We start from the raw sequence: 72089 nt of genomic DNA, 5'->3' as shown, positions 1-72089 counted from the left end.
GGTAAGCGGAAATAGAAAAGTACGAAGAAAAGGCTTAAAAAAGAATAAAGTGCAGAAGAGGAAAAAAAGTAAGAAAAATAAAGAATGATTTCCAACTTTTTTTTATATAGATATAAAAATACATCAAACTCTTGCTCTAACATTTGTTACATTGTTTCAATACTCCTATGTAACACTAAGCATCAAATCCCGAAATCAGTTTTTCATTTCTTTCAGTTGCTTGAAAAACATCCAGTAATGGTTTCCAAACAGAAATAAAGTTGGCAAAATCTTTTCTTAGATCAAGTTTCACTCTCTCCACCAATTCCTCCAAAGTTTGTTACCCATGTGGTCATACAATCTTTAACTTGTCCTTTGTTTCCATTTTCAATACATTTTGACACATTATATAAATAGTACGATACTCAAGTGTACAAAGCTTTAGATCAAATTCAGATTTACCCCTTTCAAATTCATAATTCTTATCCAACTTAAATCTTTCCATTAATTGAGTGCAGGGAAGCCAATGTCATATAAAACCTTCTAACTCCAAGTTTTCACTTGTTTCAAGTTAAATTTTCCTTGAGAACAATTCAACAGGTTAACTGTTTTTGTGTAACTATCATTTCCCTTCTAAAAAAAGATTTATTAAGGTGACAACTATAAAAGGATTTTAGGAGACAATTTTGCCTTATACCTATTCAAAATTCTCAATATGACTCAGGATTTCTGAAAACTTTTAATAATTCAGATACCTAATTATTCTGCATTTTTTTTTAAAAAAATAGATGATTTTGTAGTCCTCATTATCTGCAAAAATACAGAAGGAATTAAAATCATTACAGCACATTATGACTACATTGAAGTAATTGACAGTGTGCAGATAATCCAAGTCTCTCCAATTTGTTCTTGGAGGGAAATTGTATCGGCTAAAAACCTATTAGAATAAAAAATAAAATTATTTATGTATGGCAAAAACTCTGCATTTGTTTTTGTCTATCTTCTATTTTCTCCAATTGAAAATAATTTATTTTCCAAACCAACCCTATACCTTTTCTCATCACCAGTTTATTATATCTTCTGGTGGGACCCAGAAGAAGGTCTTTCTCCATGGTGGCTCCCTCTCTCTGGAATATCATTGCCCCAGAGATTAGAATGGCCCCCGCTCTAAAACTCTTCCAGAAGGCGCTGAAGACCTGGTTCTGCCAGTGGGCCTGGTGAACCCAATGCGGGATGGAGCCCATTAAATGATTCATGTGATCTGCTGTGGCTGGGGGTGGGAGAGGTGGGGGGTGATTTTTGTTATATTATACTGTATTAATTTATTTGATTATTTCTGTTAGTTTTTTATTGTTTTAAATGTGATCTTTATTCTGTAAGCCACCTTGAGTCGTCATGGGCAAATAGGCAGCAATATAAATTCAATAAATAAATATCTTGCCAGCAATATGATATTATGATATTGGTTGATAATTATTCCCCCTGGCTTTTAATGCTTTTATTTTGATTTATGCTTAGTGGTTTAAAATTGGTTGTTTTAATTGTTGCTATGTTAGTATGCTGCCCAGAATCAGGTTATGTGCAATGGGCAGTCATATTCTGAAAATACACTAAATAAATAAATAAATGTCTTTGACTCCTCAAAGCACTCTTTCAATAAATTTTCCTCCTTTAGGAAATGATAACATACCATATACACTAGAAAAAAATTTCTCTCCCTCTTCCCCTCCCTTCCTCTAGCCCTGATAGTTATTATTTTAAAAAATGGAGGTCCCATAGATTTTTCAAACGTTTTCAGGTTGTACAACCTATTAGTTAAATAAAAAATAAAAAAATGAATGAATGAATGAATGAATGAATATCTCCTAACCAGAAGCAATGCTTCTCAGCCTTGGGAATTTTAAGATGCGTGGACTTTAACTCCCAAAATTATTCAATCAGCATGCTCTAGAGTGCATTTGAGAAACCTATTTTATTTCTTTCATAAAATCTCATCCAGTCCTCCAGCAGTGCAGGGAGATGACTCCCCACCCCTGCTCAAAAAAAGGGAAGGAAGGAAACATTTCTCTATTTAATTTATTGTCTCCATTATCAACACTTGCCCAACTTAACAATTTATAAAGAAATGCACAGACTGAACAGTGAGGTGGGCTGGAATGGCCAGTAGGATTTAGAAGGTGAAATTTGATATATTTTTTAATTCACATGTGGATTTAAGGTTGAAAAAATGAGAAATTTGAAAGTTTTCTACCCTTCTGTAGTGGATTTTTACAAATCCTGAAACACTTTTTGTAACAAGATAAGAAGAATGTCACCCACAGAACAGTGGTGGGATTCAAACATTTTTACTACTGGTTCTGTGAGCGTGGCTTGGGGGCCTGGCATGGCTTAGTGGTCATGGCAGTGGAAGGATACTGTAAAATCTCTATTCCCACCCCACTCCAGGGAAGGTTACTGCAAAATCCCCCATTTTCTCCCGATCAGCTGGGACTCAGGAGGCAGAGAATAGATGGGGTGGGCCAGTCAGAGGTGGTATTTACCATTCTCCGAACTACTCAAAATTTCCACTGCTGGTTCCTCAGAACTGATCAGAACCTGCTGAATACCACCTCTGCCACAGAACTATTATTGTTAATTTTAAATTAACTTTTTAAGGTAGACAAGTCATCTTCAGAGAACACCCATCTTCCCAGATTTTTCTCCAGGTTCCAGACACCAGGAGCAGAGGGAATCAATGCTGTCCACTGCCCTTGGCCTCAGGGTCCCTTATATGCCTTTCTGCCACTTTCCCTCATCCCCAGGGTGATCAGGAAGATATGAGAGGAGAGGACAGAAATTCTCCTAGTTGCCCCCATTAGCCCAGGTGAACCTGGTATGCAGACCTTATCAGCCTCTCTGTGTCCCGGCCCTGGAGAATACCCCAGATGAAGTTCTCTCTCAGCCAGAGGGTCTTACTTCATCCAGAGCCTAAGTGGCTCTAGTTGACTATCTGGCACTTGAGAGGGACATCCTGAGGAAGGACACGTTCTCCAGCAAGATTATCCAGACTATCCAGGCTTCCAGATGGCCTTCAAACATTAGGATTTACAACGCGACTTGGTCTGCCTTCTATAAATGGTGTTCCAAGGAGCACATTGATCCCATTGTGGCATCAATTTTGCAGGTCCTGGACTTCTTGCAGGAGAATCTTGACAGAAGGTTGTCTTCCAACACCCTCTTCAGGCAAGTAGCCGCTTTTTCCACAGTACTAGCATGTGATGACCACCAATCATTTAATCAGCACACGAGGGTGCGTAGTTTCCTGAAGGGTGCCACTAACCTGAAGCCCCCTGTGGTACATCGTTACCCACCTGGGAACTTACAATTGTTTTACAAGCTCTCAATTTGAACTATTGAGGACCACTAGCCTCTGGCTTAGACCTTTAAGACCACCTTTCTCATAGCCATTACATTGGCCAGGAGGATTTCGGAGTTGGTGGCGCTATTGGTAAGAGAGGACTTATGCATAATCCACCCAGACAGAATTATTCTGTGGTTGAACCCTTCTTTCATTCACAAAGTGAACTCCTGGTTCCACAGGGCCCACGACGTCATTTTGCCAAACTTTTGCCTGGAATCAAGCCACCCTGGGAAATACATTGACATACCTTGGATGTCAGAAGGGCACTATGCAGATATATAAAACGGACTGCCTCATTTCAACGGACAGAGTCCCTGTTCATTTCCTTCCAACCAGCATTTATGGGAAGTAAGGTGACTTCATCAACCATAGGGTACTGGTTGAAGGCATGCATTGCAATGGCCTATGAACATGAGGCCAGACTGGTCCCAAGGTGCATAACAGAAGTCCACTAGAAGTGCTGCCACCATGGCTGCCTGGGCAATGCAAGCATCTATCGAGGAGATTTTCAGGGTAACAACCTGGGCTTCGCCATTGCCCTTTGTCAGAAATTACAAATTGGACAAATTTGCTTCTGCCGAGGCATCTTTTGGGAGATGAATCCTACAAGGGGTTTACTCTAGCCTAGACCCTGGGCCAACCTGCTTCCCGTCCTTGAGACATTAAGCTTGGGTATTGCACATGCTTGGATTCTCCAAGCAGCACACACAGGAGAAAGAACATTGGTTTTACCTGAACGGCCATTCTCTATGTGCTGTGGGAGAATCCAACCCCACCCTGGGGTCTTGTTGGGTCCAGTGTCCAGGAGTAATCAGAGTACATTGAGCATATTATATCTTCAGCGGGACCACGCCCTCGTTGAAAAACTGGACTCAGAGGAAGCGTGGTTGAAGATTTTACAACTCAGGCTCTGGGCAGATAGACAGAAGTTAACCCAGGTTTGGATTCTCCCGCAGCGCACAGAGAACAACCGATGTTCTCCCAATGTTCTTTCTGCACGCCATTTGTAGGAAGTTCAGAAATAGCTGCACAGTAATCTGGATCTTCATTTACTTCTTGTTTTAATGACTGCTAAAGACCATAAATGACAGGATTATTTTTGCAAGGTGAAATCAATAAATCTATTATCAGTTCCCCCAGATTATATAATAAATTGTAATTATCAGAGTCCCTTTGTTGCCAAAAAGCTTATCAGGCAGACAGGATTTGGAAGCAGGAAAAAGATTCTGAAATAAGCACAATGTAGTTAGCAGTATCAGTTCTAAGGCTTTTGCTGGTACCCTGTGTGACTGAATTTGTTAAAATTTAATCTGGTGTCTCCATTAGCACTTACTCTTGCTTCCTAGCAACACATTTGTTTAATAAATTACTGGAGCAATGTTATCTGTTTTGAATTAAAAAATACTTGCCTGTGGCCAAAAAGTCACTTAAAGATACTTCACATTTTCCTTTACTTCAAAGAATATTTATAAAAACACTATCCTATATTTACTTGTTTAAAATGAATTTCTGGAACTAGCTTATATTTTTGACAGTACCGTTCACTAATCACTTTCAAAAGCAGTCCGTCTGTAACATTCACTAAAAGATTTAGCAATATTGTGGTTCTGCGTTTAAATAAATTATGGCCAATGCCTCAGAGTGGCATTACTGCAGGGTTCACCCACTGAGAGATTCCCTACTCAAAATATGGCTCATTATCTGAAATGGTTGGATGAACTGATACTTTTCATTTAAGACAGTAGTTAAAATATGATCCCAAGAGTTACTTCTGTATTACTTTCCTACACATTTCTGTTGTCGGACCATTGATTCTAACTTAGCATTCAAGGAATCAGCAAAACTGATTAGAATAAGATCACATCTGTGAAGACCCAGCCAAAGGGATACTAAAAATATGTAAGGCATCACAAATCCATCCTTTAAAAAAAAAAATTTTTCAGGCTTTCTGGATACTTCTATTGTGTTTGCGAGATTTAATATATGGGAGAAAAGGAATTTCTTTCAGTCATTAATTCATATAGCCCCCTTCTCATACCAGTGATATACTATTCTAATGCCCACTTTCAAAAATCTAATTTGCTTCCACTGATTTAACAAGAGATTTAGCAACATAATTTCCTTTACGAGAAAAAGCACCAAAAAGACAAAAACAAAAGCATTGTGAAAATTTAGGAATGTGAATAACTTTAAAGGTTATAGTCTATTCTCCCATTCTATAGATACTCGTAGTTGTACTGTATTATCTTTTAGAGGGGGAAATAGCATATTCCAGAGCCTTAGAAGAATAGAACATTTCCACCTTATGCAGCAGTGTGTGTGTGTGTTCGTGCGCACGTGTGCGCACGTGGCGCGCATGCGCTTTAACAAAAGAAAAGCACTTAATCATTCCCCTGGCTCAGCTGATAAGGGAGGAGAGTGAGTGGCTTAGAGGTTACTATAACTGCCTAATATGTAACAACAGCCCAAATTCAAATCACAGCAAGGGTATGGCTAGCTGACCTGATTTGAAATAATATACTGTATAATAATGCAACAACTGTATGGATTTATTTATATCCTACCTTTATTGTTTTTACATATAACTCAAGGCAGCAAAGGTATCCAATACACCTTCCTCCTCCTATTTTTCCCACAACAACAATCCTATGAGGTGGGTTGGGGAGAAAGAGATTGGCCCTTAGTCATAAAGCTGGTTTTCATGGCTAAGGCAGAATTTGAGCTTATAGCCTCCAGCTTTCTAGCCTGTTGCTTTAACCACTAGACCTAAATGGGTCTATTTTGATAAAATTGAATAAATAGATAGAAGAGAAAACCTATCTAAGTGTCCCTTTAAAAACACGGAAATGAAAGAGTTGTTACAGTTCTTGAACTCAAATGATTTTTTCCAAATTTCCCTCTATCCGTACATGTAGTCGTTGACTTAGGACTACAATAGAACCCAAAATGTTTGTTGCTAAGGAAGAAATTTCTTAGGTGAATTTTGCCCCATTTTACGACTTTTCTTGCCACATTTGTTGTGAGTTACTGCAATTGTTAAATTAGTAACACTGTTGTTAAGTGAATCTGGCTTTTCAATTTACTTTGCTTGTCAAAAGGTTGCAAAATGGGATCACGTGACCCTGAGATCCTGCAACCGTCATAAATGTGAAGCAGTTATCAAGCATACGAATGTAAATCACATGAGTCCTCCAGGATTGGGTGGCCTATAAATTCAATAAATGGAAATGGAAATGACCATGGGGATGCTGCAATGGTCATAAGTATGAAAAACAGTCATAAGTAACTTTTTTCAGTAACTTCAAACAGTAAACGAACTCTTGTAAGTCGAAGCTGTTTTTGCCTTTGTAAAAGTAAAAAAGAATAAAAAAGAAAGAAAATTTGAAACTATGTACCTGGGAATTTTAGCCATTAAACTGCCCAGAAAAGATATCCAATAAATGCACAAGATTTGCTTTCTCTTTGACTAAGGGGGAAATGTAGATCATACTATGGAGCACAATATTCTTTTGTTCTTCTAAATCTTCATGTATTTGTAGGTTTGAAACATATTTCCCTCCTTTTACATTTCCAGCTGTGTAATAGGAACAGTATTGCAGTTATGATGCTCAGGGTGATAGCTTTGTTAATTCCTTTTCTCCTTGCTTCTTGTCAGCTTAAGGAGAGGAGGCTTTTGGCAAGAATACGATGGTTTCAAAATGTTTTTCCACATCCGCATAGATGATATTATTAAGGTTATAAATTATGAAGTTGTGTAGATATCCATTTTGTTGGAATATGTTGTATTGATGCTCTATTTCTTTTCTCTTTTTTCCTGCTATTCTGGGTTTCTGCAGTGTGTTTGGGCTTGTCTAAATACTTAGGCAGCTTCTCTTGTGAGAGGTTGGGTTGTTGCTTTGGTAGTAGAGCATATGGTCAATATGGGTGGTGATCACTGCTATAAGTCCTGAAAACAGAGGTCACGATTTCATAGGTGTCCCTTTAATTGGTTGGTATATATGCCCATCAAAGTGGAGGTATGGGGTTAAGCAGAGGTTTATGAGATCCATGATTCTGGGTGTTTCAATTTGTCTGTATTAGTTTAAGTCAATGTAGTGTGCAGCAATGCGAGCATGGATTCTTTGGCTAATTCCAGACTAGAATCACAAGTCTACAGAAAAACTCATAATAACCAGGTGCTCTACTACCAAACCAACAACCCAACGTTCTACAAGAGAAGCTGTGTAAGGACTTTGTTTGGACAAGCCCAAATATACTACAACAACCTGGAACAGCATAAAAAGGAAATAGATCATCTATACAACATATTCCAACACAATGGATATCTACGCAACTTTCTCAAAAAACCCCTGACCACTCAATATAACACAACCAACACAAACTCTAAACAGAATTACACTGCCATACATCAAGAATATCTCAGAAACCCCTGCAAGGTTAAATATTTGGGGATATATTTATCACCTAGATGCAGTACTCTTAAGGAGGACAATTATACTAGACTAAAACAACAAATTGCGACTGACTTGATGAAATGGGAAAACCTACAACTATCCATGATAGGAAGAATCTCTACAATTAAAATGAATATCTTACCTAGAATTTTATACCTGTTCCAGACAATCCCAATCAGATTGGGTAAGGACTTTTTTCAAGATCTAAATAAAATAGTTTTGAAGTTTATTTGGAAGGGGGAAAAAGCAAGAATAAAACTCAAACTTTTACAAGATGCTAGAACTAGAGGAGGATTGGGCTTACCTGTTTGGGAGTTATATTACCAAGCAACAAATTTGATGTGGATTAAGGAGTGGATAACACTAAAAAAAAACCTCTAGATTATTGAATGTAGAAGGTCATGATTTACTGTTGGGATGGCATGCTTTTTTATGGTATAAGGGAACTAAAGTCATTTTAGTTGGTTATTTTAGAAGACGTTATATAAGGGAGGCCTTGTTATTAAATTGGGAAAAGGTTAAAAGATTACACTACTTAAAAATTCCAGTCTGGATATCAACAACTGAAGCATTTTCATATCCAATAATATATACAAAGGAACAAATAGTTAGATATGTTGAAATACTGAATGCAGTGGGTGAACTCAAATCTATCCAAGAGCCAAGGTGGCGCAGTGGTTAAATGCAGCACTGCAGGCTACTGCTAGATCAGCAGTTCAGCGGTTCAAATCTCACCGGCTCAGGGTTGACTCAGCCTTCCATCCTTCCGAGGTGGGTAAAATGAGGACCCGGATTGTTGGGGGCAATATGCTGACTCTCTGTAAACCGCTTAGAGAGGGCTGAAAGCCCTATGAAGCGGTATATAAGTCTACTGCTATTGCTATTGCTATTGCTATCCAAGAGAATAGAAATGAATTGGTACTTATATGTACAGATACAATCTAGATATAATGAAGATAGAAAATCAAAAGGTTTTTACAATAAAATGACTGAGTTAGATAAAATTCTAACAGGTACTGATGAGAGCCTTCTCATCGGGGGAGAGCCTTCTCTGTTGCAGCTCCGGCCCTCTGGAACGAGCTCCCTGTTGAGATCCAGACCCTTACTACCCTCCCGGCCTTCCGCAAAGCCACCAAGTCCTGGCTATTCCAGCAGGCTGGGGGGGGGGGCTGAGAAGCATTTACCTCCACGGAAATTGTGAATGTTGGTTTTGTTTTTAATATGTTGTCTTTGTCTCGTTCTCCCCCTTTCCCTTGTCTTTTGTGAGCCACCCGGAGTCCTCCAGGAGTGGGCGGCATACAAGACAAATAAATAATAATAATAATAATAATAATAATAATAATAATAAAAAGTAATTAAAAATTATATAGATATTTATTGGAGGTTAAATTACAAGAGGAACAAGTTAAAGAAACCATGATAGCTTGGGGGGAAAACTTTGGGCATGGGATTGATTTAGAGAAATGGCAGAAATTGTGGTCTTAAAATGACAATGACAATGTCTACTGCATATAGAGAAAATTTGTATAAGCTGTTTTACAGGTGGCATCTACCCCCAACGAGAATTGCAAGAATGTCCAAGAATAAATCAGAAAAGTGCTGGAAATGTCATCAGATACCTGGCTCATATTTACCACATGTGGTGGACTTGCATTGAAGCCAAAAGATACTGGACTAAAATTCACATGTGGTTGGAGAAAATGATACACAAACACATAGATCTTAAACCAGAGATTTTTTTATTGGGAATTATACCAGAAATCTATAACAAAGACTTAAAATATTTGAGTGTTAACGTTTTAATAGCAGCCAATAGCATTTGCAAAAAACTGAAAAAATGAAACAATACCAAAACAGGAAGAAATTATTCAAAAAATAATGGAGTGTGCTGAAATGAGTAAATTGACATTTGAAACTAGAGAACAAGAAGACAAGCAATTTTATAAGATATGGGACTTGTTTTATCAGTGGCTGGGGGGAAAAACCTGGAAATGAAAAATGTTTTACTTATGTTTTAACTGAAGGAGTTAAGTGATAATACAATTATGCTTTAAAATAGATTAACAATGATACAATGAAAAGCTGATACATATATGAATTGAATACTTTAGAATTTTTTGTTTTAAAATGGATAACAATGAATTTATGTATACTTGATAGAGGATTGGTGATATAATGTATAACTCTAAGTATATATTATAAAGATATCTTCTTGTTGATAAATAATTTTAATAAGGAAGTAATTAAAAATTGGTATATATATGAAGTGACTTTTTAGAGTACCTTGTTGAAAAATGAAGGAATAACATCTTCGTTTGAGTGTTTGATTTACAAGGACAATAATGAACATAAGCATATTCGATAGATGATTGGTGGGATTATACATAATTGAAAACAGTGATATACAAATATAAATGGTTGGTGAATCTTTTTCATATCGGGATATATGATTATATAAAGGTATATTGTTATTAAACAGACAATCAAGAATGTAAAGGAATTAGGTTTATTGAAAAAAATATTAATCGTAATTGAATATACGTTGTACAATGAAAGTGAGGTATTTAGTTATATTAGATGAAAAATCTGTGATTGTAAATGTAATTGAGAATATGGATGCAAAAACACTTGTAACCAAAGGACATGCTGTATGTAATGGATGAGAATTTTTGTATGTTTTTTTTTTAATAAAAAATAAAAAAAATGCAAAAAAAAGAATATCTCAGAAACCTCCAAAAGACTACACAACCACATGAAACAAGCATAATACACAAGCCAACCAAAGCCCTCAAAATATCCTAAGCAGACCAAAAGTCCCAAGAACCACAGAAGAAAAAACAGGAGTCATCTACAAAACACAATGTAAGCTCTACAACAACCACTATGCTGGACAAACATGCAGAAGACTGGAAGAATACATCAACGAGCACCAACTAGCGGTCAGAAAACACGAGAAAAATTCTTTAATTTCACAATGTTAATATAGTTTCAATTGGAAAAATGTGACCATCCTAGATCAGGTCAAGTCCAAAAATGCCAAGGAATTTCTAGAAGTCTGGCACTGAAAATCAGTCCTCAATAGACACATAGACGTGGACAACATCTATAGACTATGCAAAAGAGGCTATCATCCAGAACAAAAAGACCCAAGCACCTTCCACTAGCAATCAGCACCCAGATCAGCATAGTTTACTCCAAGGTTAACATCAGACCAGCAATCAAGTAAACAATACCCCAATCAAGAAACTGCCAAAGAAGCCAACAGCAAACAGACCAGCCAAAGAATCTCTAAGACCACCCCAACCAACACTGACAGGCAAGCCACTAGAATATAAATTGACAGCCAACTACACTCCTTACTAGCACTGATCGTGTTACCTAGTTTGGGTAATGAAATGTCTGCAAAAAAAAAACCCAAGCAAGCTCAGGGAGCACCAGGGACCTCTCATAATCTACTTAATTTCATAATTCTGTATCCAGTTTTACAACACAAATAGAAAACTTCATCCTTATGTAAACAATATAACATGGTCACAGATCTATGTTTCAGTATTGCAAACACATTGTCCTTCACAATATCTAGAAGACACAATGCCCCAATGGCCCAAATACACAAGATAAATGCAAGGGAGAGTCAGGTTTCTGAATGGAAATTCTTCTCAAGTAATTATATTTCAAATTGTGAGATCATCACATATTCTACAGTATATGATGTGTAGTAAGCCATCCTGAGTCTTACAATGGGAAGATGATATTAATTGCTGTATAAATAAATAATATATTCATAGGTGCAATTTAAAGGGGCACTTTGCTGTCTTTTTTCCCTTTAAATATTACAAAATGTCATTGAAAATTAGATTGTCCTTTAACCATGTTTATAATGCCTAAACAAAGCCTTTCTTAGTTTTTTTTTGTATTTGTATATATGCAATTGGAAAATAAACTAATTTTTAAGTAAAAACAAGATAGCAAATTTTAACAAACAATATTGATCAATATTTAGCCATGCCATTAATAAATGTTTTTCCCTATCCTGATTAGTTTTCTACCATGCATTTTGGCCAGAATGTAGGTAGGTTGATAGGTATAAAGATGATAGATGGATGGATTGGATGGGATGGGATGGGATAGATTTACCTATGTTTCTTTATACTCTTGGATGCAAGGAATAGAAATTATAGCCAACCCTAGGATTTCCCATTTGTACCCCATCAAGAAATGCTTTTATTCAGACACTTATCTTTAGGGAGAAACCCACAAAAAACTTTGTTCCTTGATCTAGTACCTAGATATGGCAGCAGAATCAATCACAAAGCGTGCCTATGCTCAGAGATGGTATTCAGCAGGTTCTGACAAATTCTGGAGAACTGGTAGCAGAAATTTTGAGTAGTTCGGAGAACTGGTAAATACTATTGGCCCCACTCCCATCTATTCTCTGCCTCCCAAGTCTGAGCTAATCGGGAGGGAATGGAGATTTTGCAGTAACCTTCCCCTGGCGTGGGGGGGGGGGGAATGGCAATTTTACAGTATCCTTCCCCTGCCATGCCCACCAAGCCATGCCCACAGAACTGGTAGTAAAAAAAATTGAATCCCACCACTGCCTATGCTGCTGAAATCAGTAACTTGCTAGTCAAAAAGAAGTAATGTGCAGTATTATTTGCATTACAATTATCTGGTTTGAACCATTCAAATTCAATATAGTTTTCAGTTTCAATTATCTCCTGTTTTTTAGATGTACTGGTACCCCAAGTTTTTTTTAAAAAAAATTCAAGATTGTAGAGATAAAGAATATGTAGCAGAAACAAGTTTTTTCTGAACAGGATCTGCTTGTTTGCAGATTTATTACCTAGCAATGGTGCAAAGCTACCTGTAGGAAGGAATTGATTTGCAGACCTGAGATACGCAGCCACCCCTCTAGCTAAGCAATTCACAATGTCACAGTGTTGATAGCTGCCCTTTTCTGCTATTTACATTCTTATTCTTGTTTTCACTCATCCAAATAGTTCTGGTGTTTTTTTAATTGTCCACACAAATGAAATTGTATCACAAATAAGTTGCTAATCATTAGAAATTTCCCTCCTTTCTTTCCTTTGTTCATTTATTTAATTAAAGTACTTGGATGGGGGGCTGGGGGCACTGGGGGGAACTGATTAATACAATTACTAGGTTTCTCCTATGAGAATATGAAGTAATTCAGTAGCTGTCCTTGACATGGTTACCAGTTAACTAGGCTGTTCTGTATTCATCTATTGTAAAGTTCACTGAAATATGTTATTAGTAACTGTGCCATGAACTTCATAATGTTAAAGAAAAAAAATAGACTGAAAAAAATTTCTGTCTAATTAATTTAGTCATAAGGTCCAGGATTAACCTGAATTTTGTTTCTCTTACTTTCTCAACAATGCACAAAAATAACAATCTTGATTAGAATATATATTTAGGGTAATTTTCACTTAGTATATTTTTGAGTTGTGGCTCTTATGTGTTGATTTTAAAATGCATGCAATTTTTCCCTTGTAGCATTGTTTTAATGAAAATGTTGCTACCTACCAAATGTCCTACCTCTATCGGGTAACCCAATGTCAGTACTTAAATAATAATGTAAGAATTTGGGGTATTTTTCCCCACTTTTTTTCATTACAGGTTTGTTTGTAATGTAGGCCTTGTCAGATCCAAGTGCAAAAATCGAGATGAACCCTAGATGGCAGCATTCAGTCCTTGAGCCTCTATCTGCATACAATATTATATATGCCTTGCAAATGATCCAACATATTTATTAAATTTTCTTTCTCTTAATTTCCATTTACATGCCCATGAGTTGATTCCTTAGTGCTTGACAGCTCTCATTCATAAAAGTTGAGTTTGTACATTTGAAAAGATACAGTAGTTTTAGATGCTGAGGATGGTGTTAGCTCCAAAATGCGCAAGCTGCAAAGAACCATTTAAACTTACAATCTTATAACCTAAGACAGTATTAATCATATCTGCTATATACTTTGTTTCCCCCAAAATAGGAAAGGGTCTTATTTTCTTTTGACCCCCGAAATAAGCACCTGGCCTTATTTTCCGGACGATCTTATTATTTTTGAGGTGCAGGGAAGGTGGTCACCTCCTGACTGCTGCTGTGTTGCAATATTTTCAGGGAGGGCTTATTTTAGCATATGTGCTGAAAAGCCCAATTGGGCTTATTATCCAGGGAGGTCTTATTTTCAGGCAAACAGGGCATTTAAGTTTATTGGAGGCTAGAAACTGGTAGAATCATTCCAAGTCCAGACTGACTGATTTTAAGAAAGTGGAAGTGAAGAAGAGGAGGAGAAGGAGAAGGAGGAAGAGAAAGGGAAAAGGAGGAGAGGGAGGAGGAGGATTCTTATGCCTATTATTTTGTTACACGTAACAGATAAAATAGAAGTAAATGCTCAAAAAAAAGTTTTATTTGTTTCCGTAAAGGCACCTAAATATGTCAATGTAAACATATGAGCCCTCAGTGGTTTGTTCCAGAATATAAATTCAGGGAAGATTATATGAAATTATGCAAATATTTTGCCTAATAGGAGTAACAAACACATGCTTTGTAAACTAAAACCTGAAGTTCCATTGCTTTTACAATGATTTGGTATTTGGTATGTACAGTATATGTGTGAAAATGTCAAAAGAATGATAGATGTTCTTGAGCTCTAGCAATCTTGAGATAAATAGAAATCTCTACGGCAGCCCCCTTGTTTTTCCCTTTGCTTCATATGAATAGAAAAAAATTGGATTTTCTATTCAGAATTTCCACATAATAGTATGGATTTGCAGTAACGTTATGAAACGGTACTGTACTAAAATGTATTGAAAAGTCTTCTTCCTAAAAGTTATTTCAAAAGCCAAGTGTTTGTAACTGTTCTTGGTAAAACAATATTGTTTTCCTCTTTCTCATCTCAGTGCAATCTTTGTCAGCAGCTTTATTGTGCATGGATGAATTAACTATATTCTGTTGTCACTTGGTTTCGTTCGAGAATAGGACTATACCAAACTCCATGTCAGATAATCAGAACTGGAGATGCTTTACAAGTCAAGCCATTCAGGCTCTTTGTCTGGATTATGTATCTTGCTTATTTGTCCGCCTTTATAGCAATAGCAATAGCAGTAGACTTATATACCGCTTCATAGGCCTTTCAGGCCTCTCTAAGCGGTTTACAGAGAGTCAGCATATTGCCCCCAACAATCTGGGTCCTCATTTTACCCACCTCGGAAGGATGGAAGGCTGAGTCAACCCTTTATTGTCTTATATCTTGTGGTGGAAGAAATAAATTAGCATGAGGTTCAGCACAAGGTAGTAGTGTGAAGTAAAATGACTGAAGGAATGTGAATTGCAGAACTTACATACAGTATATAAATCTGAAATAGAATATTAAGGTACTTAAATAGATCCTGGAATGTATGGTATCTGTATAGCTGCTATAGACCTCAGGTTCTTCTTTAAACCTTCAAGGAAGCCATGAAATTTCTTCAAGACATTGATGTATTACCAGAATTTTTGTTATATTCTGTTATTCTGTTTATTCTGACTGTTTGGACAGTCAGAAGGGAACACATTTATCAATCATAAGGAGTTACATTCACTTCTCTTCTCAATTTTGGTTGCTGATATTTACCGTACATTTGAAACATGTGAATTTCAATTGAGTAACATTGTTCAGTTAACATTTGCTAATTCCTTTTTGAATGTATGCTGGTGAGTCACTTAACAACCATAATGCGTTTTGACCATAATTCTTGGTTCAATTACAGTCATAAATCAAGGACTACCTATATCTTAGAGAGAAAGATAAATTAAAAGTACGTTTGATAAAGTCCAAAATGAAGTCCTTTTCTTAAAGTTATGACCGTTATAGACATGGGACAAAAAAACCCATTAAAGTCAGTCATCTCAAGATTATTTATTTGATTACATGTTTGCTTAATACATTTATAAAGCTATCCAACATATAACTCTGGGGTGGTATATATTAGTTAAAAAAATAATTCAAACAGAGCAAAAATAATATAAACTACAAATGAACACAGAAAAACTGAAGTTGAGAATAGTGAACATTCTCCCAACTGGATGGGGTCAATTACTATCCTAGTCTCATGCATGAGAAAAAAGTCAGGTCTTCATACATCCATCAAAGGCTAATAGTACATGGAGACTAAGGAAATAGCCTTGAAGGAAATATTCAAGGACCAAAAGAGGGTCAGGGGAACCCATCCCAGATTCTGTTTTCAGCTGTGAAGCCCTCCTGCAGTGCGGCCCTCCTGAGCTCAGAAGGACATGCGGCCTCCCGCGCTCCATTTTCACTGGCAGAAGCACTTTGGGCATTAGATGATACAGCCTCAAAGAGGTCATTTGGAGAGGAGGGGCCGAAGCTGTGACGAGACGACCTGCGATCTCAAAGCTCTGAGATCGCAGTCGACACTTTTATTGTTGGGGGGTTCCAATGGACCTAAATCATCTTGAAGAGATGGTGAACAGGAAGATTACATCCTGCTGATCTCGGCGATATTGCAAAATCTCCGAGAAAGGCAAGGGAAAGTCTTCTGCTGGTAATAAAAATTCCAGTCTGTCAAGACTGACAAAGTCAGAGCGGCCCCAGAAAGGAACAGAACGATGTGGAAAGTGAAAGTGTTTCTAGCTGGTGAGAAACTTTTATTGTTTTTTTAAAAATGGACTGCCTATAAAATCTAAAAACTGATTTAAATCAAAGAATAGAAGAACTTAGCGACGAATTTGATTTTTGTAATGGTTCTGGACAGTCGTTATCTTACTTTTTAAATGCTATTTACATGGATTGATTCTAAGCAAAACCTTTTCAAATGGATGGATTATTCTTTTAACATTTTTTTGTGACTCTCTGTAAGCTACAGATAGATTGTTTTGACTTCTAAGCTTTTATTGCTTGGCTGTTTGGCTTAAGATCTGATAAGATTTTACAGCTGTCCCTTTGAAGTTTGTTTTCGCTTGCAGAGAGTTTGCGAGTGAGTGTTTCAATCTTGCTGAGTTTCTAAAAAAAATACAACAGCATATTTGAACAGGGCGTCTCTCCAAGGAGTACTCTCAGCGTTGCAGAGGGTGTTGGAGACAGAGGAAAGAATTGAGAGAAAATTGGAATATTTGGTGCATTTGGCAACGAAATGTGATGAAAAAACTGAGGATGTTCTTCAAACACAAAATAAGAAGATTGAAATTCAAAAAATTGAAATGGAAGCCGAATATAAAGAGATTGAGCCTGTTGATATTCGTGGCAATTGGTTTATTTCTGAGGGGAAAAGGAGTGGAATATTCGAAGAGGAATCAAATGGAGAGAAAATTTATTTCAAAGGACAGGACATAGAAGAAGAAGAAAGCATTAAAGAAATTATGGACTATGAAATACTATTTGTAAAATATTTGATAACACTGCTGATAATTAAAGATAAGCTGAAAAAGGAAACAGAAGGAGGGCATCAATATTACATGAGAGATACTACAAACAAGGAGTTGCTAAGAGGAGTCCATGCAGATTTGTTTAAGAAGATGTTTGGAGGACCGGATCCACAAATGGCAGAAGACATAAGATTGTTTTGCTATTGGAAAGATACAGGTTGATAGATGGAAGAGTATAATTTAAAACTAGCTAAACTTAGTCAAATTCAGTGATAATAGGTATAGTTAAGTAAAAATTGATAATGATAGTAATGTATACAATGCTGAGCTGTTACGATAAGTAATAATTGGATATGAATATTGAATGTTACCCGTGAAGGGAAGGTTAGAAATATTTTTGGACTATATATAAAGCTTATTAATAACAATAACAATAAAAAAGAACAAAATTAGACACGGCTAAGTTTTAACTAAAAGGGGGAAAATGTTATGATATAAGATATAGTTAAATAAAGAAAGGATAATGATAATAAATTATATACATGGAGGATTAGAAAATTTTGGTATTAAATATTATAGATGTTTAGCTAGAACAAGATATGAGGATTTAATGTTAATGGAGGATTTTATAAATAAGTAAATGAAATGCCAGTATGTATTAAATCTTGGTATATTTTATGATGAAGGACATTTAAATAATTATAGTCAAATAAAAATGGAGGTATGATTATGGTAATATAATAAATATTCGAGTTAAGATATTAGAATTAATATGAATTATATTTGATGACGGTGGAAGAGATGCACAAAAGCCTTTTGTAACCAACTGATACACTTTCTACAGTATGTAAAGAAGGAGGATTTGTATGTTTGTTTTGAAAATAATTTTTTTTATAAAAAAAAAAGAGGTCATCTGGAACACATTCAGAAAGGCAGAAATAACCAGAGGTATGCAGCCCCACAAAAAAAACTTCCCTGTGCTACTTAGGACTCTATAGGGATAACCAGCTTCTTGAACTGAACTTAGAAGCCTACAACAGTAGTGGTGCTATGCAGATGTATTGAGATGTGCCTATTATTACTAGCTACTTGCTTTCCTAATCAGTTGGTTTCAGGATAGTCTTTTAGGGTAATAATCTCTTGCGGATTATATTGCAGAATCTAGCCAATTAATAATATAAATGGTGACCAAGGCATGAATTATTATGAATGGACTTCCTGATCCAGAAACAGGTATGATTGGCAAACAAGATGGAAGTATTTAAAGGTCTTCCTGGTTTCAATTGCTACCAACTTTTCAAGCTAGATCAAATGAATACAATTATTTACTAGTACCCACTTTCCTTAAACATATAAGAGGTGGAAAATAGCCTGGTTCAGAATGGCACGATAAATGGAGAAATTAATTCATATGTTGAAATCATGCATATAGACTGGTGTTAAACATATAGAGTTACTTAACAAGATAAGCTTGGTAAAGTAAGGTGACTGGTGGAAAAATTTGAATTCTCCCTTCCAGAACTTGATGGCATTAATCTAAGTCAAGCCATCTCATTCGGGTTGCTTACTAGGCAGATAGGCCAGCATTCTAAAACAAACCAGGCTATTCTGAGTTATACATCTTTTGCTAGACAGGCCATTTACCATGGCATACTGTGTGAAGTAAGTCCCATGAATATAGCCATAAATGTTGGTCTAGGTTGCTTCCAAGATTTGCTTCCATAAAGCAAATTGTTTGCTTTTGAGGAAGTCCTTTTGCATTTTTCAAGAAAAAAAAATAGTCTATCGAATTTGGTCATTCTTTCTTCATGGAGTTTAAAATCTGAGGAAAATAACACCCAGTCATTTTAAAGTATGCTTTTCTATTTTCTTTGTGGTATTGAGATAGTTTCTTCAATAAATATAGAATCTCATTTATTTCAGAAAACAATTTCTCCACTCCCAAACCTTGAGTTATTGTTATTGTGGAAGCTTTGCCTGCAGATTTTTTTGAGCAACTTAATCTTGACACGTCCTAGTTTCCCCATCAGTGAAGTTTCTATTCTTCCTTAATGGTTTTCATGTTTACCTGTATTTTACTCTACTGCTACTGTGATAACACAAAAAGTTTTTAAAATGATCAAGCCATTAATTTTACTAGCAACATCTATTTTTCATTATCACTATAGACTTTAATTATATCAGAGAAATGTGTTATCATAGATGCAGATTTAGAAACTGATAGGATACCTGATTAAAATTCTGCTAGCACCCAGTATAAAACGTAAACACAACATAATTTTAGATAAAATCCATTTGCTAACGGTTTTCTTCAGAACAGAAATAGAAAAAAGGAAGGTAGTTAGACATTATGAATATCTGTGGTGCCTAGCTGAAACACATAAAACTCAAAAACATTCAAATCCCTTTTTAAGAGTCTAAACAACACAGGATATTTAGGTTATGAAGGACATATAACAGGTTCTTCTAAACTGACATAACAGAAGGTCCAGCAGAAAGACAAATCTCATCTTTTTATAAATCTGCGTTATGGCAACCAGTCAGATTTCCAGGTCATCTAGATAATTTATGATGCCTTCCAGGTAACAAACCATCTTCTCACCTGAAACACAGTATTTAAGTTTTACATCACGTCATAAGATGGCCTGTTCAAGGGGAAAAAAGCATGAAGGGATGGCAACATAGAAGTATAGCAAAACTTCAATTTAACGGCTCATTTGGCGGGAAGGGGCATTCATTAAATCTCAATTTATGTCACTAATGTAATTTACATCTTTGGTTAAATTATATAATTGACATTTTTATATCATTCATATCCATTTATGTCAATTACATAATGATGCAAATTATACAGAAATGACATGTCTGGACTTTGTCCTTTGTTTTGGGGTTAATTCTATTTGTCCATTCCATGCAGCAATAAATGGCTGGACAAAGGTCACAACAGACAAGCATACCTTAAAACAAATCTGATCACAATCAACTTACAACTTTTACTTTTTCTCGATTCTCCTTAGATTGATTCTCCATTAAATCATAGATTTCAACTTTCAGTCCAAATTTTAGATACATTTTCTCTCAGTTCCTGTTTATTCCCTAGGCCTGTGATGGAGAACCTATGAGACACATATCAGAGGTAGCCCCCAGAGCCCTCTCTGTGGGCACGCGCACAATCGCCAGCTGCTATTCCAGGTTCCATCATGTGCATGCGTGCCAGACAGCTGGCCCAGAGCACATGCACATCAGCCAGCTGCTCTCTTTTGGGTTCTGGCACTCTGGTACATGCATGCTCCAGTTTTGGTACTCAGTGCCGAAAAGGTTAACCATCCCTGCCCTAGGCCCTTAGCTCTTTCCTTTTTCATATGTTTCAAACTGTCCTGTCTCTTCCCTATTCAAGCAGGGCTTATTCTCTTCCTGAAGATTTTCTTGGCTACAATTCTGCCTCTTTTCTCAATTCCAGACCAGAGAAGGGCTTAGATCCCTTCTCTTTAAAATTACTTTACCAATACCATGTGACTTTTCCAGTCTCCATTTTTTTTCTATCTTGGATGAATGAAATACAAACAAAAGGTAGAGAAGTATCTGGAAGATAATAACTCAAGACAGGTGTGGCAGGGGCTACAACACCTAACCAACTATAAGGGCAATACGAAAAAATAGCCAATGCTAATGCCCTGCTAGTAGAGGAGATAAATAGCTTCTTCGCTCGCTTTGAGGTCAAAAGATCAGTCTCTGTGACTCTAGCCCAAAGGCCCTCTGACCTCCAGCCACTCACCCTGGATGAACATCAAGTGGGAGCTGAGCTGAAGGCTGTAAATCCCAACAAAGCTGCAGGTCCATACGGGGTGTTGGGGAAAGTGGTAAAAACCTGTGCTGACCAATTGACAGGGGTTCTGACAAGGATTTTTAACATCTCCCTGCAACAGGCTAGAATCCCATCATGCTTGAAAGCAGCCACAATTATCCCAGTTCCAAAGAAAGCAGCCATAAATAGCTTGAATGACTATAGACCCATTGCACTGACGTCTATAGCGATGAAGAGCTTTGAGAGACTGGTCCTACAATACCTCAGATCCTGTCTTCCACCAAATTTTGATCAACACCAGTTTGCTTATAGAAGCAACAGGTTGACAGGCGAAGCCATCACCACTGCTCTACATATTGCACTGAGCCACCTTGAGAAATCTGGGAATTATGTCAGAATGCTTTTTATAGACTATAGCTCGGCCTTTAACACCATCTTACCAGAATTCTCATTGAAAAGTTGACTGATCTGAATTTCCCTCCCCTCACTTGTGAATGGATCAAAGACTTCCTGATGGATTGTCCACAAACAGTAAGGGTTGGGTCCTTCACATCTTCCATGCTCAGGACAGGCTCCCCTCAGGGCTGTGTGCTCGGCCCCTACCTGTACTCTCTGTATACATATGAATGCATATCCTCTGATCCATCCAACATAGTAACAGCAGTGCTGAGTCTCATAACTGGAGGGGACAAATCAGCATACAGAGAAGAAGTCCAGAAGGTATCCGCATGGTGCTCAAAAAACAACTTACGTCTAAATACTAGTAAGACAAAGGAGATGGTGCTAGATTTCTGGAAGCACAGAGAGGAGCCTACCCCACTGTATATCTAGGGGGGCTGTGTGGAGAGGGTTTCCTCTTTTAAATTCTTGGGAGTGCTTATTAGTAAAGATCTCACCTGGAAAAACAACACATTTCTGGTGATTGGAAAGGCCCAACAGAGACTTCATTTCCTTAGAGTCCTGCAAAAAAATCAGGTGAAACAACGGCTGATTACCTCTTTCTCATCATAGAAAGTGTCCTCACATATTGCATTACAGTATGGTGTGCTGGTTTAACAGCTGTGGACAGGAAGGCACTACAGAGAGTGATCAATTCGGCACAAGAAACCATTGGTTGCCCTCTGACACCACTGGATGACATCGCCAGATCTCGCTGCTTCACACCCTGGTCAGTGTCTCTTTGCACTTCTACCATCGGGCAGAAGACATCAAAGTGTAGCCACCCGAACAAATAGGTTTAAAGATAGTTTCTATCCTTGGGCTGTCAAGACTTTTAAATACAACCACAATCACTCCATGCACACACTAGTTTTTTTCTTTTTCTTTCTTTTTTCATTTCTGCTATAATTTTGCACTAGTGAGGTTAAAACCAATTTTGTTGTATTTAAGTACAATGACAATAAAGATTATACTTATACTTTGTCCCTGGTGAAAGAGGTAGCTGTGCCTTGCCTGAATGAATAAGAAGTCTTGAATGGAGCCCAGAGGATCAAGATTTTGTTACACGGTATACCAACAGAAGTAGGTAGGATCCTTGGATCCAACTCTTCTGAGCTTGGTTGTTTTCTTACAAGTGTTTCTTTACCATGCTAGTTAACATTATCAGTGCTAAAAGGAGAGCGGGGATGGACGATGCTGCTTAGTGTGGTAATCAAATGTCTGCAAGAAAACAGCCAAATTCAGAGAGCACCAAGGACCCCACAGTTGAACCCTGAGCTACAAATATTCTCTTCCATTGGTGTAATAGAAGTAGGATCTGTATTCCAGACATCTCCAAAAGGGATACTGTAGTAGAATTTGCTGGTTGTTTATATACAGTAGTTTGTCCTCTCAGTCTTGGTTGGGTATAGCCTCTTCCTTCATGAAACACACACACACACACACACACACACACACACACCATTTAAAAGATATAAACAAAGGCCCAAAAAAAGAAAACCAAGAGCCCAGGGCACATCATTATCAGCAACATCAGATATGCAGAAAACAGCAGATAAACTATCAGGGAAGAAACAACACCCTAGTTAAGGAACTATCAAGGAAGAAACCACACCAGCTATAATTGACAGGACAAATTATTATATATAAGTAGGTAAAACTATTTTATATAAATAACAAGCAAACATCACTCCCCTGGAAACTGATGGTGTTACCTAGCATGGTAATGAAACATCTGATGAAAACAATCAACCTCAGAGAAACCAAGACCCCACAGTTCATTCCTCAGCTACATATATTCTCTATTGCTGGTTTCTGGGGAGCTGTTCTAGGATAGTTATTGGCCCTTATGGCATAGTTTTGTCTCCTATCAAGCAATGGTACTGGGCTGGAAAGACCCAGCAATAGGATCGGCTCCCTTTAGAATGTTAAGTCACAATATTCATATCGGTTGGATGCCACTGTTCACTTTTTCCACATTTTTTTCCTCTTACTTTTTCTTGGAAGTTGGAAAGGATTATAGCTCCCCAAGTTGCCATATCTAGAGAGAGAAAAAAGACATTCTAAGAAGGGAATGTTTATGTTAAAAACAGCAACAAAGCCTGGGTTTATTTATTTACATATTTGCATGCTCCTCTACTACAATGAAAGTGAGTGGCTCATTAAATCAGGTATGGTTCCCACCAGAGCTGACTGGGCCTGAAGCAGTATTTCAAAGTCGAAGTACCTGTCATTTAAAGCAATGTTTGTGGTGTGAAATTACACCTCTCTGCCACTTAAATCACTATTTCCTATCCAAAGTCAAAAGTCATTGACATTTAAATCTGTCTTAGCAAAATTCTCTCTCAAGCAAAAGCAAACAAGAAACAAAAAAAGTAACCAAAGAAGCAAATCAGAACACCGGATCTTGCCTTTTGGCATCTAACAGACAGTCCTGATAAATTTCTAGCCCTACCAACCAGAAGATTGATTATTTGGTGATGTTTTTGTTTTAGTTTCCTGTCTTTATTATTTTTATAAATAACTCAAGGTGGCAAAAATACCCAATATTCCTTCCTCCTACAATTTTGCCTACAACAGCTACTTTCTGAGTTGAGTTGGGTTGGTTTGGGTTGAGAGAGTGACTGGCCCAAAGTCCCTGAGTTGGCTTTCATGACTAAGGCAGGACTAGAACTCACTGTCTCCTGGTTTCTACCTGCTGCCTTAATCACTGTTTGATCCTAGTCCCTCTTTAATGTTGAACATTGCTTACTCCTACTCCATCTTGAAATGTCCAGGATTGGAACCTTTAAGCTATGGTATATTGGGATAAGTTTTATTCCTAGCCAGAGACAACACATAACTGTAGGAGAAGAGCAGACTGACCTGGAAGGCAGAGTTAAATTTGTCATCAGTTTGGAATCATTGTGTTGCCACAAAAGACCGAGGCTCAGCCACCTAATGAATTTGTTTAACCCTTTTCTAGCACCTATTTAGATTTTACCTTTAATTGACTAAATCATTGTGTATTGGTAGTAATAATAAACCCTTCTGTCCTTTGAACACAACAAATGTTCTTGGTTATTAGTACCTGACAACAACTAGATCAAAACACAGATGTGTCTGTGGAGAATTTGAATTTGTAGTGACTCTACCCAAAAACAAAGCTTTCAGCCATTATATATAGGTGATAAAATTTCCAAATAAGCAGTTGCATGATACTTACATGTATTGTGGACACATATTCAGCATGCACAATTTTTCACACAAACATATAAGAAACTTTTAAGAAATTGTCCCATGCTAAATAATTTTAGAGTGAAGGTTCTTTATTACAAAGCATGTAAAACTTTGCTGGCTTTCTGTATACTGGCCTGAAATTGAAAGTGTGCAATATACAGTTTATATTATTCTTATAGCTTTGGACGGGAGGTATACAACTTTATTCGCAATATGTTTTGGAAGAGATTGACAATACTACTTAGAAACTTATGACCTTTCTGCAAAATTTAAAATTGTTTTTCACACTTCCAATACCAACTTCTTCATTTGGTAGAAATATGTTTAGAGAATCCAGATTGAATTGTAAGGTGTTACAAACCATCTGTTTTCATTTCATTATATACCTTTCTTCAGAAGGGAAACAGATGAAATTGGACATTGGCTTTAAACTATGGAGTTTGTATTTGGTGATGTTTTCCATTTCTTAGGGAAAGTATCTGAGAACATGTTATTTTTATTTATCTTGCCAGAAGGGTGTACTGATGACTAAGGTCCAATACTGTTAAAATAAGACATGAGGTATTGATTATTATTTTTTTAATTTTTTTAAGCTTTTGTTTTGCTTCTGTTTATAGCATTTTTAGAGGCTATTGGCAATATTGCATTTCCCAGGAAACATTCATTATCAGAAGCATCCTCTTTTTTCATAATTCTCTGATAAAAGAATCCTCTAAAAAGCCGAAGGTTGGTGCTTCCATTGCACAGACAAGACACTGGTTAAAACAAAGACAGTAAATGCAAGGCATCAGGCTTGATAGCTGTTCTTTGGTCTCTTGCCAGGTTAATAGTAGAGCTCCGAATGTATTTAGCAGTAAGTCCAAGTGGCTAAAGGGAACACTTTTCTGAGTGGCTGTACAAACTCCGGGGATAAATAAAGACAAGGATAAAGAGAATGGAACAAAGCTGGCAGTTGTGAGCATTAAAAAAAAATAGCTTGGCTTCAGTTATTGGTACTTCTCACATTGAATGAGATATATTTATGGCCAATTTCCAGCTTGTTTTCTTTCTTAAGTCTCTCTGAGTTCAGTGAGATGTACTTCTTAGTAGGTTTTTTTCTTTAAGACTCTAGAGCAGGAGTATTCAACTTTGGCAACTTTAAAACACATAGACTTCAACTTCCAGAATTTCCCAAAAAGCCAATTCTAGGGGTTGAAGTCCACAAGTCTTAAATTTGTCAAAGTTGGACACCTCTTCTCAAGATTGTGACCTCCCACCAAATAGTGCATAGGGTGGAATTCAGCAGGTTCTGACAGGTTCTGGAGAGCCGGTAGCAGAAAATTTGAGTGGTTTAGACAACCGGCAAATACCACCTCTGGCTGGCCCCAAAGTGGGGTGGGAATGGAGATTTTGCAATATCCTTCCCCAGGAGTGGGGAGGGAATGGAGATTTTGAGGTATCCTTCCCCTGCCACACCCACTAAGCCACACCCATAGAACTGGTAGTAAAAAAAATTGAATTTCACCACTGATTTTTATGTATAAATACCTTGGGTAGATGATAGGTCTCCTAAATGTGTTCAAGGAATCTTTTTATTTTTTTTTGTCAACATGGGCTGAAAAGCGACATGAGAAATTTTTTTTTTCATGAATTCCTGCAACATAAACAACAACATCCAGAGATGTTTGCTGTAATTATATAGGAAACTGATCTATTGTAAACATGTACAGTTAATTTCTTTGTTTCGGCAAAAGCAGAATTAAAACAAGAACAGATACATGTGGTCCTTGACTTACAAGTTCATTTAGTGACCATTCAAAGTTACAATGGCATTGAAGAAAGTAATTTAGGACTGTTTTTCAGTTACAACCTTTGCAATATCTCCAGGATCCTGTGATCAAAATTCAGGTGCTTGGTAACTGGTTCATACTTATGACCATTGCAGCATCCCGGAGTCATGTGATCCCTTTTGCCACCTTCTGAGAAGCAAAGTCAATGGGGAAACCAGATTCACTTAATTGCCAGGTTACTAATTTATCAACTGCAGTAATTCACTTAACAACTGTGGCAAGAAATGTTGTAAAATGGGGCAAAACTTACTTAACAACAGAAATGAGCTCAATTGTGGTTGTAAGTTGAGGACTACCTTTATTTGAGGTGATTTGGTAATGATGGAACACTTTTACCCAGGACAGATTTGATAAAATCCTCGTCATGTCAGTGGAGATTAAATTGGACAAAAGACTGATATATTTCTTGGTGACATGTAAATGCTTTTGGTAGGATTTTCTGTAATGAGAAACTTGATTGATGTATGGGTTTGTCTAGCGCTGTTAATGCTGTGCAGAAACAACAGCATTTCATTTCTTTTCTAGATCATCCATTTTTTCTTCCTCTAAGAAATGCTTCTTGGGTTTTCTCCACTTTTATTTCAAGTCTGTCCTGCTAATGAGAATGTGGTACGCTGGGTTTTAAATCTTAATTGGTGTTTATTGGTGACAGTTACAGTGTATTCTCCTATATTTACATGAATTATTTGACAATGTGTCAGGTGAGTCAATGAAAGCTTCTTGTTCTGGGTGATGGAAAAGCACCTTCTTCATTGAAACATTTTATTTATAACAAGTGAGATTAAGGTGCTAGATCAAGAGTGAGAAATCCAAGTTTTTGTCATGACTTGGGCACAGAATCAAGCTGGCTGACCTTGGGCCAGTCGCTCTCCCTCAGCCCTAGAAAGAAAGCAAGGACACACATTTCCACAGATTTTGCCTAGATTACCATATTTTTCCGAGTATGAGATGCACCGGAGTATAAGACGCACCAAGGTTGTGAAGAGGCAATTTTTTAAAAAAGTAGGTAGGTAGGTAGAGGGAGAGAAAGAAATACAGTAGATAAGTAGAGAGAGAGAGAGTAGGTAGGTAGGTAGGGAGAGGGATACAGAGAGAGAAATACAGTAGGTAGATAGGGAGAGAGAGTAGGTAGGTTAGGTAGATAGAGGGAGGGAGAGAGAGAAATACAGTAGGTAGGGAGAGAGCGTAGGTAGGGAGAGAGAGAGAAATACAGTAGGTAGGTAGGGAGAGAGAGAAAGTAGGTAGGTAGGTAGATGTTTCCAGGTGTATTTATCCATGTGCTGGAGAAGGACAACCTGCAGCACCTAAGTCTTTGTTTCTTCTGGCACAGCACTTGATCCATGTAATTCTCATCAATTACTCTAACTAAAGAGCTTTCTGAAAGGGGGAAAGTTTTTGCACTCTGCAAACCTCCCCAAAACGACCTTTTTTTTTTCAAATAAAAGGCAAGAATACCCTGGGGGATTGGGGAGGGCAAAAAAGAGCAAAAAATGGCCCATTTTTTGCGAAAACGGGCCGTTGTTTTTTTTGCCAAATAAAATTGCATGCATAGCGTTATGGAGGCTTATAGAGTGCTGCTGGGGGGGGGCAAAAATGGGCCATTTTTTGCTCATTTCTGCCCTCCCCAGCCCCTGAGATTTCTCTGAAAGCCTTCATAAGGCTAGGTACGGCCATTTTGGAGAAGGGGGTGGGGCTTCGGGAGGCAAAAAAATGCCGTTTTCGATGTATAAGATGCACCCAGATTTTCAGCCTCTTTTTTTCAGGAAAAAAGGTGTGTCTTATACTCCCAAAAATACGGTACTACATAGATTTGTCCAGGTATTCCCCAGGAGTTAGGCCTGATTTGAAGGAGGAAGAAAGAAAAACAAGAGTCCATTGACATCATTATTTTTTTTATTCCAAGCAAGATATGTGAAATATGTTTAAATCCAATGAAATGAAATATTTTTATGGACAGATATCTTCCATATTAAAGGAAACAAACATTATGTTGCATTGTGCATTGCATTATTCATCTATAGAATATACGTGATAATACTCTAGATAAGAATATTAAAAAATAAAAGATTGTTTTAAAAACAAGCAGGATTTCTTAATGCACTAATTAGCGCATCAGCCATGAATAGAATTAGCAATTAGGATTGTCTGAGATCGGGGCAGAAATCAATTTCAAGCATCCCATATGTGTGAATGTGTTTAGAGAAATAATTGGAAAACCCTATCAACAAAGCTATTAGTTCTCATGGAGAAAATCATGTTTGCATGGGAAGGTCTTCTCCAAATTTATGTTAATAGCATAGTTGGCAATATTAAGAGAGCCTGCGTAACCTTTATGTTTTTGTGCTGGCTTCATCACACCCCCAGTACATATAGGTACAAAATCAAGTAGAATAAAATGGGATTTGGCTAGTTAGAATTAATTTATACTGATTTGTATTATTGCATTGATTTCTATTTATTTCTGAATTTAAATGCAAAGAGTTCAGAAGGTTCACCACTTGAATGTTCATTTAACCTAATCAACATTCTCATGCTAAACATTTCTCCTCAATTTGTACATTACTGTCATTCTACAACAGTAATAATAAATTACCGAATTCCAGAAATAAAGGTTTAGACTTATGCATGCTTACATTTAAAAACAACAACAGCTATTCTTATTTCTGCAGTTTATAAAGCATTTATTTTTCATACTGACCCTTGCAGGGTAAAACATACCAGTGTGAGGGACTTGCTCTAATTCAAAATCATTAAACATTTTTGTCAGTTTATCAATGTTTTTGTTCATGTAACAAATAATAATGTCTTTAAGGAAGTAGAAGCAATTTCTCAGTGGTCTTCTTTAAATTGTTTCTTCTACAGAATCCAGTCTGGCTCCTATCTCAGCACTGGTTGGTTCACCTTAATTCTAGCGATGGATGCCTGCTACAGAATACATGTCTACGGAATGATAAATGACACCTACTGCAAGTAAGATCACAGCACATTATTTTGATGCGTCCACAGATCTAATGCCCTGTCAAAATTTCACGATTCATTTTAATATCATAAACCCGACAAATGCATTAGCCAGCCGCCTCCTAGCAGAACTATATTGACATGGCACTTTATTGACAGTGTATTTAGACCCTCCATGATACTCTGTATTGATTAAATAAAAGTATTTATAAAAATGTAATGTCCAATGTTGCAAAGGCCTTTTAACATCAAAGAACTTTCTGCCAAGTTTGACTGAACTGAGATAATAGGAAAGTATATTTGCTTTCCGCAGTTTTTGTACAGTTGAGAATGTTCAGGTGAGGAAGCACAAATATGTTCTTGAGCAGATTTTGAGCAAACTTTGCAAATTCCCCCATCTTTCACAGTGCCATCACTTGAATAAAGAGGCTGATGTGCAATTATTTCCTACCAGATTAGAAACCTATGATATAAACCATATACGCATTAGGAAGTTTTGTTACAGCAGTAAAAAAGCTCAAGTTCAGAGTTGGCTACACAAATCAGTGCTTTGTGGACATAAAGTGAGATCCAATTTAAGGAAAGTCCAAAAGACAAAAAAAAATATTGTATCTGTTGTTTACCCTTCTTGGCAAAGCCTCCTTATGTTCCATGAATTAGAAGGTTGCACTCCCAGAGCTTAATTTAGCCCCTATTCTCCCTTCTCTGCCAATTAAAAGCGTCAAAAAATAGCAACACAGTTTCCTGTCATTCTGAAGAATGAAGCTTAAAAAAGTTGTTTTGTGATCTCCCCAAAGGCTGAACATTTTTAAAATAATAAAAAGAAGACACACAAACACCCTTCCCTAATAAGCAGGAACAAAACCTATAAACTCACTTATAAGCCTGGTGTAGCCTAATGAACAAGATGTTATATTGTTTTCATAATTCCCTGTTTAAGTCAGCATTGCTTTCCTTTACTAATTACCTTCTGAGTCTAAAACTATTTTGACATAGTTATATTTATATATATGAGTCTATTCTATTACCTTTAGATTTTGTCTAAATCTACATTTGTATGTATATGTGTGTATATACATACATAAAATCTAAATGTAATAGATGTATGGTACACACACACACACACACACACACACACACATACCTGAATATCCCAAATATATAAAAACTTTATCTGTTTATTGCCATGTTTCAGAGATATTGATTAGATAGACCAAGGGTGTCAAGTCAAGGTCTGGGGCTGGAACCGGCCTGTGGAATGCTTAGATTTAGTCTGTGGGTCTGCCTTGGAAACAGCAAAGGACTGGCCCACAGTGCCTCTGCCAATGAAAACGGAACTTGGGAGGGCCACAGGTCCGTTTTCATTGACAGAAGCCGAAAATGGGAGTTCGGAAGCTCATTTTCACTGGCAAAGCACTCAGGTCATCATAGGCGCCCCCAACATGAGTGATGTCAAGCTGGCCACGCCTACCCTGGCCACTCCCACCCCAGCCCCCTGAGGTCAAACACAACCCTGATGCGGCCTTCAATGAAATCATGTTTGACACTCCTGAGATAGACATATGATATGATATGATATGATATGATATGATATGATATGATAGATAGATAGATAGATAGATAGATAGATAGATAGATAGATAGATAGATAGAAAGATAGCTAGATAGATATAGATATAGATATAGATATAGATATAGATATAGATATAGATATAGATATAGATATAGATATAGATATAGATATAGATATAGATATAGATATAGATATAGATATAGATATAGATATAGATATAGATATATATATATATATATATAGAGAGAGAGAGAGAGAGAGAGATGATAGATATAAAATCATTTTGTGGAAACTGCTTTTAGAAGTCTTTTTTCAAGTATTTGTAAGGACAATATTCTTTTAATGAAATATTGGCGCTGGCATTGCCCATTGCTGCTGCCACCTATGCTGACTCCACCCCCCCCCATTTCTGGCCTCCATGTGTCCCGTTTTCAGCCTCCGCGCATCCTGCTTTCAGCGCATTCCAGCTGGTGGGGATAGGTGGCAGTGGCGATGGGCAGCACCAGCGGCAATGGGCGGCAGTGATCCCCACAGCCTGGAACTGCTGATCTGCTGTCTTCCCCAACAAGTAGACAGGGCAGCTGGCAGAGTCGATTGTAAGCAGATGGTGCAGAGGGGAACTGCCCACCCTGCCAATAGGAGTCAATGGGAGCCCTTGACTGCCTCATTACTAGGACAAATGAAGCTGCTGTTCCCTGCACTGCTTCAGCCTGCTCTCCACCCAGCCATACACAAGAGCCCTCAGCCAGCTCCAGAGCCCAACAGGTTGCCATGGACCTTTCTGTTCATCTAAACTTTTGACAGATGCACTCAGCCAATGTGAGACACAGCCCTCCTAACAGAGGCCATCTTGTGTCATTCTGTAAATGGGAACTAGTGTCACAATTCTAAGGGCTCCATTTTAAGGAGGCTTTAAGGATCGTGGTGATAACATCAATTTGCAGAATATTGTGAGGGGTGAGGAACAGGCCAAAAATCTGGGTGAGCCAAGATTGCAGTCATTGATCAAAACAGTCGTGTGACATCTTGCTTAATAACTGCTTCACTTAATAACTGAAATTTCAGACCCAATTGTGGTCATAAATCAAGTACTGCCCATATAATCATCTTCTTTAGACGACCCCATAATCCCTTGCAGAGCGGAGTCTGGGCAACTGAATGGAGCTGAGTGTTTATTGGCCAGATGCCCTTCCTGTCGGCAATGCAGAGTTATATTCAGCAGATATATTCTCAGTGTTCCCAGAGAGAGAAATATCTGTCTCTACGTAGGATCGAACTCACAGCCTCCTGATTGTGAAGCGAGAGCTCCACCTCTAGCTCACTACACCACTAGTACTGCCCATATAATAATTGTAGAATATTATAACTGTGGTTATAATACCTCTTTGTCTACCATGTTTGATAGCTTTGGTGTCTGTGTGTTCAGATATGTTAATCAGCATATTTCTAGCTTCTGATTTAGGCACTTCTACACTGTCACTGCTTCTATCCTCCAGTTCCATGAAAGCAATTTGAAGGTAATAGGTGAGAGCCTTCTCATCTGCCAACTTTTCAATGCTGACGGGGGAAAGGGTTATCAATTCTTCAGTTACTGGAAGTCTCAAAGAACCAAGCATTCCCTCCCTTCTCCTCCATAAAAAAAACAGCTGGGAAGTTCATTGGGCCAGAGTTTGTACAAGTGTGGAAACCGACCACCCATAATGTCTCATAGTCCTTCAAAGAAATTACTAACTTTATTGTGGTTTCAAATAGACGGCAGCTGAGCCAGAATATGAATAAAATGGACTTGTGTGTTTTTTTAAACATAGTCTTCATGCTAATACCACAAAGGCCCAAAGCTGCTTTCACACTGGCCTTGAATCAGGCTGTAAGAAAAGTATTGCTGGCATTGGCTTTTTCTGTCATGCCATTGCAGAGTCAGAATCTTTTCATACCCAAGGATGACAATCATAGCCCTGTTTGGAACTAGAACAAAAGGCTTCTCTCTTTGCTTTGTCACACTACAAGATGTAATTCAGCTAGAATCTGTGTGTTAGCAGACATACTGCATGATAAAATGAAAGCCACCATAACTCTCCACCATCCTTACAATATACCATAGAACTTTACCTGTTACAGTCGCAAGTGTGAAAAATGATCATAAGTCATTTTTTCCCCAGTGCGATTGTAACTTCAAGCAGTCACTACATAAAGCGTTGTAAATCAAGGACCACCAATCTATCTTTTTTATAGATAAAGCAGCCTTCCCTAACCTGGGGCTTCCCATTTGTTCTGACCTGATATTTCCAGAATTCTAAGTCAACATGGCCATTCTTTTCTGGAATTTTGAAGGTTGTTATTGCAAATATGTGGGTGTTACAGGTGAGAAAATGCTGTTTGTACCCTTATAGATAGACGTGTGTATAGCATATTTATTTATCAAATGCATATCTAAGTGACTCTGGGAGGCTCACAAATACAAACAAAAAAGCCATATAAAAGAGACATAATTAGAACGAAGAACAGAATAAAAGCAGAGGTTAAAAGGAGATTTCTAAGGCAGAGTTAACATCTTCGGGCAACTAACCATAACAATCCAGGTTGCATGCCACTCTTGAATCTCCAAGCCAGTTGACAGAGGCAAGTCTTCACACAATGCCAAAAAGCCAAAAGACTATGGGTCAATTTCACCGCTGAGAACAAAATATTCCATGGGATGGGGGGCAGCAGAAGAGAAGGATCTCACCATTGTGATGACATGCGGGGAGAGGGAATAGTATTTCATGGATGTCTGTGTTTTGAATTTGTTCTAGGTCAGAAGGCTTTAAGAAAGTTCCGTATCATTACTATGAACCTGGGAGGAGTGAATGCGATGAGTACTTCCTTCATGAAAATGCACCCTACGGAGGCCACAGGTTCATCACAGAAAAGAAAGTATTTGCCGAATGGTCTAAGAAACATGCAATAACATTTACACACCCTAATTGGACTTTGTCTTGATGCTGGTTGTCTCAAACTTCCACAACATAGATTTCAATGACAGTCCTCCTTAGGTGATAGCGCAGAAAGTGATGGTTCTGCTGTGTGCTGTTTGTGTGTCTGTGTGTACTCAGCTGTGGAGGATTTTTATTCTGTCTCATTTTAACTGGATTTTTTTCTTTCTTAGAGGATCAACTTGGCCACAGCTTATTTGCTTAGAGGATGAACTTCTGCTATGAGGGGAAAACACCATCCTATGCAAGCTCAGTGCTGTGCTGAGTTCTGTGGATAATGTCTCTAGTACTTGAATTTAAATGACAAATGTTACTATTAAAGTAACCCGCCCACCTTTTGGGCAGTAACAGCCAGACAAATCAGTCTTGTAAATATACAGTTTGCTTAGCTGCAGATTTACTGCAAATGAGCTACTTAGAGATGTGCTAAGAAGATCCTGATTGCACTTGATTTCTTTAAGAGGGCTGACTAAGTCTGAACTCAGAGACAATCCATATGACAGATTGCCCACCATCACCTCCAGGTGTTCTGACACGGTCTCCATTTTCTCAACTTGTATTTATTTAAGTTATATCCCCTTTTTGGAGCACAACTAAGAATGGTGTCTAAGTCCCAGTATATAGTTTTGGGCAATGACATTTCTTGTGATCTCGAGTGATTTTCAGTTCCAAAACACCTACCTCACCAAGGGTGTTGTGAAGAGAAATCAATGCAACTGCAGTTATTTTTTTTAACCAATCAAATATGCTTATTTATATTTTTTATATAAGTTCATGGATTCTTGACACATATTTCTCCTTATCTCCTATTTAAGAATACTAAACCCGTGTGTATGAAATTATTTCTTTGAAACTCTACAGCGACATTCCAACTCCGAAAGCTTGGTGTGGATTAATTTCTTCAAAAGATTCTTTTTCGCATATTTTTTCCTCCCTTTGATGGTAAGAGAGCCTGGAATGCTTAATAGCTGCCCATGTGTAATTGAAGTGCTGCACGCCTTGTTTTATCCCTGTCACAGAGAGCATACAAAGCATTCGATCATTTAAATTCCATTTTACTTAGAAAGATTTATTACAGAGATACGAGATCTAAAAAGCAGGGAAGAAAGAAGTGACAGATATTATAGTGAAATTTCATTCTATTTTTAAGTTGAGGAACCATTTCAATTTATATCAGAAGTGTGTGTGTGTGTGTGTGTGTGTGTGAGAGAGAGAGAGAGAGAGAGAGAGAAAGAGAGAGAGAGAGAGAGAGAGAGAGAGAGAGACAGCCTAAATAACTTCAAGTTCCATATCATTTCAAGATGTTCCTTAAAAATCTGCAAAATACTTGGATATCCTTATTGTAATACTGTAATCATACTGCTAAAACTTGAAAAAACAGTCGTATTGATCATTTTTGTATAAAATGCTCAAAGAGGCTAGTATTGAATTCATCCCACATTTTGTATTGCTTTGCTGAATCATGAAAAGGCGATAGCAAAGTCATATTTTTTTATGTATTAAAAAGTTTGTATAAGGACTGGCTTTTGTATTGTATATTTGTATATGGTGGTCTATAGGTCCTATATAATCCTATTTCCACTATTTCCAAGTGCCATGCTGCTACATATTGTGGTGGTTGTGTATTTTGACCCAAGGATAGTTATTTCCTGCTCCAGTATCCAAAGGTAAATTGTTCATTCAGAAATTTTGGTAACTTCTAGTAAGTTACCACAAGTCTCTATTTTATTTGGGAGCTTGTCACTACCTCAAAGACAACTCAAAGTTGTGTCAGATGGTTCAGCAGTCAAGGGTTATAATAGAATATGTGTATGGAAAATATCATTTACCATCAGTATATTGTAGTGCTCTGCATTTTTATTCTTCTTCTGTTGATTCCAGTTTTTTCCTCCATGACTACATTATTTCTTCTAATTTGTTTGAATTGTTTTCATATGCTATATATATTTTTGAAAGCCAGGTGTTTCTCTTTTTTATAGAATTTCATATGCATTGTATTTGGTAGCTATAGCATTATATGAATGCTAATGAGATATTAAAGTAGGATTTAGGAATTTATGATCACATGTATAACACCCATATCCATTTTATACTACCTCCATAATACAGTTTCCTTCCAGAAAATCCTCCTAGTTACAACAGTGTCAAGAATACTTGATTCCTAGACATCCTCAGTATTTCTCAGAATTGCATGATCAAATTAAATCACTTTGGAGTCTGTAGGGTAGATGTTCACAGAGAAGAACCAAAGTGGGAGCTAAAAGTTTTAATACTAAGTCATAGGCACATCTAAAAGAAAGAAAGAAAAAAGAAAAAAGAAAGGAAGGAAGGAAGGAAGGAAGGAAGGAAGGAAGGAGAAACTTGGTTGTCGTTTAACTGTTCCCTTGCTTGTGTTGTACAGATCTCTTTGATCTTAATAGTTTCTGGGTTTGCCATTTGGGAGAAATCATAAATTGGCAATTTGAATTTGCTGCCCTTGAATTAATTCCAAACTTTCTTCTGAGCAATTGGTTCTTCAGCTTTGTAGAAAGAACAGCTTGTCATTCCATAGAGGCAAAGAGAAGAAAAAGCAGGAGAAGGTAAAAACAAAAAAAATAAAATAATGGAATGGCAAAGAAAAGGAGAGTAACATCCATACTATATTTGGCTCCGGTTCCGTATTTCATCAACCTTTGTCTTTTCCATTGCTAGGTCACATTATCTATGATGGAATAAGTCCTTCAATACAAATCTACCCACAACAGATGAATTGATTTATCACATAAAACTACCCTAATGGTTGAGTCATGTGCCCTGCAGTGTTTTGGATTCAATTACAGGTAGTATTCTACTTATAACCATTCATTTAGTGACCATTTGAAGTTACAAGAGCATCGAAGGCTGGTTTTCACCCTTACAATCATTGCAGCATTCCCACGGTCACATGATCAAAATGTAGAGGCTTGGCAACTGGCAAGTATTTATGACAGTTGCATTGTCCTGACTCATGTGATTGCTGTTTTTAACCTTCCCAGCTGGCTTCTGACAAGCAAAGTCAATAGGAGAAGCCACCTTCACTTAACAAATATATGATTTACTTAACAACAGTATAAAAAGTTGTAAATGGGGCAAAACTGTCTTAACAACTTCCCTGCATAGCAGTAGAAATTTTGGTCTCCATTTGGTCATAAGTTAAGGACTACTTGTAATAGTATTTGAGTAATATTTGCATTAATAGCCTCATACATTCAATTCACCTTCTGTCTTGTCTTTTATCTTAGCACCCTCTGTACTGTTGTACAATCATTTTATCATATAAAATATTTTTCTTTATCTTGATCTTAAGTACTTATAGGCTAGCATAACTGAAGACCACTATTAATGAGCACATTTTCTTAGGTTGCTTTTCTACATTTCTTCATCTTATACCTTTCAAAATTGCCACTCAAGTGTGGTTTTAAGGATGGAGCTAGAAATTATTATGCTCTTAGCAGAATTATAACTAATTATAACTAACTAATTATACCTAGCATTTATACTCACATATTTTAAGAGTGAACTTGTTCCTCCAGAGTATCCCATTTATTGAAGAATATAATATCTGTAATAAAAACAGCAAAAATGTTGATCTAGTAACTGGTAGTAATGATGAAGAATCCATTTTAGTTCCAATTGATTATAGGAATTGACTTCCAAGTAAGAACATTGGAATCAAAAGCTAACTTTAGAACTGTAAACTTTCCTGACTGAAAGTAGGTTTCAGTGAAACTTACAATAGTTAAACAGTACAGAAATTATATTTAACTTGCACTTACTTTATTGAATTTAATCTCATTCCACAAGTAAAACAGATTTTAAAAACCTATGCTAACTAGCGCCAACTATCACCAATTATCATTAAAAGACCTAAGAAAATAACTTAGATACCAAGTTAATTTGGTATTAGCTACTTCACAATCCAGAGCAGCATAAATTACATAAATACTGTATATGCTGCACTGAGAGAGATTACAACCATCCGTTGCAACTTTTTTTTCCTCAGTTATAATAAATTAATTAAGAAAGCTTTAATGGTCCACTAATTGTGCTCTCTCATTTGGAATGGAGATGAAGAATACGTTTTGGGAGTTAACAAGATAAAAACTCAATAATTTGATCAAATAAGAAACTCAAGCTAATAAGAATAAACATGGGGAAATGCCTCTTCTCCATGAGATGTCTGAAAATGATTTGGTGAATAGCTTGAGATGCTTGAAAGAGCAATTTAGCTGTGCAAGTGCAAGTTAGGATTTTAAAAATTCCATTGGAAAAATTGAAAATTGAAATATAGGAACAAGAAAATCATAGGAGAAAGATAATATCTTGATTGAGCTCAGTTCCTGGAAGCTTACATGAATATTGGAGGGATGATAGTGAAGTAATTTGCCAATGTGTTCTTCTGTTATTTTTAAAAAAACATACCTACTAGGATTTTAATATGGAAATAAACCGGGAAATTTCTTAGCTCAACCTAGCACCTATTAAAGTAACTGATTAATTTGTGTTACACTAATATATGAATATATTGGTTGTTTTCTATCTGTATGTGCCATTACTTCAGAAGGCCATTGGGTTTGCAATAATAAAGATAGAAAAATTATAAACTAAAACAAATGAAAGAAATTAGAATGGTTATTCAAAAGGGTCAGCTTAGATTGCGAGATGAATAGCATATCAATTTAATAAATAAAGTAATTAACAAAACATTGAATCTTTCTTTGTAATTAGTTCACTAGTTATGTGCCATCAAGGAGGTGTTGACTCTTAGCAAATAGAGCCATCTTAGAGGTGTTGTCTCTAAGCTGATTCTCAGAAACAGATTCTCTCCAACTTGGCCATTCAAGTGTTCCAACATTGCACCCATTGTTGAGATTACTGAGTCCATCCACTTGCTATTGGTCATCTTCTTTTCTTTCCTTCTACCTTTCCCAATATTAGAGTCTTCTCCAGAAAGCTAGTTCTTTGAATTTGAGCAATCATTTGTGTCTCAAATAAAAAGTCTGGATTGATTTGTTCGATAATCCATTTGTTTGTTTTCTTAGTTGCCCATGGTACTCTCGGGAGTCTTCTACAACATCATAGTTCAGCAATATCAATACTCTTTCTGTCTTGCTTTCTCAAAGTCCAAGATTTGTCATTACATTCCATTTATCCCATATATAAATCCACAAATGTTGCATAAAAATAAACAAGGAACAAGCTAAAATTCCTTGTACACTGAACAAATAAAAATGCAAACAAATAGATTTAATACATTAATTTGTTGTCAACTATTACTTATTTTGTGAATACTAAAATGAGTATAAATAATGCATTATTTAAAAATACTTAAGACACTTATTTTAAGGTTAAAGTTTCATACACTGATTAACTTGCCTGCCATCAGCCAAAATTGTGATTAATCCGACAGAGTTATCTACTTTATTAGCTAATTTTTGGCACAAGCTAGAGATAGGTTAATGCCCCCCTTTTTTAAATAATTCCCTCTGCTTTCCTCTATAAACTCTGTTAAATAATTCAAACTTCAAAAGAAATAAGAAAAATGGAGGTGATAGGAATACAGCTTCCATTGCAAATGGAAATACTATAGGTGTAATAGAATTTATATTCCTAGAACTGTCAAGAAATGGGCTGAATTAATATATAACAATGTCAATTCTTTATAAAAACAGCACCTTTTTTCTGAAGGAAAATTTTCTGAAGGTATCACCATGACTTTTAGATTTTGCAAGCTCTAGTAGGATTCAAGAGATGCTAAGAGTATCCAACACTCAGAGAGACAACAGTTCCAGATATTATAAATGATCAAGCAACTGTCTTAAACACAACTGCAGGAAGGTTTCCCAAACCATTTTCACTATATTCTTAGCCCAGAATATTAGTCCATATATTCATTCCAACTCATCGTAAATCTGGACAATGAATAAGAAAAAAATGATATTCCATTTTCTAGCATGTAAAAATAAACAATAAACAGCTACACTCATCCTTCCCTCCCTCCCTCTTGCTTGCTGCTGTCTGCCTTCCTTCCTCCCTTTCTAATAGAAAGGTTTGGAATTTGCAGAAGTATTCAAACTTTGCAAACAGGAAAGATGCCAAATATCACAAGAATAATTCAGCCTTTTGAGCTACATATCTTAAAAATGTATTTTTACAGAGTGTATCATAGTTGTGAGGAAGTGCAATAGATTAGACATGTAATAATACATAAATACCTTTTGTGTTTTGAGATGAAAAATTGATCCCCAGGGTAAGGAATATCTGATAAATGCCATACAGCTTGATGGGGCTTTTGTACATAAAGGGAAAAAGTGGTAGCAACTCACAATATTCCTTTCACAATGTGATGGAGCAGACTCTAAGGCAGTGCTTCTCAAAATTTGGATAAATTACCCAAAATTGGGTAAAATGTTTTTCCTTTGGGTAATGCTACCCAAACTCATTACATATAATAACACAACACAATGACATTTATGTTGACTTAAAGTGTTCACCCACATTGGGTGGAAAGAACTTTTTGATAACCTGTTTGGAACAGTGAAGGAAAATGGGAAGCACTGGCCTGAGGAATTGTACAGTAGGTGAGGAAAAGTGGAAGAAAATATAATTCTTAAGCCAGCTACATATCTAGAATAGCAACAAAATGTCTTCAGTGGATGAGAGATTTAAAAGAATGTGAGTTAAATAAATGGTCAAACTAAGGATTCTCTCTGAAGAATCTCCTTGTGTTTACTCAAGACATTGATAAGGACAACTGATTATCATCTGATCACAGGGTGATTCTTCTCAGAGGGGACAAGAATTCGGTCTTTGAATTATATTCTCTCTATCTTTTCCCTGCAAAGAAGAATGGTCTTTCTTCTTTCTAAAAACAAATTCCAAAGGGATTTGAAAGAGAGCTCCTGAACTAAATGATGAACGTAGAGTACAAGATTTTAAATTGGACCAAGTCAAATTAGAACTGTCTATTTTATCTTCAATACTTTACTATAATACACTACTTTAAAAATGAATCCAAATCCACTCTAGTTTAGGCTTTATGCTGATTAGAAGATTAGCTGCAATAAAAGATAAATCCCGGATTATATTCTACCATTATTTTGATTATTTATTTTGAAGAATTACCAATATATACCAATACATACCAATACATACAAGAGCACTTTCTTTAGCTTGGTGTGAATTGAAAAGCAGATTATTGCATTAAATTAAACAGAGTAATTTGGACAATTTGAAAGATAATATTGAAAGCAATACAATAGATTTAGTGGCATATTTTACTTAAAATATTGAGAAAACATATGAAGTGGCCTTCAGTTTCAATATATAACATATAGATCCCCTTTTCCACAACAACTATTTATGAAGGATTTAAAGATTACATGGATTGTGTACATAACGATTGGTATCATTTTCAACTTCCTTTTTTAGTATAGTTTTTTATTAAGAATTTTAATTACAACACTAAAATTAAAGAGAAGAGAAGAAAAAATACAAAGAAAGAAAAGAAATATATAATGAAATTATTCCCAACCTTCATCACAACAAATATAAAGAAATTTAAAAATGTTTCACACCTTATAAAATTACACAGAGATCTTCCACCCATATCCTATTCTTTCTCTATTATCAAATCCATAAAACATGAACTGTTCAATCCCTGTGTCAGCAAAAAGTCAATAAAAAGTTGCCAGAGCATTACAAAACAAAATCTAATTTTTGATCAAATAAAAGAATTTTATATTCCTTCCTTTTATGTTTAATATTCTTAATATTTCATTCAATCAAATATTGTCATAAGATTTGATTTTTATTCAATTCTTCTTTACCCATTGCATAGATTTCTTCTCTTTTGTAAATCCATTAAGATAGCATTTTCCAACTTTATAACTTAATCAAAATCTTATTTAGCTTTCTGCTGTTTATTTCAAATTCTTTGTCTTCATCTTATAATTAATTTTTGTTTGTTCAGAGTTTATCGGCAACTCAAAGATTCAAAAATTTTCAAAAATTCTCTCATCAGAGAGCTCTAATTACTTTAATGTGGTTAATAGGGCATTTCTGAAAGTGATTAGATAGTTAAATTTGTGAATTTAGTGTTATTTAAAAGGGTCTGCTATGTTTGTGACTAAGGTGGTTAATTCTATCATTTCCTCATGCTCAAACCTGCAGAGAAATGGTCTCCTGCTATCTCCTAGCAAGAAGCAATCATCTGGAACACATATGGGTGATTTTCTATCCTCTCCTTAACTAGAGAACTTCTGAGGAACCAGTTTACTCACTGATTCCTTGATCTTTGCCATTGTTGTCAGCTTCATTTTCACAGAGACCTCTTGATATCTCCCCTGGGAATCCATAGCTTTCTGAAGACACTTTTGTCCAAAAGTGAAGACACTTAGTTCTTACTTAAAGATGCTGGAATCTTGTGGGGGTTTTTTTAACCGATGGCATAGAAAAGAGGAAAGTTGCAATTAAATTATGAGTGTAAAAACACCTGGAATTATTGCAGTGAGCTACCCATAGGCACCTTGGCCTCCCAGCTGAAGAAAAATCACATTGCAGTTTGCTTTTACAGCGGAGAAACAAATGAAGCTCAGAGCTATTATTTAAATTAGCGAATCTTTAGCTTGAAGTTGGCATAGATTTGCATAATCCGGGCTACTTGAACAAGGAATAGCATTTGCATGCACTGCATGATTTATTAATCAGTGCTGGTGCAGTATATGAAAACGCTGAGCAATACACTCAGACTGATCTGCAAGCGTTTGGCCCTCTTGACCTTGGCCCTGGTTGCTGGCTGCTTACTTCCATGAGTCAGATTTCCAATCAATTTGGGGTCTCTTTTTTTCTGCTTCCTGTCCTTCCATAGCACTTTTCTCCTTGGTTAAACTTCCAAGCAGCTTCTCAGAATCTTCCACTTGGCTGAAACTTCCAGCTCTTCATATTGCTTGGATTACCATGTATTCCTCTGGTATTCCTCATGAGTTCTCTCCTTCATCTCTTGCACACAAGTGGCCTTCCCTCTACCCTCTCTTTCCTTTCCCTTCCCTATTCATTCCCTTCTCATTTGCCTATCTATCATGTCTTGAGTTGAATTTATTGTTTCTTAAATAGCTTCCGAGCTCCTTCTCTTACTTTCTTTCCTTCATTCTATCTTCCTTTCCATTGTTTTAGGGCTGGTATTAATTGAGCTATAATGAGACATCAACATATCTCTTAGTAAAATTTTCTATCTCTTCCTAAGATCTGTACTTCTGTTTACCTAATTACCTATTTGAAAATGTTGTAGTTTCACTGTCCTTCCATTGCAATTTAGTTAGCAATTTTAACTTTTCTTTCCTTCACCCAGCTTCCTTACAACCCATTGGCTTGCATAACATTTTTTAAAATAAAAAGGTATTTATCTAGACCTTTATAAAAATCAGCCTTAGTGCAGGAGTTGGACCATATTGATTTTTTTAATGGGGATTTTTCTTTGAAATGGACATAAATGAATAGAAATAGATTTATTTTCGATGTAAAATTGATTTGGAAAGGATTTAATTGAAGCAGAATTGATTTGGAACAATTGAAATAAAGTTAGTGTTTCAAGTTAGCTTAATTGAAGGGAAATTGATTTAAGACAAAGCAGAAGAAAATAAGTATTTTACAATAAATACAGCCATGCATTAAATTTTAGCTTGATGAACATAGTTCAATAAATGCTGGACTGCAACTGGGGTGTATTCAAGAAGTCATGCAAGATGATTTTATATAAGAGTACATACACTTATTGAGAAAAAGTTGACAGAGGACTGGAGGATTTCAGTTAATTATGTTTCTATCTCCAAGAAGATAAATATCAAATAAGTGTTATCAAAATAGTCTTGAGACAAAATGGATAAATGGAAGGCCATCAAGATTGGATATGTTCTATTGTTTTATTGCTCTCAGGTTTCTAGATTTCGATAAAATATCAGGCAAAGTTAATATACCTTTTCAGTGCTTCATCAACTATGACTTGATGAATAAATATTAGACTTATAAATTTCTGCTCCCATTTTTGTTTCCTTTTATTTGTATCTTATTGTCAGTTCTGCCTCAACTTGAACCTTTAAGCAAGAGTGATCCTTGGCTCCATTTGTTGAGAAAGGTATCATTTACTAAAGGTCAAGTGAAACACAGTAAAGCAAAGGCAAAACTGAAATTCACACGCCAAATTCCCAAGTGAATTTTTCCCCTGCTTATGCCCACATCATCCAATTCATTTCCAAGAAGATGTTTTTTTAAACTGTCACTCTGTTTGTAGGTTAGCTTCCAGCTGCATTCTTCTCATAGCGGAGCAACCTTGAAATTCTCTCAAAGAGGCACCTTAAGTTTCTTAACTTTCACTTTCCTCCAAAGCACTCCTCCTCCCTCTCACCCCTCCTCAAAGGTTCATAGCAGACTGGAACTGGATGATCAGTGAGTGCAACATGGTGGCAATTCTGACATGCATGATGCAGCGATGGTTCAACACTGTTTTTCCTTAGATATGTTTTTCCAACATTGTTGGAAGAAGGAGCCATGGTGGCACAATGGTTAGAATGCAGTACTGCAGGCTACGTCTGCTGACTGCCGGCTGCCACCAGTTTGGCAGTTCGCATCTCAGGCTCAAGGTTGACTCAGCCTTCCATCCTTACATGGTTGGTAAAATGAGGACCCAGATTGTTGGGGGCAATATGCTGAGTCTGTAAACTGCTTAGAGAAGGCCTGTGAAGCAGTATATAAGTCTAATTGCTATTGTTCTAAATATATCTAAAATGATAGGTTAGTAATGAATAATCTATTGCATTTAAAATACCTTGTGATTTGCTGTCTCCATCTCATATTATCTATATAACCATTCCCTGAAAAAAATGCCCCATATATTTTCAAGCGGTTCCATATTAGTATGAAAATATGCTCTGAAGAATACTGGGAATTGTCTCCCACCTAGATCACCTCTAGTATTCCTTGTCCCAAAAGTAAGTATCAAGCGTGGTGTAATAGAAAAGGGAGAGGTAGCTGATAGGATTGAGCAAAGATCCATATCTGCTCAAATGTTCATAAAGCTTGTACTACAAACTGCATTGTGCTAATTGTGAATAGATGGTGGATGTTTCAGCACAAACAAGTTTGTTTTGGATACCATGAAGGAGATGTATAGGAGACAAGCTAAATTGTGTTCAAAAAATATTGAGGACAATCAAGCAAATAAGACAGATTCCATTGATTTGTTTCATTTGTGTCTGTACTCTGTAGCTCTCTCATATGTCTTTATATGAATTGTGTTCCATGGAAATCAGAAGCCTTCGTTTTTCTGCTTCCAAAGCTATGTTAGAGGCATCATTAGTTACTAGAATTATGTTTTATTTATTTTTATTTCTTTCTCTACAGTTTATATATGCAATCTGTTTTTTTAATTACTAATAACCATTGTTAACAAAAACTATTTACACATTTTAGTTATGTTTCTACATTACTTTGAAGTTTGGCTAGTACTGACAGATATGTGCATAAAATATTTCCCTCTAGAATCTGGAGTCACTTTTTACTGTAGGCATTTCAAAATACACTTTTGACATTGCCATTTGTCTGTTTTCTAACTGTAAATTATTTTTCCTTTCATTTTCCATTTCAATATATTTATGCTTTGGAAAGGATTTTTCTTTGTATTTGGAAAAAAAAATGTGCCTGGAATATTTTAAACTTAATAAACATATACAATTTCCCCTCCCAGATTTTCTCTTTTCTTTAAACAACCTGGCATAAAATCTATCAACTGTATTTTATTGATCATTCATTAAGGTTAAGGGTTTTATGGCAATTTGAAAAACAATAGGCTTACTGCACTCAAATTGAGTTGGGTTGTTGGTTTTTTTGCCTCAGCAAAAGCTGCAAAAGCTTGGGTCTCACAACTTGTTCCACAGGTTGAGAAAGAGTCGTTGTTTTGTTACTACATTTAGCTGCCAGGATCACCATGCTCACAACTTACACAACATCTGGGACATTAACATAATGAATTAAAAATGCTACCATCTTATGCATGGAGAAGAGCCTAATGCTGGGAAGGATTGAGGGCAGAAGAAGAATGGGACGACGGAGAATGAGGTGGCTGGATGGAGTCACCAAAGCAGTAGGCGTGAACTTAAATGGACTCCAGAGGATGTTAGAGGACAGGAAGGCCTGGAGGAACATTGTCCATGGGGTTGCAATGGGTCAGACACAATTTCTCAACTAATAACAACCATCTTATGCAAGTTCAATACAATTTTGTGAGGCTTTCTGCAAAGCCACTTAGATCTTCCAATATTTCAGACACCTTCAGGATTCTTGGAAGATTACATTATTTTTAAGTTTTTATCTGGGAGCAGGATAATGTTTTGAAGTCAGAAAGCTGTTCAGTACCTCTGATTATTGAGTTATTGGTTTTCTCATGCAGTTCTACAGCCCTGGACAACTTGTGTTTGTGTCCTTGACAAAAGAGGAGCATCCATCAAGAACAACACGATAGATACAATGCAGCTCAAATAAATGCCTAGCTATTAGCCCCAGTTCTCAGAAAGAATATATAACATGCAGGTTTCAGGGAATCCAGCTTTCTAAGTGAGTGCCTTTTCTTCTTAAGCATTACTGTTCCTTCAGAAATCCCAGACAAATGCAACATAACAGTATACAATTTTCTCTGTATCAGTGCAAACTACTCCCTGGGCAGCCTTATAAATTGCTATGGCTGAAAGGATCTTTCAAAATATATTTTATAAAGTATAAAATCTATTACTAGCATCTCTTGCTTTTTCAGAATTTTATTTTTAAGTTTTATTCAGAGTCATTAGTGTAATATCAGAAAGGAATACTAAAAGCATGATGCAACCTTTTGGTTAAATTACATCTTCTCCATTGCATGCTTATACATACATCTGGTACATTTTTCTTCATCTGTACACATCCAATTCAGCGGCAGATATAGCTGATATAGCTCACTTTGTATGCACAATCACAACTCATTACAGCATCTATTCTTTTAGGTTGGTTTGGAACATGTTCATGCTGTTTCAGGGTCCAACTAGATTTTCAGATATTTTTCCCCAAGTCACTTAAATGTACAAACCTCCAGATAGTGTTGCCCTAAATCTGTCTTATTCAAGGAGAGCCCCTGGATCATAACTGAAGGCCTCAGATGTAGCACAAAGAAACAGGACTGATCTTATAATGATCAACCTTTACTTTCTTCCCTTGAGGTGACGGAAGTTGGAGGGTAGCTTTAAAATTATAATATAAGCTTTCCAGCTATATTCTTAGGCCCCACATTTATTTGTCAAATCTATATTGCCTCCCACCTCGCACATAGTGGGTAGCATACAATAAAACTACCAATTAAAACATTCTACAAAACCAGTTAAAACAATAAACGTAAAACAAGATCACAAGACAGAAGGTATTATATATAATTCAGCCAGTGTGTGAGCTTCCTCTTAACCAGGAGATCCCCACAGGCTAATGAAACATGTTTGAGGGCTTTCTATAGGGTCACAAGGCTTGGGGTGAACTTCACCTTGGGAAGGATGATGTTCCAGGAAGCAGGAGCTATGGTAGAAGAGGCTCATCTGCTGTGTCCCATCAAATGGAACTTCTTTGCAGATGGAACCTGGAGCATGTCTCTCTTGCCAGACCTGATGAGACAAGTAGATCCAATGATGAAGAGACAGGTTCCTCACACAACCTGCCACATGCCACATAGGGCTTTAAAAGTCAAAAGTATCACCCTGAACCAGATTGGAAACCAAACTGGCAACTAATGTAGCTCACGGTGTAGCTGTCTAGCATGCAGAGATATTGGAGCACATATAACTGCCTATATCACCCCATTTTGCACCAGTAGATGAACCTTGTGGATGCTCTTTATGAGCAGCTACATGTAAATGATTTTTTTTTGCAGTGATCCATTTGGGAAGTGACCCTTACAAGTAACTGATGCACAATACAAACTTGTACAAAGGTTCTTAGTGATATAAAATCACTTTTGAGAGTAATTACTATTTTTCAAATTTAAGTGGAGATTTTAAATCAGATTTACTTTGTTCCAAAATTAGAATTATTTTATTGATGTAGGGAGCTTTTTTTTTAATTCAGTGATCACATCTCAAGAGAATGTTACAGATGCTCTACAAACTGGCTGCTGTGATCATATCAAAAAATATATCCGTTAATAAGAAAGGAATATGTTGTATTTCAGATCAGAAGCCAAAGAGGTTTTCCAGTGGGCTGTGCTCTTCCTCTCTGAAGTGGCATCTTAATAACTTTTTCTAGGCTTATTTACTTTGAAAAAAAAAGACTGTGGGGTTGAGAAAATAACAGCAGGTTTGGAAAAGTGTGTTGCAGCCTAGCATTTGCATAGCATCTTAACTCAAATGTGCACTTTCCTGGAATCATGTAGCTTCTGAACAACCTAATGAAAGCTGATTTAAAGATCTACCAACATTGGCAATTCTCTGCTCCAAAGCAGTCTTTTGGCTTTGGGTCCAAATCGGAACATTCCCTTCTAAAAAGAAACAGGTAAGATCATTTTCTACTAACCCCTTTTTGTTCCCAAGATGTTCTACCACCCCAAATGAAGAATTGATTGGTGCACTGGTACCTGTGGTGCTAGTTTCATAACTCTTGATTTAATGTAATAATTGGCTTAAGGATTAAAACCAGTAACATTCTGCTGTAATTTTAGTTCTTGAAGAAAAATGGTTCTGGGCACATTAGAAGAATTGGATTGTCATCTTATGCGGCTTTTTAAAAACTGACCACCCCTATGAGATTTATATCCAAATAGTACTGCTATGTTGGCTGCAAGTATAGATGCATTTACTCACTTGAAAGAACACTTTATTTCTGAGTAGATGTACAAGACTGATTGTGCAAAAATTTCAGCTATTAAAATCAATAAGAATTGCAATCCCACATTGGATGTAATAATATTTGAAAAAGACTTTGGGAGATGGGGGCAAGAGGACACTGATGTTGCCTAGGGAATGGTCAAATAAGAGAATATATAACCTGCATCTGCATAACAGCTGGAGAAAGAGACTCAGAAGGGACCCACCCCAACTTCTCAGGCTGCAAAAGAGATGGCGGGATATTTGTATTTTCAAACTTGCAGGATACTATTAACGTAGCCCTACAATATAGTAGTATTAGCTCATCTGGTCTTGTTTGTTGTCTGGTCTACCTGGCAAGGCTGACACCAATCTTGCAAGACTGACACTTTATTTCTGAGTATACATATGAGCAAAAATTTCAGCTTTCCGAAAACACAAATCTGTAAGAAGGGTCCTTTCTGAACTTCATTCTCCATCCATTATGAAGCTGTCCTCTGTCAGAGAGGGCTCTGTCCTCTCTTATCTGACCACTCCCTAGGCAGCATCTCTTCTCTCTGACTCCCAAGGTCTTTTCCACATACCATTCCATTTGGCACCCAAGTAATAAGCATAACATTTTAACAATAGAAAATTTGTGTCTATTAAGGTTTGGTTTTTTTGTTTTTTGTTTTGAAAGAAATACAGAGTGAAGTGTGTGGATGTATCTTGGCATAGCTATTAAGTACTAGGGGAAAAAATTAGAAGCTGTTGCAAATGTTTAAGATCTAAAATGTTGCTTTCCTTTGATTTCAACAGCATCTTTTAAAATATGATCGTTCTGCCACAACATTTTCTCAGCTCTTCACATTCTAAATGCTTTTGGACATACAGACCATGGGATTAATTATATAACGTGGGCAACAATTCATGAATATTTAACACTCTCATTTATTCTTAATGAAGAATTATACATTTTGACGGTGGTATTTAATGTGTTTTAAGAAAGTAGCTCTCATTAATCCTCCCTCCCTGTATGTCTATATGTGTGTGTGTGTGTGTGTGTGTGTGTGTATAGACTTGTGAGATGGAATCAGAATAATAAAGTGGATTGAGGGAACAGTATTAAGGATGTCATTGTTCCTAGGTTGTATTTTGATTTAGTTTTATTTAAGTTTCTTGTCACTGTGGAAAGAGGTACAGTGTTTCTTTATGTGACATACCTCTGTTATTGCATTAATGCTGCAATCCTATATAATGTTTACTAAGGCTACAATATTTATGACTTGACTTGTATGGATTGTACTAGATCTTAAAGACTGATTTATAAAATTCATTTCAACGTAACTGTTTAAAATTACAGGGGCAAAATATTACAAACATTACTTGACTTCCTTGTCATTTGTTTCCTTGCAATTGCCTTACACCAAATATTGCTTTGGATTCAGATCCAGATAGTCCTTGACTTACAACCACAACTGAGCTCAAAATTTCCATTGCTAAGCATGGCAGCTGCTAAATTAGTTTTGCTTCATTTTACAACCTTTCTTGCCATAGTTGTTAAGTGAATCTGGCTTCCCCATTAACTTTGCTTTCAAGTCCAAACTCGGTATAACCACCATAAATGCATACCAGTTGCCAAGCATCCAAATTTTGACCATGTAACTATGGGGAGGTTGCAACAGTTATAAGTATGAACAACAGTCATAAGTCATTTTTTTCAGTGTTGTAACTTTGGTTCCCTATTGAATGTTGTAAGTCTAGGACTATATGTATTGAAATGAGGAGAAAAGAGATTTAATGAAACTGTTTTGTCACATATATTCTTTATTCTAGTTGAGTACTGTATATACTCGAGTATAAGCCTAGTTTTTCAGCCCACTTTTTGGGCTGAAAAAAGCCGCCTCGGCTTATACTCGAGTCAGTGAAAAATTTGCCCGAAATGGAGGAGAAAAAGGGGCGGGGCCATGCCGCTGGGTGACACTCGTGAATGGCCCAGTGCCCCTGTGAGTTTCCCCTCCCTCTGTGTCAGTTTGCCACGCAGCGCGCACCGCACCATCCCCCCTCCTCACGTTCTAATGTAATGCAGGGCTGTCTTACGATTCCCCTTCCTCCCCCTCCTGCCGCTCTGCAACGATGTCCCACCTCCTCCTTGTTATGGCAAGCAGCCACATAGCGATGTCCCACCTCCTCTGGTACAGTGATCCAATGATAGGAATCACTGTGCCGTGTGTCATAGGAGGCGGGACATCGCTCCCGCGGCTGCACGGGACATCATCATCACAGCGGGACATCAGCATCATGAGGTGAGTGAAGTATTTCATTGAATACACCGCTAGTTTACTGTTTTTCTTTGAAATAAATATTCAAAAACATTATTGGTATCTATTTTTATTTTTGAAATTTACCGGTAGCTGCTGCATTTCCCACCCTAGGCTTATACTCGAGTCAATAACTTTTCCAGTTTTTTGTGGTAAAATTAGGTGCCTCGGCTTATATTCGGGTCGGCCTATACTCGAGTATATACGGTATTTTATATACTCAACTTCCCTGCTTGTTGACAAGGAAAATTCAGTTGAACTATTCCCTCTGTTGAGCTGGATAGAGCAATCTAAAGCAGAGTACTATCAAATCCAATAAATATGCTATCAAAGAATTTTTGAAAGTTAATCCATATATCCTCCAGTTTTGACTGTTAGTACATGTTTTATATAAAATCTTAAAGCAAAAAAAATCAAAGAGCTAATATTAGGAAGGAAAGGGAGGGAGGGTAGAGGAAAGAAGGAAAGAAATAAATCTACAAAGTCCAATCAAGTATTTTATACTCTTGCAATCAGGGTTTAATTTGCTTATGAAAAATATATCTTCTATAGTTAGATATTTTTGTAACTGATAAAGTGATCACAGCACTAATATTCTGGAAATTCCTGAATATTCTGAAATGCAGGAATAAGACCATTAAGCTGTTCCCCCCGGAAAGAAACATCTAACTTTGGAAATGCTATGATCGAGTTTCATCACCAACTGGGAGAGACAGTTGCAATTTCATTGAGAGAAGCCATATATGCAGAAAAATGAATGTACATGAGCCCCAAAGTCTTGGAGCAGGCATTGGAGGCCCTTCTGATCGAAATTTCAAAGCTCCCTATATCAGCATAAAAACTTTCAATTCAACCCCCTACTCTGAACTTTTCTGCTATCCTTGGATGCAGAATTACCCACCAGGTAGTCAATCTGCTGCCAATTTGTTAGGGTAAACTATTTCCTACCTGCAGCTGTACAATTTCAGCAGAAGCACGCTCAGATCTCCATTATGTTTCCCAGGCTATTTGCTGCTCTCTCTGCTTCCATTTTGATAAGCAACAGAAGCAATTAAAAAAAAATCCAGTCTTTAACACTTTTAGCCATGGGGGAAATTTTAAATTTCTGGAAGGGGTTGACTGATTGTATGCCTCACGAAACAAAATGCATAATTAAGTAGCCGTACTTCTCAACATAATCTACTCTTCTGAGCAGCTGAAAGCCCCTGTGTTCCTCCATCGCTAAGTATTAAAAAAACCCTTCTTGCAATCAGCCTGAAGCTTACCAGATAAAAGATATTTTCTGAACAGACATAACAGAAAGAGTTTAATCTCCCTAGCGCCACACCTCTGCGTGAGCCTGGAATAATGTCTCATAAAAGAATTACCTGCATATATGTACGTAGAGAACGGACAATGGATATACAGAGGAGAAATACACCATCTGTCCCATCTGTGGAGGCAACTTCTCTGCAAAAAAATAAACAACATTAAACAAAGATTAAATTTGTTTTTCCTCCCCACTCATTTGATAGTTTAAGATCTGCATCTTTTTTTGCATCTCTTAAATGAGAGAGAGAAGAGAAAGAACTTAATGAAGATTTTTGTTCAAGGCCAAATTAGAATCTGCCTATACCTTTTGCTAATGCAAAATACACAGAATGCTATACCTCAAATCCCTTAAAGATAGCAATAGCATTTAGACTTATATACCGCTTTACAATGCTTTACAGTCCTGTCTAAGCGGTTTACAGAGTCAAAATATTGCCCCCAACAATCTGGGTCCTTATTATACCAACCTTGGAAGGAGAGATGGCTGAGTCAACCTTGAGCCGGTGACAATTGAATTGCCAAACTGGCGCAATGGTTAGAAAGTAGTATTGCAGACTAATCTTGCAATACGGCATTCTAACATTGCACCACCACAGCTACAGATACAGTCTTAACCAAAATCAGAAGGTGAATATCATTCTCACTTCATACACTTATTTTGACTGAGAGATGGAAGGTAGATTCGTTTTTCAGGGGAGCGCCTGTAGCCATTGTACCTCTTATTTAAAAGGAGAAATAGGCAGCCTCAAGATTTAAGTTAGTGCAGATTCCAAGCATTAATTTAAAAATATTTTCTTAGAAGAAGAAAAACTTCCTGTAAGTTAATAACACAGTGCAATAGAACAGTGGAAAGGGTGCATTATATAGTATAACAAATATTGAACCATTTACAGGTGGGAATAAAACAGCTGGATTATTACATTAACTCTGGATCCGAAAAGACCAATTTAAAGTCTAGGTCCAACCTGCAACAACAGAGCAGCCTGTAACAGGTTATCATAATTTTTTGTTGTTGTGTTGAGTTTGGTTTCAGAAGGAAAAGAGCCTAAGGCTCCAGCTACATATTATCACCAGCATTGTTAAAGCTCAATTTCCAGAGATCTATAGCTTTGCCCCCCACTCCCCTAGAAAGGAAAACAACAGCAGGAGCCCTTTAAAATTAATTTCTATCATAAGAGGCATTCTGCTCACCAAAGCACACACTGCTATCCTCATTTCTCAGATTAGCTAAGAGTCTCCAAAATAACAAGCATGTTGCTACTGCAGTGGTAGCTGCGGGCAGCATACAATTTTTAAAGAAGAAAAAAGAGCTATTCCAAGCACCAGCTTGTAAACACAGCCTGGGGTAGAGTACGGGAGGAGCAGAGGGCAAGGTTATCTCTGAAATTTGCTCTACTGCCCCAGCCCTATCATCTCATGGAATATTAATGTCATAATGAGATTCCTTAAACAATAAAGTTGTATGGTGGCCAAACAGATTGCCACCGCACCAAGGTGTACCCAAGGTGTGCAAAATATTTCCTTGCACAGGTTAGTAAATCATGCCTGCTCCAGCATTTGCCCTACAGTTGGCCTCTTTCCAATCGATCCTACAATGTGTTTAGCCTGGAGTACAGAAGACCAAAGGTTCATTTTCTCACTCAGATTAGGACTTCCAATCTCATTATTTTATTCTCAACTCATCCTCCTCTATCCTCACATAACCTAAGTATTTCTTTAAAAAAACTCACTCTTTGGATCTTATTACTTACACTAAGAAAGACAAACTGTTGAATTCTATTGTCTCAAAGACAGGTAACTTGAATGAGCCTGAGTGATACATATGGAATTTGTAAGGGAACATTGGAGAGTGTAATCAATAGCCTAAAGGAGTACGGTATTGTTTGGGCCATTACCAAAGACCTTCAGACTGAGTCTGGAATTGTTGCCAAATGTTGGCTGGATTTTTTATGTGGAGCAACAGTTTGGGCTAAATGTCTGATGGGGTCTTTCTAACTTTCTAGCCTTTCTCATTCTGATGAGTTAACAACATTATATTATTGAATAGAGTAGAGTAGAATAAGTAGAGTAGAGTAGAATATTCTTATATTCTTTTATCTTATAATATATTCTTATATTAAGAATATAAAATAAAAAGAACTTTAAATGCTACAAATATATAATACTGAAACAGATCCTAAATGTTATCAACAGTTGGAAGACTGATAAAAGAAATCCATATTTACTGATTTCTAAAGACTGAGACTAGTGCAGAAGAAGTTCTCTTGTGCATACAGAAGATAGCTTGTAACACAATTCCTTAATAGGTTAATAGCATCACTTTCAATTCAGCATTATAAACATAATTGACAACTAGATATTTCAAGACAAGCATCATGTGATTTCCATATCTTGGGATACAATAAATATATATTCTCAAAGATTTCTTATTTTTGCTTATTTTATTATAACAATTTTTTTCTGATTTTTCAAATACCATCCTCAAAAAATAGGACGATTTAAAACAATAATGATGTTATTGGAGAATGATGAAATATTACAATAGAACCAATATTTTTTATAATTTGAACAACTAAGGATCAAAAGTTAGGAACAAAAAAAAAGTATATCTTCCTACAAAGGTTTTAAAAGTCATATATAAAATTTAATATAAAATAATGTAATTTATTAAAAGAAGCTTTTTTAAAAAAAAAATTCTACAAGGATTTTCAAAAGAGATGCCCACAAAATACAGGTGTGTATGTGTTTCTCTCTGTGTGTGTGTGTGTGTGTGTGTAGGTTTGTAGCAGGGGTGGGTTTCAGCCGGTTCGCAGCGGTCCCTGTGAACCGGTTGGTCGCCGAACCCGGAAGTAAGTAATTTCCGGGAACGGCGAAGGGCCCACCCGCGCCCGCGCCCGCTCCTTACCCGGTTTTGACGAATTCTGCGCTTCCACGCATGCGCAGGACGCATACAGCGCCTGCACGATCCTCCAGGAGCAGCTGGAGCATCGCACAGACGCTAGTATGCACGTGTGCGCCGCGCGCGTGCGCGAGGACGCCGCCGGCCTCGTTCCAACCGAACCGGTTGGAACGGGGCGAGAAACCCACCCCTGGTTTGTAGGGGTATGTACACACACACACACACACACACACATATATATCTCCACATACATTTCCATTGCTAATTTCAAATGATCCCAAACTTTTATGCAATTTGCAAATAAAAAGCCTATTCCAGAATTGATGGCTTTAAAAATGCTTTATAATGGGGATGGGATTTTTTTTTGTCAAAGGAGCTTCATTAAATAGTTTTGAACTATTTGTGAAAGAGGAAGGTTGCCCTTGCCAAATAATTCCATTCCAAAGGTTCCCCTTGCCAAGATAAATGCAGGATATAATTCTCATTACAATAGGATTGAGGTTTTTGTTGGATGAAAACAGACACTCACCTGATAAATAATGTCCATTTCTAATTTCAGTTTCACTGAAAAGATGTTTTATATAAATTTATCTCCCAGATTATATGGATCTTTCCTTGGTGTCTAAAGAATGTTGAAATTATTTCTACAAGTAACCTACAAATGGGTTGTTTCATTTTAAAAGTTATTTACTTTCAGTATTGTGTGTTAATCAAAATTGTCAAGCTGGGTGACTCTTTTTTATTGAACCAATTACTAGGACTTTTGACTCCCCATTTTCTGATCGCAAGACTATGCTTTCTCTCCAGAAAGTGGTTTCTCCTCATTCACCGCAGTTTTTATCTGCATTAATTTTAATTTTCCTAAAGTTGTCATTCCAAATTTCCCTCAATTACGGAGGCATAATTTATTGCCACCGAGCATCAATTTTAAAAAATAAAGAAAGAGAAAGAGGGAGGGAGGGAGGGAGGGAGGGAGGGAGGGAGGGAGGGAGGGAGGAAGGAAGGAAGGAAGGAAGGAAGGAAGGAAGGAAGGAAGGAAGGAAGGAAGGAAGGAAGATTTCCACTTAGCAATCTTTAACTAATGGAAGCCAAAATTAAATAGGCCCTTAAACTGGCAAAAAACAAATTATAACTACCAGCAATCCAAAGTCATTTTTCATTGTTAAAAGTACTTTTAATATGTATTTCCTACATATTAATGCTACTTTTCATTGAAGACCACATCCGGATACTGGAAGTTTCCAATTTAGTATTGCAAGATCTTAGCTAAGTGTTTTTGGATTAGGTTCTGGGCACAGCATTCAGATGTGGGTACCTGGATGTGGAGATGGAAAGTCAAGTGAAAGAAGTTGTTGGATGTAAAAAATGTTGGAAGAAAACAAAGGAGTGATCAACTTGCAGAATTAGAGCATTGTTAGTTAACAGCTATATCTCACCTCTGACACTGACTGCATGAAGCCAAGACAAAAGAGAGCTAGTTAGTCTCCATTGTATAAAATGAAATTTAATTTACATAAAGATGAATAAAATGGACTAATGAGATCTGGATTTTGATCATCCAGATTTTTATGGCTCATATCTGGTAGCTGTAAAATAAAAAAGCTGTAAAAGGTGGAAGACAAACATCAATAGACACATAGAAATAAATCTTATTTGCATACCAATCAAAAGAAGCAATAAAAAAGCTAAGGTAGAGCAATCAACACCAAGCTAAGCAGGGATTAACAGCAGGCAAACAAACAAGCAGAAAACAATACCTTAATCTAGGAACTACCAAGGAAAAAAACCAGATGCCACCAACAACGGAAAGTCAAACTATTGTAAATAAACAGGGAGCAAACCCTAACTCACTCATGTTGATGATACTACCTAGTTCAGGGGTGGGCTGCTGCTGGTTCGGACCGGTTCAGAAGAATTGGTAGTTCCGACCAGCAGCTGGGCCCAGCCACCTGTCCTGGCGCTATCACGTCCTATATAATCCCTATTTTTTCAATGCTGTGTGCATGCACAGAAGATGCACATGCACATTTTCGGTTCTGAGCAAACCAGTTGTTACAGTATGTGACACTCACCTCTGATCTAGTTAGGTAATGAATTGTTTGCAAGCAAACAACCAAGCACAGAGAATACCAATGACTCCTTATTATCTCTTGACTACTAGCAATGTTGGTAGGAGCTACCAGAAGTTGTAGCTGAATGTCACCTGGAAGATCATATGCTCCCCATTCCTACAATAAGTGGCAATTGCAAATGAATTTGGATATTGTAATGAAAGTACTAACTAAATCAGACAGTTTTCAGATTGAAAGCATTCAACATTCTTTCTATAATTAAAGCTCATGAGTATTTCTGGGCATTTGATTGATTAAATTAGTGGGTTTCTTTCAGTTGGAGGACTGCATGTGTTTTCACTCATGGTTTGAGGCTCTGTTAGATTTGATTTTGATATCAATTTATTTCGAGGACAAAGTTTTTTGTAATGGTAACTTCCATAAAATTGACTCAAGGGCAGATTCAAGCAGGTGTTTTTGAAATGGCACTGACACAAGTGCCAAACTACAAATAAATACCTAACAAGGTAAGATGAAGCATGCACCTGTGACTTTAAATAGATATCTTACAGAACAAGTCCTTAAGTTAAGGACAGGAGATGAACCCCTGAGCCTCCATTGCAGCCAAGATTAGATTCCTGTCCCTCTGTTTTGCCTCCAAAAGACCACAAGTGATCCAATGAGACTCAGTGTGTGGGTATGGTATGCTTGATCCAGTTTGGTTCCACAGTGGAGGGTTCAAGACTTCTGCTCACCAACGTTTCCCACTAGAATCCCAATCCTTCCAGTAAGGAATTAAAATGTCATTAAAATACAATTTTTTAAAAAAAAAACCTCCACCCAAGCTTTATTTAATTAATACCAGAGTTTGAGTATTGCCTGAAAATATTAGAAGTACAGTATGTAAGAAAGGTGGAATGAAACACAGAAAAAATGTGTTTCAGGTTTTTCTTTGTGTGTTGTCATACATGTTGATGATGATGATGTTGATGATTATAACAGAAGTCCTTCCAATTTGAGTGCACAACTTTGGCACGTACAAATGCTTGTTTGTTTCATATAAACTGAAAGTTGAATGGTAGAGAAATCCCAAAAGTAAAAGTTATTTAAGAGGAAGGTAGGAATGGATGTTGTGGAATGACAAATGAATGCAATGATGGGATTTATTTGGGATACTGCTTATGGTATAGAATGCACTAGCCTGAGATGCGCTCACTGAAATTCACATGAAAGGTAGCATTAAAACCTTTCCAATCAAGCACTAAATATTACCAGCTGACAGAGCATTTATTCTGCCAGTTAAATGTTCGATACTTGAAGAAAAGAGTTGCAAGATGAGATTCGGGGTGTTAGCAATACTTCAAGGGTATTGCTCAAGAAATGCTCTGAAATGAATCCATGTTATTAAATAGGAAATTGGCCCTTTGCACTCTGAAATTTTAGTATGGATATTTGTATTACAAGCTTAGGCAGGAATAATTTTAATATGTTTATCAGGCGAATCCAGAGAAGGCTGCACATGAGAAGACATACCAAGTTCAATGAAGGGTAAAGGTATTTGACTCTGCACTTGCCATTGGTCCATGGGGACTGAGACAAAATTTAGAGAATGACAGGAAGTGCATTTCGTTTGACTTCTTGTCTCCTAGATGTCACATTTTTCAAAGTGGACATTGCCAAACAATAACAGGCTTTTAAATCTTTTTTAACTTCCATATAGTTCTGCTGATGAATAAAAACTAGTATAAACTAGCAAGATTCCAGAAAGTAGAGTCCTTTAGCCAGGCATCTAAAGAAGTACATACAGTTGCAGGAGAATTGAAGGAGAATCAAGATGAAGATGTATGAGAGACATGGTGATTAAGACATTTGATATACATACATACCAGGGGTGGGTTCCTATACCGGTCAATACCAGTTTGCTGTGCATATGTGTTGCTGATGTATGCACAGTTGACTAAATATTGTTCTGTGCATGCATAGAAACATGTCAGCAATGGCATAAGAGATCAGGGAACCGGTTCAGGGGCATGGCCAGCCTGGATCCTGAAAAGAACTGAAGTAGCCCTAATCAGAAACGAACTTCACAGGAAAAGATTCCTACTAGACCAACCCAACCGGCCCTACTCACTCTTCACCTCAAACTCAGCAACAAAATCTACCCAGCACCCTGGGACAAATCCAAACAACTAGTCCTGGAGTGCCGAAACAGAAACCTCCTACAAGACAGACATACACACCAACAAACTCCACAGACTAGAAAAACAACAGACGCCCAACCCCCCTCCACAGCAACTCATGAAACAAACAGTACACAACATATCAGACAGGACCCTCGCCACAGCAGAAACCAATGTCCTTTCCAGAGGATTCAACTTTGCAGTTGCCCCTAAACGCATCCCCACTGAAACATCATATGTGGAGTTGAAGCTACCCTCACCAAAATCTACCCAGATGAAGCCAAATAAAATCAGACTTGAAGTCACCAACATCCTCTGCTCCAGCAATTCACCCAGAAACAACTTACAGAAAGCAAAACAAAAAGCATTCAGCAACTTGAGGAAAGGCAACAACATAATCATTCTTCCAGAAGACAAAGGCAAAGTCACAGTGGTGATGAACATGTTTGAATACCAAGCCAAACTATCCAACCTGCTCCAAGACAACACTTACAAACTTCTAAACACAGATCCCACCACTTACCTGGAAAAAACCACCAAATCCAAAATAAAAGCCTCTCCCATCAGTGAAGAGATCAGCAAAGAATCATTCCCAGAGAAATCATACAGATGCCCCAAGCTCTATGGCCTCCACAAGATACACAAAGAAGGAACACCACTCAGACCCAAAATCAGCTCCATAGGCTCATCTCTACAGAATCTTGCCAAATTCCTCGCCAAAAAACTTCAACCCTACACAGAATCCACCACCTCACACTCACAAAACTCACTCTACTTCATAGAAACAATAAATAAACATAACCTACAACCCAGCGACCTACTCGTGAGCTTCAATGTCATATCCCTCTTCACCCAAGTGCCTATAAAAGAAGCCTTGGACAAACACAACCTCCTAAACACATCCTGGACCTGACCAACCACTGCCAAACCATACTTCATCCATAATTGACAAAGATACAAACAGATAGAAGAAGCACCCATGGGATCACCCTGTCATCGCAAATTTATACATGGAACATTTTGAAACGAATGCCTTAGATAAATCTGAACACAAACACAAACTCTGGCTTAGATACGTTGATGAAACTTTCATGATTTGGCCACACGGGAAAGAAAAACTGCACAACTTCCTCACACATCTCAACAGCCTACACCCCAAAATACAATTCACTATGGAAATAGAAGCAAACAACCAACTTCCCTTTCTGGATGTACTAATCTACAAAAAACCCAATGGCTCCCTAGGACACACCATCTACTGGAAAAAAGCATGCACCAACCGCTACTTGCACAATCCCATTACCATCCTGCATAGATCAACTCTGTAGCCAAAACCCTCATCTCCAGAACCAAATGCCTAGCTGACAAAGACCACCTGAAAACTGCATTACTCACTCTCACAAACATATTAATCTCCAACGGATTCCAAAGAAAAACAATTACCAACCTAATTACCAACCTAATCCAAAGGGAGACCTCAAGAACTGAGACACAGAATAGGACAATGGTATCACCCTCCTCCTTTACATCAAAAGCACCACAGATAAAATTAGCAAAATTCTCCACAAGCACAATATCAAGACAGCCTTCAGCACTGACCAAAAAATAGTCAACAACTTAAGAAACCCCAAAGACAAGATCCAGCTAGAAAACCAAGGAGTCTACGAAATACCATGCAAAATCTGCCCTGCCACATACATTGGACAAACTAATAGAAGAATAAATGCACGCATTGCACACAAGAACAAATGCACACAAGAACGCAGTCAGAAAAAAAGAAAAAACTTCCTCCCTTTTCCAGCACCTTAAAGCAACAGGACAGGAAATTGATTTTGAAGGAACCAAATTAATGTCCAAAACAGAACACTTCAACAAGAGAATAATTATGGAAGCCATTGAAATAGAGAAACACCGCCACAACATGAATAAACGTAGACGAACCCACCTACCAGACATCTGGAAACCAGTTCTAGTCAACAAAAGAACCCCACCCACCACCCAAGTCATTACAACACAAAAGAACAATGGACACACAGCCAGCACCTCAACCATACAGGATGATACGAAACAGCCGACCAATCTACAAACATCAACTTCATCTACCAATCAGGATGCAACCACACAACCAATCAACCCACTTACAGCAACAAAGCCAGCACTTTACACACCCCCACCAAGATTTATAGAAAGACGACAGCTCCAACCACACATTACTCACCCAAGCACGAAGCCGAAAACACCACCATATATAAATTGAAGCCACCCTTATTTTTATGTGATATGCATGTGAAAAAGGATGAGTTTTCAAGTACAGCCAAAAGGTATCTCAGCCCACAGAAGGAAAAGTTTGGGAAGTGTCTCAGAAGGGACCCTCCCCATTTTTAAAAAAAGTAAAAGTGAAGGAGGGGAGAAGTGCATTCTGTACGGTATGTGGAAATGCCCTTGGTAAACAAAAGGAGGGAAAATCACAGACTGGACAATTGGTGTGCACCAGTTTTTGGACTACATTGATGAGGCTAACCTTGTATTTAAAAACCAAAGACCATTCTTTTGAAGACATCAAAATTCACATTTTGAACAGAGAAGACTGCTGGTTTGAAAGAGGGGTCTAAGAGGCCATCTATGTCAAAATTGAAAAGCTCTCTCTCCACAGAGGGGTGGGGGGGATACAACATCATTTATTTCCAGTCTACAATACAATTCTTTCAATAGTTCCAAGAAGGCTGCACACCCATTTGCAACATTCAGGTGATCCTGATTACATAGATAAACCTCCAGGTGGCCTCAATGACTTGCTAAAAGAACGCAAATGTCCAGCTGTCTGCAAGAAGTATAAATCCTTCCATTCCCCACCATCCAGTCAGAGCTGAAGAAGCTTCTTGGATGAGAAGCGAAACATCTTCAAAGAAAAACCAGAAAGTCCAGTTGCTTCTTGAAAAAACACCTTTGGGAATACCCTAGCAGCATGCAGGCTAGGAAATACTGGGATTTAATGTTCATACAACTTAAAGTTATCAGGTTTGAAAAACACTGATACAGCTGATATTTTAATTAAAATAATTGTTGTTCCTCTGAGGATCCCTTTAGATGTGATGAAGTAAATGTTTGTCTCTGTGTTTATCCATTTAATAGATTTATATACTGCTTATTAACTAAAATTCTTAGATATTTTTTAAAAACACAATAAATATAATGAGAACCATGTACAGAACATACAAAAAATGCAAACAGAGTCACCAGAATTTGACTTGATACGTGCATCCAAAAACAAATCAGTGGAACTGTTTCTGAGTAAATATTCATAACATTTGTATTGTATGAAACATATTTGTTCTTTGTATTTTCCATTAGGAGCTAATTGAATTTTATTTACTGAGGAAAGAGCTTCACAAACTGGTCCCTTTCCTACAATTTGCTTTGCATTAGTCATATTGATCAGTGTACTAAATAAAACATATATCTTTCACGACACTTAATCTGTCAGTAACAGGCTTCTTGTTTCTTCCTTGTGTACATGTAGATGTCCTTGTGATTTGTTCTTTTAAGCATAAATGGACAATCACATATTAAAAATATAAGTGTCATATTCGGAGAACTTAGGGGCTGGGAAGAACCTATGTTGATTCAGGTTTCCATGTCACAAATTTACATTTCTGTAAATTGTTTTTCAGGTTAAATATTGCAAAATGTTGCAAAACAAAATAAAAGGAAAAATGAATAGGGATACAACTTAAGAGACACTTTATGTATACATACATACATACATACATACATACATACATACATACATACATACATACACCTCTCTGTCTCTCTCTCTGTGTGTGGGTGGTGTACATATCCAATATTTCAATATTCAATATTTCTAGAAACTATCCCAGTTTTCTTTCACAGCAGTAACTCTATTGTGTTTGAGTTTAGAGCATTATCATTACATTGAATTTGTTTAGTGATATGTTTGTGCTATCTGTGCAAGCCAAGATTTTCATTTTAGTTACATGAGAAGTGAAAAGGAGAAAATTATATACATGTTAGCAAAAATGTTACAACAGAATCTGTCATGAAAATTAACAGTAGTTAATTCTAGATAAAATGCCTTTAACAACTCAGATTTATTTCTTTGAGCAAACTATCAGTGATACATCAAGCAACCTGCCATCAAAGCTTGAAACTTGACCCCCATCATGCTCAATAAATGTTTCAACTCGGTCCTAATACTGCTCTAAAAGTGGGTGTGACAGCATCAATTTATCTCTAGCTGTGCAAAGTATTATTCTAAAATATTCAGAAACAAAGAAGTAGGGCAGATAAGATGACTGCTGATAGATGGAAACTTTGTGTTGTACGTGAATTTTTTATTTCCTCTTGATTGTGAAGGCTAATATGGGGTGTTGAAGTATGCATGAGGTATCCTTGCTGGCAACTGCCATTCATAGTCATATTCATTGACATTCTATCAGTGAGCCATTCGATTGACATCCTTAGAGAGTTTGACAACCGCATCTTGTTTCATCCTAGAAATACTCAGAACAATTGCCCTAACATTCATTGTTGAAAAGAAAAATGCCATATGGATTCATGGTGCTAATTAGTTTTCACTTTCAAGGCTAAAGTCTTCCTTGGTAGGAAAGTTTTGCCAAGATTTTATACCCATGCAGTCAGCCACAAGTATTTATTACTTTCACATCTCAAGAGCATCAGCATGCATCAAGACTCACTATTGTCAAAGAAGTAAATTCCAGCAAGGGAAATGACTGTAGATACTTACTTATACGTCTGGTTTTCCATTATCATTCTTCCATAAATGACTATTTAAAGAAATAATATCTCTTTTATAATTGATTTATAACTCATTTCTAACATTCATCGGTGGGACCTGTTTTAGCAACATTTTATTCTTTAAAATGTGTTTTATATAGTTTTATTCTATAAAACATTTTATTCTATAAAATGTGTTGAAATTTAAGAAATTAGAGAAATGAATATAATTGCTGTATGTCTATTGTATTGTCTATTTTTGATTGCCAGCAATAGTTTGATGCATAAGGAGAATATGATCATTTCAATTCTCTGTTAAAAGAAAAAATATTGTCTAATAATTCAACTACTATCATTGATTTCTCGGTGAAAAGTGGGATAGATTTTTTACAAATGGATGCAAATTTAAAAAATACTGTAATTCAAATAAATTGGGATTGTGTTAATTTGGGGAAAAATCAATTGTGTACACACACACACACACACACACACACACACACACACACACACACACATATATATATATATATATATATATATATATATATATATATATATATATATATCACAGGAGACTGAAAAATATTTCTTGATCTAATGTAACATTTTATTGACAGAGATAGATTAACTAAGACAGTAACAATTATTATGATATAACAGCATTTGCAAATGAGCTAATAAAAGTCCTAATAAATATTGTTCAGCATCTCAGTTCAAACTAGTTTTCTTTGTAAATCACACAAACTGTTAAGCAGTGTATTATAAAGTACCTTGGAATCTGTCAAACTAATTTAACAACAGACCAAAGTGGAACTTAAAAACCGCATTGGGACAATGTATATTATGAATAATGTAGAATTCTGATTTTCTAATTCTTGGGGATTTTAGAGGACTTCTGCTCCAGTGGACTTTGAGTGGCATACAAAACTAGAAAAAAATCTCCATAAAAACAGCTAAAAGAATAAATCAGACAGCTTACAGTAATATAATAAACCCATAACAAAAATCAAAACAAAGGTTTTAAAGCATACATTTCAAGATTCAGGAAAAGCCATCTTGACTACTATGTTACTATCATATTGTGATAGTATTAGGTAGTTATCAGGCTTAGACAAGAGAAAATAGTAGGATGTGTTACATTTACCCAATTCCTTGGCTTCTAATTTTTCTATATCTTCTGTGTCAATGCCCAACCTTGTTTCCCCAATGTCAGCTATTGGAAAAATCTGAATATCCACCCTCTTTCTCCCATTGCCAGAATTCTATAACAATCAAAGAAATGTTGCTTCAGAAGAAATATTGATCTGTGAATAGGAAATCTGTGAAGTGCCCTAAAATATATTTTCCTCCAAATACTATAAATGATTTCTTCAAGGAATGAGTTAAGCTAATGTTCATGATGATGGAGAAACCATAAAATCTGGAAGCCACTTTGACATGTAGATTTTGTTTTAGCAATTTCTATTTCCAATCTGAATGTTTATTTACTATTTGGAACACATGTTTGTTCCTAGATTATGACAGGACAGTCCTAATATCCTGCTTTAATGGATGTTTTCCTAACATATTTGCTTTTCACTTAATCTTATTAATTTCACTCCTAGATTTTCTGCTTCTAAGACCTGTCTTCTAAATATATTCAGGATTGTTCCTCTAAACAGGCACTTCTGAACTGAATATGTAAAAGGAAAAAAAAAAACTTTCTAGAAAGAAAGTTGCTTTAAGTCTCACCTCTGTGTTACACACTTAGGTATTCTGAGCACTCCACGTGGGTTTTAACCATCTATCTGCTATAGTCACACTTCACATTTTTCACTGTGCGCTTGGAAAATGTTTATGTATCTAGCCTGCCACTGGGACTTGCCAGCATGTCATCTCCAGCAGCAATGATGTAGTATGTGCTCACAGTTCAGTGTGACAGTTATTTGAACAATGCTGTTGTCAGATAGAGTCTGCTGGGAACATGAGGCTGTCGATGGAGTGTAAGGTAGCCCATGAAACAAAGCCAAGGGAAGGGCATAAAGAGAAAAAAACAACAACACATTGTATTGTCACTGTGGAAGATCAGCAAGGAGTGCTGCACAGCGCTCCAATGTTATTGTTTTTCTCTTTGCACATGCAAGAATTGTGGAAAACAATCAACATCAGGAGCTCAACACAGAGGAGAAATTGTCAGCTCTTGAGTCACCTATCCTCCGCGAGCTGCACTGGCTACCTATTAGTCTCCGAATCCGCTTCAAAGTGCTGGTCGCTACCTATAAAGCCCTACATGGCATCGGACCTGGGTACCTGAGAGACCGCCTCCTGCCGATTACCTCTCTCAGACCAATTAGATCGCACAGGTTGGGTCTCCTCCGGATTCCATCTGCCAGCCAATGTCGGCTGGCGACTCCCCGGGGGAGGGCCTTCTCTGTTGCAGCTCTGGCCCTCTGGAACGAGCTCCCTGTTGAGATCCGGACCCTTACTACCCTCCCGGCCTTCCGCAAAGCCACCAAGTCCTGGCTGATCCAGCAGGCTGGGGGGAGCTGAGAAGCATCTACCTCCACGGAAATTGTGCATGTTGGTTTTGTTTTTAATATGTTGTCTTTGTCTCGTTCCCCCCTTTCCCTTGTCTTTTGTGAGCCGCCCAGAGTCCTCTGGGAGTGGGCGGCATACAAGACAAATAAATAATAATAATAATAATAATAATAATAATAATAATAAGTAGTAGTAGTAGTAGTAGTTGTCTGTCTGCTTTGCAAGAAAAAGTGATCACAAACAATAGAAAAGCAAAGACTTTTGTAGAAGTCGAGCACCACGAGGAGAAAGCCAAAGAATACCAAAAGGAAGTCAGTATGTACTTTTATCAATTATTACACAAAACAACAACGACCCTTTGACTATGTCAATCACATCAAGCTGTGGAAAGTCCTCTGAAACCTAGGAATTCGAGAACATTATATTGTCCTTGTCAGAAACATATACAGGTCAGGAAACCACAGTATGAATAGAACTTGGAGAAAGCTTAGCTCCTGGTTGGCATGAGAGTACAACAAAGCTACACATTCTCCAGTTTTTATTCAACCTATATGCCAGATACATACTGTAACTAACTAGCAAAGGTGCATTGGGAGAAGGTGAGTATGGATTTCAAACTGAAGATACTTTTGAAGATCAACGGAAGGATGAGACGGGAGCCAGGACTTCAGAACAAAGGTTTATTCAAAGAAACTATTTACAGGTGATTCAGCACTCTCCCTGCTTGACAGCTATTTAAACGGAGCTGTCAAGCAGGGATAGTCAATTAGCGCGCCCCTAGCGGCTAGCAACAAGCGACGCCGCGCCCCAGCCAATCAGGGCATCGCCTGGCTTGTTGCTAGCTGCCAGGTCGTAAGTCAAGAACTTTCCGAGTCCTCAACAGATACACATATCAATAACCTGCAACATGCTAATGAGATGACCTTGAAAAAGAATCTCCAAGCCCCAATATTAAAAATCACACACACACACACAGAGACACACACACACAGACACACAATACCAAAGTAATGAAAACAGATAGAACCACCAACCTTAAAATGACAAGGAATATATCAAAGGGTGGTTAGTTCTGCCCTTTAAAATCAACCATTATCAGTAAAGGAACAAGCAGTTCAGAAATAGCACTTGGTGGTGCAACCACAAAGGCTTTGGAAAAAGTAGCTGTGATGCATCTACAATTACAAAGATCACAATCATGCAAGCCATATGACATGCTTATGGAAGTCAAAGATGGCTTTTAAAGCAGGGAAGAAAGATTATTGATGACTTTGAACATTGGTGTTGGAGAAGATTCCTGACAATACTATGGCCCAGCCAAGAAAACAAGCGAACCAACCATTGAACAAATCAAAACCAGAGTTCTCATTCAAGACACAAATGACAGATCTCAAATTATCCTGTCTTGGATACATTATGCAAAGAACCAGCTCTCTGCAAAAGCATCAAATTCTGGGAAAGATGGAAGAAAAGAGAAGACGAGAATGACCGGAAGCGAAGTGGATGAACTCGGTTACGGTGGCAATGAGTTGAAAGACTTGAAAGAACAGATTAGAATAGATCATTATGGAGAAAATCCGTGTGGTTGCTACGAATCAAAAATGACTTAAATATGTCCTGTTAGCGGCTTCAGTTCTATATTAAGTTCCCTCCCTCCCTCCCCCTCCTTCTCTCTCTCCATAGCTTAAAACATTAAAGCATCTTTTTACCAAATTAATCCAGGGGGAGGGACCAATTGTGTGTAGTGATTAAGGCACCAGGTTAGAAACCAGGAGGCAATGCGTTCTAGACCTATCTTAGACACAAAGCCAATTGGTGACCTTGAGCCAGTTACTAAGAGGGAGGCAATTTTAAACCACTTCTGAAAAACATTGACAATAAATTGCTGGGATTAGCCAGCAATTTACTGGCTCCTGGGGTACTTTCCAGGAGTAAAAAAACTGACGCAAAGAGGGAGGGAGGGAGGGAGGGAGGGAGGGAGGGAGGGATGGATGGATGGATGGATGGATGGAAGGAAGGAAGGAAGGAAGGAAGGAAGGAAGGATCTGTAGTCTAACTACACAAGAAATCCTGATGAGGATAATTACATATGATTTTCAAAAGAGTTGCACACATAATTCATCTTTCTGAGATGCATGATTATGCCTCAAAATAATAGGCTCCCCAGTGAGATAATTGGCTTGCTGATAGTAAAATTTAACATTTTAAAATATAAATACAATAAGTACATTTCATCACCTATCTATTTGGACCATTCTTCTTTCTAACCCAAAGCACGTAATAGTTTAAAAATACTTTACCCCCAGGAATTAGTTGACAACCACTAAAAATATTATATATCAAAATTGTAGAATTGTAAGCTTATAACTACTTTTTAGTGATTTTAATTGCAACTTGTTATATAGAAATCAGCAAGTGACATTCTTCAAAGCATAAAGATTAGCATCCCCTGCTAGTATCCATGGTTAAGCTGCTGTAAAAATAGCAGGCACAGAAAATCTAAAAAAAATGTGGTGAGCTATGTTTCCCATTTTAAAGAAGAATGCTGATTTAAAGAGAATATTTGTAGCTCAAAGTTGAATTGTTGATGTTCTTTGAGCTTGGTGGTTTTCTTGCAGACATTTCATTACCAAAGTAGATAACATCATCAGTGTACTGCAAGCACTAGCTAAACATAGTTCCTCTGTGAGGAGATGGTTGATTCTTAAATATGATGAATAAATAAACAGGACAGTCACATGATGTTTTGCTTACCACTTTGTTTAGTGATGGAGTTGCTAGCTCCAATTAGAACAGTTAAGTGAAAACTACCTGTAAGAATATTGGTGCAGCTCAGGATCATAACAGACTTAAACCAAGATGAGTAGCATTATTACTCACAAATATACTAATTTACACCAAGATTCACTTGTTTGTTTTGTGTTGCTTATACTAATACCTCAACATAAAGCCCTCTTGTTGAAATGTACTTCAACACTTCAGCAGAGTTGAAGAAGCTGAAGAAGCTTCTTAGATGAGAAGCAAAACGTCTTCAAAGAAAAACAACAAAATCCAGTCTCTTGAAAAAGCTTCTTTGGTTCAATACTGACATTGCAATAACTCGTTGATAACCCTCTTCTTTAATGATAAAAGAAACTAGTGAACAGATATTATTTAAACACAATCAGAGGTAGTATGGAGAACCGGTTGCGGAAATTTTTAGAACTTCGGAGAACCAATGGACAGGCTGGCCCCATCTCCGCTAACTCCCAGCCTCCCAGCTGATCTTCTTTTATTGCCCTGAACAGGAGAATGGAACTGAAAAGCAGGTTAGTGGGGTGGGGAGGCAATGTGGATTTCACAGTAACTTTCCCTCAGGAGTGGGGAGGGAATGGGGATTTTAAAGTATCCTTCCCAGAAAGCCATGCCCACAGAACCGGTAGTAAAAAATTCTGAATCCCATCACTGAACACAATGGTACATCATGTTCTGACCCAATCCATCCTCCCACAATTCAGTACTGCCTGTCCCTGATCATTAGGTGGGACATGTAGCTTCAGAATGAGATGACAAAGATGTAACTTCTTTCCAGATAATAGAGACAAATAGATAGAGGATTGCCTTCAGACCTTGTTGGTAGCTTCCAAAGATATCTTCTTAGTCACTATTAAAGGCTAAATGTTTTATTGGTTGGGCCTTGATTTAAATCCTTAAGATAACGTATATATTTTTGTGGGGTTTTTTTTGCTATCGTTGCAAGTCTAAAGAGCACGAAGGATAATACATTCAGATGTCTAATAGGCTAAATAAGAATTTATTTTGATAACTAATTGGTAACCTTCATTATGGATTGGGCTTCCCATTTATCATTCTTTGAGACAAAAAGCTTAAGCTGTATAATAGTTTTGTTAATGAATTACACCATTTGTCTAGTTTGAAAAATTCCCTGAATTTTTGCCATCTGCTTAGTGATTTAATCTCTGCTTTTACATCTTGGCTGCTTCTATTTGCTTGTAAATCTTTTTTTTATTTCATTGGGAAGGGAATTCTGAATTCCATATCTCAAAATACATGATTTTAAAAAAGCAGAGATAACTGCTTCTGCATATTGACCATCAAAAAGCCCCATTTCATTTTTGGAAAGAAAAGAGACAGAGCAATCCCTTCTGTTGGCTGGTAAATATCATGCATTATCTCCTTTTAATAACCATTTTTAACCATGGTTCTGTATTACTTTTTCTGCAGCTGTATTGCAATAAGCCTTAGAGTAATTGCCAGTTCCTTCTGTAATAGGTTCATTATTCTTTTGCCATAATTGCAGCCATTAAATGGCCAATTGTTAAATTTTCACTCCTACAGTTACCTAGCATTATATTTTATAACAGGGTATATCATTATACTAATTTACACCAAGATTCACTTGTTTGTTTAGTGTTACTTATACTAATACCTCAACATAAAGCCTTATTGTTGAAGTGTACTAGTAGGTACTGCAATTGTTCAAAGTGTTTCTAAAAAGTCAATGAGAGCCATTTGAAAGAAGTTGGGATTTTTGATTTCCAAATAAGTTCTTTTCTCCCTCTTTTCTTTTCCCTTTTTTCGGTATCTTTGTCTTTTTTTAGCCATTCCTAAGATAGTAACTGCATCATGCAGCTTTCATTGAAAGCAGAAAGCAGAAGAAGCTGGGGTATTGCGGAAGACAAAATGCTATCAGTTGTCTATTAATGTTAAAAAACATAGCTTTTCAAGCTTACACTGTGTAATTATTCATTGATGAACATTTAGCCACAAAAATTTACATTTCTGCCCTTATGAATTTTGAAAGCCCTGATTTATTTATTTATTTTCCTGTAGGCTTTTATCTTCATTGTAAAAGAGATCTTGCTACTTATGTCAATTTTAGTCATGATAACAAAATGATCCATTTCCTGACACTTGCAATGTTGTTTGGCATTTTAAGGCAACTTAAATCCTGAACTTATCCAAAAGGAACACCATCACGAATTTAAGATTATAATTTCCAAAAGGAAGACTTCCTAGACTGAAAAAGGGGCACTAAAATTCATACAAAATCCAATTTAGGTTCAGCTATGTGTGAAACCAAATTGCTAACTCTACTTGAATTCATTCATTGAAGTTACATCCCACCACAAACCTATACATATGGGTCACCCTTTTGTGCATCCAAAGGTTA

The 72089-nt window shown here is 37.0% G+C and overlaps 1 long non-coding RNA gene across 1 annotated transcript; it reads right to left on the bottom strand.

The window, feature by feature from the left end:
* Positions 1 to 47629: 47629 nt before the first annotated feature.
* LOC116509046 lies at positions 47630 to 53785 on the bottom strand. Its single transcript, XR_004255454.1, has 3 exons — positions 53703 to 53785; positions 52568 to 52649; positions 47630 to 47706 (listed from the first exon to the last, which is right to left on the bottom strand). It is a non-coding gene; the product is annotated as an uncharacterized LOC116509046 (long non-coding RNA).
* Positions 53786 to 72089: the final 18304 nt, after the last annotated feature.

Source organism: Thamnophis elegans, chromosome 5, assembly GCF_009769535.1.
Source record: "Thamnophis elegans isolate rThaEle1 chromosome 5, rThaEle1.pri, whole genome shotgun sequence".
Classification (NCBI taxonomy): domain Eukaryota; kingdom Metazoa; phylum Chordata; class Lepidosauria; order Squamata; family Colubridae; genus Thamnophis; species Thamnophis elegans.
The sequence above is the reverse complement of the archived record's forward strand: the minus strand, read 5'-3'. Positions and strand labels throughout refer to the sequence as shown.